The sequence below is a fragment of the Neovison vison genome, chromosome 7 (assembly GCF_020171115.1).
Source record: "Neovison vison isolate M4711 chromosome 7, ASM_NN_V1, whole genome shotgun sequence".
In the NCBI taxonomy this organism is placed as follows: domain Eukaryota; kingdom Metazoa; phylum Chordata; class Mammalia; order Carnivora; family Mustelidae; genus Neogale; species Neogale vison.
This window is the reverse complement of record NC_058097.1, coordinates 24,024,955-24,097,043: the sequence shown is the minus strand read 5'-3', so window position 1 is coordinate 24,097,043 and position 72,089 is coordinate 24,024,955. Positions and strand designations below refer to the sequence as shown.

The window sequence follows — 72,089 nt, the reverse complement described above, 5'->3', positions numbered from 1 at the left end:
AGGGAGTAGAATAAATGGAATCTATCACAAAAGGTTGAAAATTGTTTGTTTTATGCCTGGAGATTAGAGTAGTATCATGCTAAGTTGATCTGTTATATTCTAGAGGGGCTCAAGCAGATAAAATTAAAATATTTAGGTTTTCAAACACCAAAGCAACTGTAAAAAAGAATTAGGAGTAAACCACTACAAAAATATAATACTAAACAAATATCAAGCTATTTGTAAACTATATAACTTATGAAACATAGAAAAGATGATAGAAACCTCTGTATAATACATTATGAGCTCAGGGGCAAAGGAGATATGAGGTGATTATTTTCTAGGCAAATTTGTGAAGTGTATGAAGAAGTCTGAAGCTGTTGATCTTAGGAAGAAGAGAAAAAAAGACCTCTACCTCTTCTTTGGCTTCATTTGTTTTTTCTTTCTCTTCTCATCCTTCTCTTTTAGATTTTCTTTGTCTCATCTTTCTCTTCAGTTATTTTTATCTCTTCCCCTTTCCTTCAGTTGTACCTGATTTTTCCAAATTCTCTAGTCAGCATGGAATATCTCCCGTGGTGTCCCTTCCAATAATGACTGGCTATGGCGAGTATTGCAGGGATGTGGTGGGAGGGCAGCCCCAGGGATGGGATGTAACTGTGATATATTTAGTATGAAGAAATATTAGATGCGATGATGTGGTCATGCTGCCATTTCTGTCCCACTTTGTTAAATAAATAACTACTGTATTCACTCAGTAGAATTGCCTCTCTAACAGGAGATCTTAAATAGTTTATGCTTTGGACCCCATAAGCAGTGTGGTGAAGTCTCAGGACCTCTTCTCAGAATACGTTATAAATACACAAAATAAAATACTTAGGATTATGAAGGAAACAAATTATGTCAGATACATTGATCAAGATATTAAAAAATATGAATTTGTAATATAATAATACATTAAAATATTAATGTATTTCATTAAAATATTAAATAACCTGCCCAGCTGTGCTATAATAGCAATCATAATTTCAAAGTAGTGATGACATTAATGATATTTATTAGATATCTACAAAAATATAATTTAATAGGAAAAAATACAGATATGAAACATCTGTGGGTTTTTATTGGTGACAAAGTCACAAGTAACTGTTTGATTATGCTGTGGCTTGATAGTATTTTCAATCCAAATTCCTATTTGAAAGTAATGCGAACTCTCAGTTAAAAGCTAATGAAACTAAAGATGTGCTTGTGTTTTATTTGCCATCTAAATTCAGAATAAATAACCTCAATTCCATCCAGAGGTCCCATATTAATAACATCTACTATAGATACAAATCCATATTGTTTCATCGCTCAGCCGATATCGTCAATTTCTCTAAACCAGAAATTTACAAATTAATGGACCAACAATTCAACTGGGAGCTTTATTTTAAATTTTCTTTTAAAAAATCAGCTTCTGGGTCCTACACTTGAATAGAGCTCTGGACAGCAGTGTTCTAGATAACTACAGTGCTAAGCTATAGTGCAGCACCTTTTAAAGAGAAGTGTTCTCCCAGAATCTTCTGTGAACCTAGGTCAAGAAAATTTTCTCAATCTATTTCATAATACTTCCCAAAACAATAGATATGGCAACAACAACAGAAACACTTAAACGACCAGATACATGGTTGCAATATCTCTCATGCAAATAACTTGCAGCAAATTGCCAGATAATTAGTATGTGTGTTTGTGTGATATTCCTTAAATATCAGCTGTATAGAAGAATAGCATCTAAACAATATAATCCACGGGATTGGATTTATTTCTCTAATACTAACTCTCTATATTATAGACACATAGTTTAATTATTCAGAAGTTCCATTTGGAGATGAAAAAAGAGATGGCACACACACAGAACCTGTTTTAGTGCCTTGCAGAATAAGCACTCACATAACAGCTGTGCTTATTATTATTGCTGTCATTGTTATTTAATATCTGCTGCAGGATTGTATTTTCTTTTTTTTTTTTTGGTGCTCATCCCAATTCCAGTAGTGGAGTATGTCTTTGTTACTATAATAAGCACTGGTCTTTTTCTATGTATTTTGTCTATTTCATAATTCTCTTTGAGGAAGTTATCAATATTCCCAATAATAAGAGGTGTTTATATTGTAGGTGTCCACTTTGATGAGGATGAAAATCCTGAATTTCCTCCTTCTACCAACATTGAGGACTTGTTCAGTCAGATCTAGGGGGGATTAGAAGAGACTCATGTAATATGAAGACTGTGATTTCTATATAGAAAGTTGAAGGGGGGGTTATTGAAGATATTCAAGAGATAAAATAGAACTCCAAATACCCTTCAGAGACCAATTCGCTATGACATAAATATAGACACAATAATGTCTCTGACTTATCCCCAGATGGGTGTGAGTATGTGTGTGTGGAGGCACATCTCCTGTTGTTATTGTTGTTTTCCAGTATTAGTTCCCTCTGGCAAGATACGGTTAAAGTCAGATCAGAAATTCATGACTAAAGCAGTTCAGAGATGCTGTAAATTCTAATCAAGTGAAACAACGAGGCACTCCTGAGTGGGAAAAGTGAACACTGTTTCAAAAAGAGACAATACAGTTAAGGTGGAGGAAGGATGTTCACACTCCCTCTTCCCCTAACAGCAACTAAAAGAAAATATAAAGATACTTATTGGAGGATTCTGGAAATTAAGTAGAAACAGATGGACAAGATAGGAGAATCAAAACTGAAATAATGATTTCCTAAGGCAATGAGTTAGCTATTTTTTTCCTCCCATATTTCCTGACTTAGACTCTCAGTCAACCTAAACCACCAAATGGGTGCAGAGAGATAATATTCCTCTCGGACAGAAAATAACCAGAGGACTAGGAAGGGGGTCCCCTCTACAGTGGAGCTTTATTGATTCTCCTGGCCCTACCCAAGTTGTACTTCAGTTATAAGACTGGATCTCTATGTTGGCAGGGGGACGTGGTGGTAAAGACAGTGGTCATGTATGCTTTTTATCTTGCCACTTTGCCTAGTGCAGACCCAGTCATGGGGAGTGTAGAACAGTGCAGGGAGGCTAAAGCCCCCATTTTCTAGCAAGAGCGGTGAGGAAAATTAGAAGCCTGGGGAGCCCTAATGGTCCGAGTAAGAACTAGCGTGAGTGTGAGAAACTCCTGGTGGCTGCAGTATTAGGATGCCCCCCTCACTTTTTAGGTTTTGCTCTTAGGAATTTCACCAAATGTCATGATAATAATGACAAGGGAAACTCCTTGTGTCTCTCGCAGGAGGAGGTGAGGAAGGATGCTTGTGAAATATCCCCAGAGCATTATCTAAAGTAACAGCCCACACTCTGGGGTAAGTGAATTTGCCAGAGGCTTACCCCACTTTAGAGTACAGTGTTTCTTCACTTCCATCTCCCTTAACCTTCTTGTCTAACCGAAGTTGAGGGACTGCTAAGAAACATTTGTGAAAGTCACTGCCTAGAAACCTGGGATCACTAAAACCTGAGATTTAATCATAAGATTATAGATTGAGCCTCCTCCTCTTTTCCTAATCACCATACCAGTGAACTCCAATTTAATAATTGCAAATTATAGTTAAAAGATCTGCAGGGTATCTACCATAACCGAGGAGGAGTTTTTAGGGGATTCCATAGACAGCAAGAAAGACATTGTCTTGGGATAGAGCCCCACTTGGGCCCTGTGCTCAGCATAGAGTCTGCTTCACATTCTCTCTCCCTCTTTCTTGGTCTCTGTTTTTTCAAATAAATAAATAAAATCTAAAAAAAAAAAAAAAAGAAAAGAAAGAAAAAAGAAAAGAAATGAAACAAGTTTTTATCTTCTGATTCAGGAGGCCCGCACTCAAAGTATTTTCCATCTTGCGTAAGGAAAAAGAATTATAAAATATTTTGTCTGGGTGATACCCAAGAAACATTTAACCTAATGCTCTCATTATAGATGTAGCTACTTTGAGTTAGAGATTCTTGTGCTTTCTTTCTTTTTTTTTTTTTTTAAAGATTTTATTTATTTATTTAACAGACAGAGATCACAAGTAGGCAGAGAGAGAGAAGGAAGCAGGCTCCCCGCCAAGCAGAGAACCCGATGCGGGGCTCGATCCCAGGACCCTGAGATCATGACCCGAGCCGAAGGCAGAGGCTTTAACCCACTGAGCCACCCAGTCTTTTGATATTATCAAAACTGACTGGGATTTTCATATAAAGAGGATGTTCAGGGTTCTCTGCAATACTAAAGGAAGCTAAAGCTGGGCCATAGCACTACTGAAAAATCTTTCATTTACAATGATCCTTGGGATCTTAAAGCATACCAAATTTCTAATACTCTACCTATAACCTAGGAGTCTAAAATGATATTCATATCTAGAAAATAGAAGGCAAATAGAATCTGGTAAATTTCCATCAGCCCGATAGTTTTATTCTCTTCTCATCATCACCGTTCTTTGACAGTGTCATCAAAGTTAAAAAGCAAGTTGAAACTCCGTTAAAATGGGTCCTCAAAAAAGTCTACAGGTTTGAAAGTTCAGGAGTCATCATTGCCAGTTTTCAGTTGAGAAAGCTGAAATTCTGAGAGCTGAAAGTAACTTACTTAATGGCCTTACTTAAGTTGGGTCATGTGACTCCAACTGTAATTGTTTGCAAAGGCATTCAAGTGAAGCTTCATGAATTAATGAGTTAATACAGGCACACTTTGTTTTATTGCACTTTATTGTGTTTCACAAACATTGTGTTTTTCACCAGTTGAAGGTTTTCGGCAACCCTGACTTGAACAAGTCTGTCGGTGCCATCTTTTCCAACAGCATTTGCTCACTTTTGTGTTTCTGTGTCAAGTTTTGGTAATTCTCCCAATACTTCAGGTTTTTTTTCATTATTACTGTATTTGAATTGCTGAAATCTCATGATCAAGTTTTAACAGAAGAGGTGTTGCTTCTTACAGATGAGCGAATAAAGTAGCTTATTGAGTGGTATGTAATGCTGGTGATGGTGCTGTGAAGTTTGTTAAAATGACAACAAAGGATTTAGAGTATTTCATAAACTTAGTTGATAAAGCAGCAGCAGCGTTTGAAGAGGATTGACTCCCAGCTTTGAAGGAAGTTCTGTTGTGGGTAAAATGTACTCAAACAGCATCACATGCTACAGAGGAATTATTGATAAAAGAAAGAATCAATATGACAAACTTCACTGTTGTCTTGTAAGAAACTGGCATGGCCACTCCAACCTTCAGCAATCCCCACCCTGGTGAGTCAGCAGCCTTTAGCATCAAGATAAGATGCTCCATCAGCAAAAAGATTAAAACTCAGATGATGGCTAGCATTTTTTAGCAATAATGTATTTTTAAATTAAGGTATGTACATTTTTTCTAGATGTGATGCTATTGCATACTTAATAGACTACTATAGAGTAGAAACGTAATTTTAAATGCACTGGGAGGCCAAGAAATTCACTTGACTCCCCCTTGCAGTATTTGCTTTATTGAGGTAGACTGGAAGGAACCTGCAGTCAGTCCAAGGTATGCCCGTAAATAAATCAGTGCACACATGTGTTGATCTAAAATGCTTTAAAATGTAAAGTCAAATATTTAAAACATACCTTAAATAACTTGTATATTTGAACATGATATTATGCTCTTCCTATAATAGATCGTTTCCCTTAAACTATCATAATAATTTCTGATGAAAGAGGAAAGAATAAAGTCCTTTGAAAGTCAAACAAGTCATAAGCTAAAAAAAATACAAAAACTGTTTTTCAGCTTTAACCATCTAAAAGGTATTGTACAAGAAGTATATTTTACATTGAGGCAATATCCTTAGGAAATGCTACAATAAACCCAATTTTCTTGTAGTAGAATTTTCACTGTTTTAAATCTCATTTTCTTTTATTTTTCCAGATTTTTTTGTAATACAGCTCAGGAGATTGGTGACAAAAACAACATAATGAATTTTCAGGCTGCATAATTTATGACTTCATACTCATAGCAACAGTTTTAACCTCCACTCATATTTACATTTGCCCTCTATTTCCCAGATTCAAATGGTCTTTCTAAGGAGATTGGTTTCATGCAGAGACAGGATAGTAATCAGAAATTTCTACCTTACTCACTATAAATCAGAGTGATTTCTGTCCACATTTGTGGCCACCATTGAAACAAAATGCACCTCTGACTAGGGGATGCCTGTGGGCTATTAACTGCTAAGAGTTTTGATTTCCAATAAAGATACTTCTTCAATTTGTTTTATGCTTCCAAAAAGAGGGGTGTGGTTTCCTGGCATATTAGAACAATTTAGCTAACAGCCGAAGTCCTTGCCAGTTCATAAAAACGTGTGTAAGTACCATAATTATAACAATGTTTGTGATGCAGAAAACGAAAATAGGAAAGATGAAAACAGAGAAGCATGTATTTTATTGATATCTTAAAAAGTGAATCGCAGACAGAAGCACCTTTTAAATTCAGACTCTTCTGCAGAAATAAATGAGAAGAGGACACTTTCTTCCATCACCTTAAGTAGATTGGAGCATGTGAGAGGATTACAGCAGAAATGCTATCAACAATGGCAAAAGATGAATAAATTACTTGAACGTTTGAGTCAGAAGAAACTGACATTCAAAAGACCCAGGCAGGCCAGACAGTCCATTATCCATTTAACCACGTAACTGACTCAGACGCAATTGCTGGCCCAGATGCTTTTGCTAGAAAACTGTCTGCAACAGCTAGGCATCTGGATGTAGCAATTGCTAGAATGAGGATAAGATAATTTTCAAGAACTCTAAAAAAACAAACAAACAAAAAAACCACCCAGGAATTTTTGTTTTTCCAAAGAAAACATTTGGGCAAGTTACCAAAAGCAGCTCAGGCTACATCACCTGGAGTGCAATGAGAAACAAACCATGCATTGTTCTGCCTTAAGTAAAAAAAAAAATCAGACTTGCTCAACAGAATTGGACACACTTGAAGTTACTCAATATTACTTAGTAAAGTGCTGAATATGCTGATGAGGCTGTCCCTTTGCTATTTTTGTTATTAGAAATTGTCCCGACCCTTTTTAATTTCCTCTGATTTTGATTCTTGTTTTGATTCAGAATGCTCTGGCTTTTTGGATATGTAGTGTTGTAGACAAAGAGGTAAAAAGAAACATTAGATCATGTAATGAAGAGAAAGAAGAAAAATTTGAGGATATGTTACTATTAGCCCACATCATGATGGAATAGCTAATTAATTCTGGGATAATATCATTCAGAGCAGCCAGCTGGAGTTTTATTAATGATCAGTCAAAACAAAGGGCACATTTTCCAACAGGTTATTCTGGTATTATATAGGCATAGCTGTTCCAGCAGGTAGAATTAAGTGACAGCTATGTCACCACTTGCCCTGTGACTTCTCAGTATGATATGCACAGCCTTAACCTCCTTACCTCTTTTTGCTTTAATATCGAAGACCACTTTGTTGATTCCAGGAAAATTCAATAGGGAATTTATCAGAAGACAGAGTGGACAGTGCTCCATGTTGACGCAAGAAGTAATCTGAGTCAAAGAGGGAGTGCCGCCATGGCTGAATTAAAAAGTAGGAATGAAAGGCACAAAGAAGGTGCTGAATTGTCATTTATGTATTTGTTCTGCAGATGTGTATTTTCTATGATCGGTCAGATGTAATATAGAACGAGACAGAATCTGTTTTGTCAAGATGATCATTTGACTCATGATTGACATGGGATGATTACTCAGCCCACATACTCCTTGGCTCTAATTCTGCCTTATTGAATCAACTTCTGTGAAGCTTGGTCTTTCTGAATTCTCATATAATTAAACTCTCCAGGTTGCCTTAGTTAATCTGATGTTTGAGAACCAGTGGTCTTTTGGGATTATGATAACTAAACTGACAGTCCCAATATAATATCGCAACATAGCCCCCTCCTCTTTTCTTTGTTACCAACTCTGTGTAAATTTTGAAAATTACATTAATGAATTCCATTTTATTTTTCTTAATCTAAAGTTGATTTTCTTCTAAAATAGTTTATGTATGTAAATCTTCTTAAAGGTTATGTTATTTAAAACCCACTTAAAGTAAACATTCTAGGAAATAGAATAACATATGACATTGAAATGATATTACATCACTTACATTTTAGAACATTTCCATTACTCTAGAAAGTTTGCTCTTCTACCTTCCAGGAAATTCCCACTCTCTTTCCAGTTTTGGGGCTTTAACAACAGGGCACAGATGTTGGGTACAAAGGATTTATTTAACATTATCATGAGGAAGGCAAATGAAGTTTCTTAGAGTTAAGAGTTGTGAATCTTGGGGCACCTGGGTGGTTCAGTGGGTTAAAGCCTCTGTCTTTGGCTCAGGTTGTGATCCCAAGGTCCTGGGACCAAGCCCCACAATTGGGCTCTCTGCTCTGCGGGGAGCCTGCTTCCCCCTCTCTCTCTCTGCCTGCCTCTCTGCCTACTTGTGATCTCTGTCTGCCAAATAAATAAATAAAATCTTAAAAAAAAAAGAGTTGTGAATCTAAAATCACAATACACTGACTTCCTAATCTTACGACATTGTAGTTACATGATATATGTTTAATTTTATGAAGTAGCTACTCTCCTGATTTTTATCACAGTAAGTTGTTTTTACCTGTTTTTGTACTTCATATATTTATTATCTTCTGTCTGGCTTCTTTTACTTATGATGGCTTTTCTATATTAATCCATGATGTTGTAGCAATAATTCACTGAGATTGTTATGTTTCTTAATTTACTGAGATTATTGCTTTTTTCTGAGATTACTATATTTTATAGGTATTACATCTTTTCCTGATCTGTTTTCCCATTGATGGACACTTGGTTCTTTTCCAATTTTATGCTGTTAGGAATAAAGTTGTTATGACCATTTTTGCAAACACATGTTTTCTTTTTTTTTTTTTCCAGTGATTACCTAAAAAGGGAATTGTGGGGGTCATTGTGTAGATGCATGTTTAATTTTATGAGACCTTATCTTTAGTTATCAAAAATGGTTGTATAATTTTATATTCACACTAAAATTGTTGAGAATTCCATTGCTCCATAAGCAAGCCAATCCTAGATATTACTAGTCTTTTCATTGTTGATTTTGTAGCCTTTTTTGTGGGTGTGAAATAGTGTATAACTGGGATTTTAATATGTACTTTTCAGATGAATAATAACTTAAATGCCTTTTATGTGCTTATTAGTTATTTGTATTTCTTCTTTTCTAACATGTCTTTTCATATTGTTTCTTATGTTTTCTTTGTGAGTTATTCTTCTACTGATTTATCATTCTTCCTACAACTAAAAATAAGTACTTTGGCAGATACATGTATTCAAATGTTTTATCCCAAACTCTGGCCTGTCTTTTAATTTAATCAACAGCGTTTGGGGCAAGCAAAATTTGTGTGTGTGTGAGTGTGTTTGTTTATAAATGCAAACTAATTCCTCTCCTTTTTAAAATGATAGTGCTTGTTAGGCCTAGTGTAGGTCTAGTTTAAGTTTGTCAATCTGAACATCATAAATATTTTCGCCTGTGTTTCTTACACTAACTTTATTACTTTGACTGAAGTATTTATAACAGTGATCCCTCTTGAATTAATGTTTATATATGGTGTGATACAGAAAAAAAAAAGTTAATTTTTATTCTTTATGTGCCAAGCATTTATGGAGCATTTTGCAAAATGTGCTAAGCGTTCTTCTAAATGCTTTCCAGATATTACTTTAATTCCTACAGGAAACTTGTGAGGATTTTTTAAAATAAGCTTCATTTTTTAAAAGCTGTTCTAGGTTCACAGCAAAATTGAGCAGAAGATGTAGAAATTTCCCATATATCTCCTTTCCTGTCCCAATCACCTCTACCACTATCAGCATCCACACCACAGAAATATATTTCTTTTCCTCAGTGAGTCTACACTACTACATCATTATCACCCAATGTCCCTAGTTTACATTAGGGTTCACTCTTGGTGTTGCATGAGTTGTATGAGTTTAGACAAACATATAATGCCATATATCCACCATTATAGTGTTATACAAAATAGTTTTACTGCCCTAAAAATCTCCGTTCTGCTGATACACCCGTCCCTCCTCCCTGTCCCCTCGAAACCACTATCTTTTTTACTGTCCCTATAGGTTTTCATTTTCCAGAATGTCATGTATTTGGAATCATACAGTATGTAGCCTTTTCAGATTAACTTCTTTCACTTACTAATATGAATTCAAGGCTCTACCATGTCTTTTCATGGCTTGAAGCTTGTTTATTTTTAGCACTGAATAATAATCCATTGTCTAGATGTACCACAGTCTGCTGAAAGACATCTTGGTTGATTTCAAGTGTTGCCAGTTGTGAATACAGCTTCTATAAATATCTGTGCTCTGCTTTTGATGTGATTGTAAGTTTTCTCTTCATTTCGGTAAATATCAAGGAGTGTGATTGCTGAGTCATTTGGTAAGAGTGTGTTTATTTCTATAAGAAACTGGCAAACTATCTTGCAAAGTAGTTGTACCATTTTACATTCCCACCCCATTGAGTATGGGTTCCTGTTGCTCTGTATCTTCAGCAGCATTTGGTTTTGTCAGTTTTTTGGTCTTTCTTACAGTCATATAGTAGTATCTTGTTGTTTTAATTTGCTGTTCCTTTATGATATATGATGTTGAGCATCTTTTCAGATGCATATTGACTATCCATATACCTTTGTTTTTTGTTTTTTTTTTTTTGTGAGGTGTCTGTTCAAGTCTTTTGTCCATTTTTTAATTGGGTTATTGAATTTTTATTTCTGTTGAGTTTTAAAATTTATTCATGTATTTTTGATAAAACTCTTTAATCTAAGTTACTTTTTCCATACTTGTTCCATTTTTTCCAGATCCAATTTTTGAAAAGATATTCAGAGATAGAATGTAAATCTATATCCTACCTAGATGAGATTGTTCTAAGATTTTTATGCAAAGGGCATAGACCCCAGAATAACGAAAGCTTGACCAAGAAGATTAAAGTGGCAGGAATCACTCTATAAAATACTATGGCCTACTGTATCACCACAGTAATCTAGACAGTGTAGTATTGGCAGATGGATAAGTACACAGATAAATAGGATAGATTAGAGAACCCAGAAATGGAATGATACATATGTCCAACTGATTTTTGACAAAAAATAATAAAAGAGAAAGTCTTTCTGATCTAGGGATGGTCAAAGAGTTATTAGGCTTGACATCAACAGCATGGTCCATAAAAGAAAAAATGGTAAATAGGACCCATTGAAATTAAAAACCCTAGCTCTGCATAAGTCTGTGTGAGGACAAACTGGTACACATCCTTACCCTAAAATACTCATCAGCAGTAGAAAAAATGGACTGCTGGTGCATGCAACACCTTAGATGAATTGGACACTTAACTGTACTAGTTGATTTTCATAATTTTAGAGGAGGCTGGGTATTATACATAATCACAGAATGTCTGTGTCTTGTTTTTCCTAACTTAGTCCAAGGATACAATCTTCATTTCTAAGCCATGACTACTGTAGAGTTTGAGTTGAAAGTTTGTCATCATCATACCCTTTTAAATAGCTGTGATTCAAACCTCAAAATGATTTTCTATGCTGTCAATAACCAACATGGCTATTGGTCAGATTTTCAGTCTTCTGTTGTTTTTTGTGAGTCTTCTTGGAGCCTGCATGTACACAACCAGTTCAGGGTCAGCCAAAGTTTTATGAGAGATTTATATGCCTATTTAGTGCATATATGCACTTTCTGTGGTTATGTCCTTAATTTCCAGACATTCTGGTGTCCTCAACTCCATTCTCTGACACCTCAATCCAATAAGATTATTGCCGTTTCTGCTTGAACGTAGCTGCCCCACACAATGCAAACCAGAAGCTTTGTGGGAAAGACTCTTTAAATATAAGTCTTACCCATGACATACTTTTTATCAAAAGATTCCCTTTAGTTTTTCTCTGCTTTTGTCTCCAAGGCAAGTAAATGCATTGCTACGAAGAGGAAGATTATTCCCATCTGAGCTACCCCACCACTTCACTAGAACTGGGATTCCACCTGGGTTCTTTAGAAGTTAATGATTTTCCTTAAAGAAATTCACCATACTAGTCCTGTCCCCCACCCCCACCCATTTTCTGTTGTTTTGACTTCATAAGGACTGCCCCTCCCAAGATAAGTCAATTCCCAGAGATAACTCAGGAGGGAAAGCATACCTTTCAAATGCAAAACAAAAAACAAAGAGCCTTACTGCCAACCATTTCCTCTATTGAGCTCTTAGTCTCTGGGCCATTATTACCCTGCCCTAATCTCCCTAGGCCAGGGAGCAGATAACTAAAAATAGCTCTGATACTTAATTACACAGGAAAACAATTCCAACTATCCAGTCCTAAATCTGATTAACTTGCTTTTCCCATTCCTTTCCATGAAGAGTCTTTTCATGGAAAGACTCTTGTTCACATTTCCCCTCACTTGCCTTCCTCATGGCTGACCTCTGTGCTTCCAGGTGGGTCTATGTGGCATGCCCTACCTTCTGTCAATTGAGAAGCAGCCCAAAGTGTTTATTTGGGATCTTAAGGATTGCAATATGGGAGACCCAGAGTCAATAGAAATCGGAAAGTGTGCTCAAAATTGAGAGCAGAAGGTGCAGGTTTATAAAGGTAAAAACCACAAGATTTATACATAAATTGTTTTTGAAAGAATTGTGATTGGTAACTGACAGAGTTCAAATGACTGATACATGATTGACTCTTTGGCTATCGGGCATTCTGTTATCTCTGTTTCATCAAAAAGGACATGTACTAGGAGATGGTTGGGTTGCAACTATAAAAGTCAAAAGTCTGTGGTGCTCTAAGAATTGAAACAGGAAATACGCATAGGTACTATTTCCTCAAGGTCCTTTTGACTCTATCGTGAGTGACTCTCTTAGTGATGCTTACTCCCTTCTAAATCATTTTCCATCCTTCTGTTTCTAGGGATCTGTGAATATAAAACGTTTCATGACAGTCATTTCAGTGTCTGCTTGTCTTACCATATCTGATTAAAACACATCCCTGAAATGCCAAAAACACTCATTTTATAGATCAGGAATTTCCTGAGATATTTCTTATCTTACACAAATTTAGGGAACTTGTGGTGAACACATGCCATTAGGAGGAAGTGATGTCTAATCTAAATCTTGAAGATCGAGTAGGAGTTATTCTGGCAAATTTCCAGAGAGAGACAGTAACAAGTGAAGTGAGAGAACATGAAGACCCACAACATGGCTGTAGTAAATTTGTCAAGGCTGAATAGAGAAGATGGCCCTGGAGTAAATACCAGGATGGCCAAAGAAGCATTGCTAAGGAGTTGGGCTTTAACTTGGTTGTCCATGGGGGAAATCATTGAAGGACTTAAATTGAGAAGTGGCATAATTAGAATGCATCGAGATCTTCTGAGTACATGTTCTTTTCCCTTTTTAAAACATCATATTGGCTCTCCTTTAGAATTACTGGTCAATATTGTTCCCTTGCTGTCCTAAACTTGAAAGAAAGTGGAGATACTGCACATGGCTGTGATCACAGCTTAATCAGTTTTCAAGTTTTCAGATGACACAGCACAAAATATTTTATTGGATTTTTTTTAAAGGCTAGGCATGAAGGAAATTAAAAATGAGTTAAATAAAATTGATTGAGCTTAGGAAATCCACTATGTAGAAATATGTGCTTTTAAATAATAGGTAGGGGACAAATAATCTATAACCAGTCAAGTGGAATCTGAATGCCAATAAATAAGAGCCAGGGAGATCATGGTAAAGACTTATGTTTGATGGTCAAATTGGAAAGGACAAATACCTAAGACATTGACTTTAAAGCAGAGAAAACAGAACAGTATTTGGAAGATGAGAAGTAAAAATGGACATTTTATATTTTTAGTGAGCAGCACATTGACCAAGGCTGAAAGTGTTTTGTTTTTCACGGGTAGAGGTGAATGTCATGGAGGTAAATGGAGAGTTTAACTACAACAGGTTCATCAGTGCAAAGTAACATAACTTTATGGAAGACTTCTGAATTAAATTGGCACATCCAGCACAATTATGTAATATGGAAATAAAATCTAAGTGGATAGTCTCAGAAAAGAGCAAGGAATTCTGATGCTCATAAGTCCAAGATTCTGTTTTATTCTTCTTCCTCACTGTCCTTAATTCTGTTTATTATGTAGCAGCCAATTCTTTAACTCTTGCCTTTGAGTCAGTTTAGTTTCTTAGAAATTGCTTTAGGTAATATTAGTGTGTTAATGAAATCAAAATATTCTATAGGACAGTGATCTTTTCTGTTTTAGTTACCAGTATAAGCTCGGTGCTTGGCATAGATAATGTTTTCAGTATATTCCTGGTTGTACAGATGAATGGGTGAGATAAGGGAGGAATTTTTACTAAACATGCAAGTAAGGAAGTAGGGAACTATTATTTAGCATTTGATGTGTTTGGGACATCTTGGTTATTGATTAGTGATTACACGAACTATGTGATATTCACAAACATCCTAAGTCCTGTGTTTTTGTCCATCCATTTTTCCCTTGACCAAAATTATCCATGTCACCCAGATTCAGGGGCAAAAGAACAACAGTACAGGCTGTGGATAGAAAAGATGTAATTTAATTATGTGATCTGGAGTGAGTTATTTCATCTCTCCTAAACTCAGTATGCTCAAGTATCAAAGGGAAATAGTTATGGCAACTCTTTTGCAAGTTAACAAAACCATTTGAGTAATGCCTGTAAAGATCTTGACAACATGGTACTGATAATGAAATAATGACAAAGACAATACTAATAATCAAGTTAATATGTGTAGTGACTTAGGAATTCATAATTTATACTCTTGTTACTGATTTTCAATCAGAAAAGTTGGGATTAGTATTAGTCTTTATCTCCAGAAAGCTACAGTCCTCTGTAGTCACCTAACTGATAAAATTCAGAGCTATAGCTGATTAGCATTATTGGATATGTAGGGAGTAATAGCTAATAGGGAAATACTGCACCAGAAAACCCCAAATGCAATTTTTAGTGAAGCTTGAAGAATTTCTACTTTATTCCTCTAACTGCTAAGCACTTTAATTGGGTCACCCTTCTGTTGATCTATGTCTTTGCATACATGTATTCATTTCTCCAGGCCAACATGGACCATCTGAGAAGACTTAGCTACTTTATTCATCTTGAGTTTAGAATAGTTTTGGTGCCTTCTTTATTTGAGAATCCCGTGCTTAGATCACTGGTCTTTAAATAATCCTCAACTGTTGTATTTAACAGTTGTTAAACAGTTGTTTATAAGAGGATTTCCCAACCATATCCTTAAAGTAAATGTTACATATCAGGTTTCCAATTTCTTAGACTTCCAAAATGGCAATAAAACAATAGCATCTCAGAAAAGCCCGAGTTTTAGAAACCTGATTACTGAAAAGCAAATTGAGGGGCAGAAGTCATTCCTGTGACACTTGAGATGCATACAGGAGTTAAATACTTTTTTTTACGTTTTTTTTTTTTTAATTTATTTATTTCACAGACAGAGATCACAAGTAGGCAGAGAAGCAGGACCCCGGGATCATGACCAGAGTCGAATGCAGAGGCTTAACCCACTAAGCCACCCAGGTGCCCCAAGAGTTAAATACTTAATAAATGTTAACCAACAGATTTTTGGAATCAATGCTTAGTTAAGAAAAAAATACCTATTGTCCCAAATGTAATTTCTCTTTTACCTATTTTAAATTGTGTGTTTTAAATAAGGACATGCTACAGACTGTTAGGATTGCTGTTTTGCTATGTGGGGTGATGGTGAAAATTGATGACAAACATGGAGATTAAGTCTCTGGATGGAGTTTTCTCTTCATTATTAGAATGATTTATTAATATACATTTTTAGGGATGTTATTTTATTTCACTTTTTATGTAAGTATAATTAACATACAGTGTTATATTAGTTTCAGATGTATATTATCATCAACAATTCTGTGTATTTCTCCACGTTTATCAAGATAAGCATGCTCTTAATCTCCTTTATTGCTTTCACTCATCCTCTCAACCCACTGGCATCCCTGGTTTGTTCTCCATTATTTAAAAGTCTGGGTTTTTTGTTATTTGTTTTTGGTGTCTTTTTCTTTCTTTCTTTGACCATTTGTTTTGTTCCTTAAATTCCGCATATGAGTGAAATCATGCAGTATTTATCTTTCTTTGGCTGTCTTCTTTTGCTTAGCATAATACTCTGGCTCCATCCACATCATTGCAAATGGCAAGATTACATTCTTTTTGATAGCTGAGTAATATTCCATTGTGTATACCGCATCTTCTTTATCCACTCATCTATCAGTGGACTCTTGGGTTACATCTGTATCTTGGCTATTGAAAATAATGCCGCAGTAAACATGAGGGCATATATTTTTTTGAATTAGTGTGTAAATACCCACTAGTGGAACTACTGGATTCTATGGCAATTCTACTTTTTAAATTTTTTAAGCAATCTCTGTACTGTTTGACATGGTTGACTGTACCAGTTTTCATTTTCACCAATGGTGCACAAGGGTTCCTTTTTCTCCACATCTGATTTATTAATTATAAAATGGTTTATTGATCGCTTTCTACAGGAAAGATTCTGTCTTGGTCAGTGAAAGATGGAATGAGGAGAAAAAGAGTAAAGAATTGGTGTCATTTTCTTAAAGGTCTCACAAGGATGGATAAAGAAACAACAATAACAGAAAGGGAATAGGGCATTTCAATTCAGTGGGATGAAATTTTTCTAGCAAACTGAAGCTGTATACAGCATCAGCTCTCAAATGAGAGAACAGGGCTACCCCACATCTTCTTTGCTATGCAGTTTTGGGTCAGTTATTAAACTCCTCTATGCCTTTGTCTCTTCAGTTGCAAAATTTGGATAATAAAAGGACCTACTTTATAAAATTGCTAAGAAAAATGAGAAAAAATCTAGGAGTGCCTGGGTGGCTCAGTTAGTTGAATGTCTGCCTTTGGCTAAGGTCATGATCTCGGGGTCTTGGGATTGAGCCCCTTATCTGCTTGCACTGTTTAGTGGGGAGTCTGCTTCTCCCTCTCCCTCACCCACTTGTGCTCTCTCTCCCTCAAATAAATAAAATCTTTTTAAGAAATGAGAAAACCTACATACACCTACTTACTATGGTATCTGGTACCTGGAATACTTTATAATTATTAGCTTTGATTATTGTTTAAATAACAGATGGGCTCCAATCTCACCAGAGTAATAGTGAGTGTGGTGGAATGAGACAAGCATGAAAAGGAAGCCTCAAAGGGTTGATAATGCCCAGTGTGCCTCTGGTAATTTTTAACCAGCAACTTATGACATAGATGTTCAGATACGGTTTTCTTCAGATTTTTTTTTTTTTTTACTCTTGTAGCTACATTTTCTGAGCACTTTAGTCTCTAACATGAATGCGTTTGATCCAAATGCTCCTATTAACTTTCTACAGTGATGAAAAGAATTTGCCTGTATTCCGTGTTGAAAAATAAAAGTTGCATCCAAAGAGCTGAAAGCTTCATCTGACATTGATTCTCAGGTTGGCTCTGTTCCTGTGTTTGGGCAGGCATTAATTTAATCAGAGCTAGAATCTGCCTGCAGCAAGGACTCAGCAGCTTTGGAAATTGAGCTTTCTGCTACCCTCACTTTTGAATACATCGCTTAGAATTTGTGGTATTAGAATGACTTTATTGCAAAGACATGAATTATTTATTGTGTGTAGGTTTATGTTTATCCACATTTGCACCTATTTCCATTTGAGTGGCAGAATGGTACTCTGATTATTAAATGAGAGAATTCTAAATATATTACATGAGAGTATTTTATATTACATGAGATAACCTAGTAGTTTATTATGTATAAACTGGATTATTCTAAGGAATGTTATTTACTTTATCTGAGCCTCGATTTCTTTAATCTCTAAAATAGAGATAACAATTATAGATCACTGAGGGCTGAATTATGTTTTATACATGTGCCATGTCCCACATCTGTACCGTGGTTCTTTTTTGATAAGTGATGGATATAGTCTAATTCATGGATTTTTACGTACGGGGGGACCACATTTCAGAGATAGAAAGTGAATTGAGTGGGGAATTGCAGTTATCCCGTGGCAGAGTGGGGATTAAAACTCTAGTGTCCCATTGCCCTCATCAGTATTCTCTTTATGTGAGCATGAGGATCGCTGAAATTGGGGATAGTAAGTGAAGCCATGGGAAAAGTACTGAAACAGGACGTGTAGGAAGGAAAAATTAAAAAAAAAAAAAGACAGCTGTATTTCTGTCTCCCAAAGAATATTACTTGGAAGGGTTCATAGCTTCTGATTCCCTTTATTTATTTCTATTTTATGTTGACATTTGCATAATTCTTATTCTATAGAGAAGCAAAGGCATAACAAGGAACCATATTCTCTACTTCTGAGTTATAACCTAGTTCCTGCACAGCAAAGTTAGAAAGTTCTCAATGAAACAACTGAAAGGCTGTGAAGATAATTTGTGATTTATTTGTTGTTATTATCATTTTGGAAGAAAAAGCTGTAGTAGTAGTAGTAGGCAGAAGGCTGTTTCCGAACCTAAATGTCCATACTCTAATCTCTAAGACCTGTGAACATGTTAGGTTATATGGCCAAGGGTAATGAGGTTGCAAATGGAATTAAGGCTGCTAATCAGGTGGCCTTAAAATAAGATTATCCTAAAATTGGTCGGGTGAGCCCCATGTAATTGCAAGCACCCTTTAAAATGTAAGAGGGACAAATAAAGTTTGTGAAGACGATCCCTCTTTCTGCCTCTACAGAAATCTAAACTAATTGAGGTTGTGACAGATTTTTGGTTGTGTTTGTTTGTTTGTTTGTTTGTTTAGTGGGGAGATGCAAAGTAAGAGTTTTAAGCAGGAACAAGTAAGATGAGCAGAGGGTAGGTGTTGCCAGTTCTCTGACAGCTGCTGGTAGGAGTGGAGATGTATCTGCTCCCAGGAGAGCAACAAGGCTTTTGTGCAGATGGCTCACAGGGAAACAGGCTGTAAGCACTGAGCCTCAGAAGATTCTTGTGTTTTAAATGTGTCCCTCAATTACCCCAGTTTCTAACTTCAAGTCTAGAATAGCAAGTACTTTGATGGTAATTACTCAAGAAGAAGCACTTAAGTCTTGTCCCATGCTTGCCAGCTGGATAAAACCAAGGCAGCATACTTGTTAATGGGGTTTATGTGTATGTGTATATAGGTTTGTGTGTGCACATGCACATAAGCTATTTAATAGTTTACTTATATGCTTGTTTATTGCTTGCCTTTGTACACAAAAATGAAAATATGATGACAGCAATTTTTGTGGGTTTTCTGTGTATATATAATGCTGCATACTCCTCTACACATTACCTAACCAATAGTAAGCACTATATACTTGACAAATGAGTAAATGAATGGTCTCTGATTTATACTTTAATCATCAGTAAAATGTAGATGTTAAATGAGTTGCACAAATTAATCATGAAATTAGAATTACGGTAAATATCAAGTGATAGATATAGTGTCTCATGGTATTCAGTATTGATCAATAGCATTTTATTTGTGGTGGTGGTATTATTTTAAAATGAAAGAAATAGCTAGAAGCAGACTTCTAGTATAGATAAGAGAAAGGATGGAATACTTCTTTGGGGAAAGGGAATGGAGCATACAGAAGGGGATTTGATTTTGGAGGAAGGGATGCTGATAGATTGGGAATGTAGCTTATATACACAATAATGCTGTTGTGTCCACCAGAACTTCCTGTGAGGGTAGAGATGTTCTGTGTCTGTGGTGTCTCACATGGTAGCTGCTATCCATGTGTGTCTATGGAACACTTGAAAAGACAGTAGTAAAACTAAGAAACTGAATTTTAGAATCTTTTATTTAGTTAATTTCTATTTAAACTGAATCATCTGTGGACGGTGGCTACACTGTGACAGTGTAGGTCTTGAGCAGTGGTTCCCAAAAGTGCATAGGCTTAGAGAAGACTCACTTGAGGCTCTTATTAAAATGCACATTTTCATGCTTTACCTCTGAAGATGATTTGCATTAGACCTAAGGGTGAGGCCCAGGACTCAGCATTTTAAGGAAGCAATTTTATGTTATATAGATTATCTGCGGGTTACCCTTTGATCCCACCTCTGTGCACATCCCTGATCTCTCTTCCTCTCATTTCTGCCTTTACCTGACCTTAAATTCTACGTCATATTCAATGCTACCAGTGGCTTTGTCCCAAACATCCAGAAACAAAATCCCATCTAGGAAGTAGAATTGCTGCTTTCATTCCCTTTGATGTCATTATTAAATGTGTTCTGATTTAAATTTCTGTTATATTCATTTCTGAATTAAATCCTTCTTAGACTTTAAAAGATTCAAATCTTTACTGCAAATGGGCTGAAGAATTCTGATAGTTATAGCATTATATCTAAATTTAGTAAATTTGAACTTTGACACAGAGGTTCCAAAACACTTCTGAAGAAGATAACATTTTAGAAACAAAATTTTTTCTTTTTCTTTTTTCTTTTTCTGCATCAGTTGAGAGGACCATGTGGTTCTTGTCTCTTCTATTATTTATGTGTTCTATCATACTGATTGATTGGCAAATGTTGAACCATTCTTGTATCTGAGGGACAAATCCCACCTGGTCATAGTGGATAATCTCTTTTTTTTTTTTTTAAGATTTTATTTATTTATTTGACAGACAGAGATGACAAATAGCAGAGAAGCAGGCATAGAAAGAGGAGGAAGCAGGCTCCCTGCTGAGCAGAGAGCCCGATGCGGGACTCGATCCCAGAACCCTGAGATCATGACCTGAGCCGAAGACAGAGGCTTTAACCCACTGAGCCACCCAGATACCTCAGATAATCTTTTTAATATACTGTTGGATCCTGTTATCTAGGATCTTGTTGAGAATTTGGGCATCCATATTCATCAGGGATATGGTTCGGAAATTCTCCTTTTTGTTGGTGTCTTTGCCTGGTTTGGGGATCAAGGTAATGCTGGCCTCATAGAATGAGTCTGGAAGTTTTCCTTCTCTTTCTCTTTTTAAAACAGCTGTAGGAGAACAGGTATTATTTCTTCTTTGAATGTTTGGTAGAATTCCCCAGGGAATCCATCAGGTCCTGGACTCTTTGTTTTTTAGGAGGTTTTTAATCACTGCTTCAATCTCATGACTGGTTATTGGTCTATTCAAGGTTGTCACTTTCTTCCTGTTTCCCTTTTGGTAGTTCATAGGTTTCCATGAATGCATCCATTTCGTCTAGGTTGCTCAACTTATTGGCATGTAGCTGTTGATGATCTGATGATTGTTTCTGTTTTCTTGGTGTTAGTTGTGATCTCTCCCCTTTCGTTTATAATTTTATTAATTTGGGTCCTCTATCTTTTCTTTTGGACAAGTCTTGCCAGTGGTTTACCAATCTTATTTATTCTTTCAAAGAATCGGCTTCTAGTTTCGTTGATGTGTTCTACTGTATTTCTGGTTTTTCTAATTCATTGATCTCTGCTCTAATCTTAATTATGTCCCTTCTTGTGTGTGGGTAAGGCTGAATTTGTTGTTGATTTTCCAGTTCTTTAAGGTGTCAAGATAGTTTGTGTCTTGTGTATTTTTCAGTTATTTTGAGTGAGGCTTGGATGGGTATGTATTTTCCCCTTAGGACTGCCTTTGCCGTATCCTATTAGTTTATGGACTGATGTGTTTTTGTTCTCATTGTTTTCCATGAATTTTTTAAGTTCTTTGATTTCCTGGTTGACCCAAACATTCTTGAGCAGGATGGTCTTTAGCTTCCAAGTGTTTGAATTTCTTCCAAACTCTTTCTGTCATTGAGTTCCAGTTTCAAAGCCCTGTGGTCTGAGAATATGCAGAGAATAAGCTCAGTCTTTTGGTATCAGTTGAGACCTGATTTGTGACCCAGTATGTGGTCTGTTCAGGAGAGACTTCTGTGTGATCTTGAGAAGAATGAGTATTCTGTTGTTTTAGGGTGGAATATTCTGTATATATCTATGAGGTCCATATGGTCCAGTATGTCATTCAAAGCTTTGTTTCTTTGTTGATTTTCTGCTTAGATGATCTGTCTCTTGCTGAGAGTAGAGTGTTGAGGTCTCCTACTATTAATGTATTATTATCGATGTGTGTCTTTATTTTGGTTAATAGTTGGCTTATGTCATTGGCTGCTCCCATGTTGGGGCGTAGATATTTACAATTGCTAGATCTTCTTGTTGAATAGACCCTTTAAGAATGATATAGTGTTCGGGGCGCCTGGGTGGCTCAGTGGGTTAAGCCGCTGTCTTCGGCTCGGGTCATGATCTCGGGGTCGCGGGATCGAGTCCCACATCGGGCTCTCTGCTCAGCAGGGAGCCTGCTTCCTCCTCTCTCTCTCTCTGCCTGCCTCTCTGCCTACTTGTGATCTCTGTCTGTCAAATAAATAAATAAAATCTTAAAAAAAAAAAAAAGAATGATATAGTGTTCTTCTGTTTCTTCAACTAAAATTGTTAACTTAAAATCTAATTTGTCTGATGTGAGCATTGTGTCCTCAGCTTTCTTTTGAGGTCTGTTCACATGAAAATGGTTCTCTATTCCTTCACTTTCAGGCTGTATATATCTTTAGGTTTAGAATGAGTCTCTTGTAGACAGCATATGGATGGGTCCTGTCTTTTTATCCAGTCTGCAACCCTTTGCCGTTTTATAGGACCATTTAGGCTATTCATGTTGAGAATGATTATTGGATGATGATTTTATTGTCATCATGTTGCTTGTGAATTCCTTGTTTCTATAGATTTTCTATAGATTTTCTTTGCTTCTAAATTTCTGTTCTGTATCACTCTTGGCATCTTTCTCCTTTTATAGAAACCTCCCCCACTTAATATTTCTTGCAGGGCTGATTTAGTGGGCACATATTCTTTCAGTTTTTGCCAATCTTAGAGGCTCTTTATCTCTCCATCCATTCTAAATGAAAGCCTTGCTGGATGAAGTGTTGTTGGCTGCATGTTCTTCTCATTTAGTACCCTAAATATGTCTTGCCAGTCCTTTCTGGCTTGCCAGGTCTCTATAGGCACGTCTGATGTTATTCTGATGTTTCTCCCTCTGTATATAAGGAGTCTCTTGCCCCAACTGCCCTTAAGATGGTTTCCTTAGTTCTAAGATTTGCAAGTTTTACTACTATATGCCAGGTGTTGGTCTATTCTCCTTGACCTTGGGAGGGGTCCTTTCTGCCTCTAGAGTATGAATGCTTGTTTCATTTCCCAGGTTAGAAAAGTTCTCAGCTATGATTTGTTCAAGTATTATCTTCTAGTCCTCTCTCTCTCTCTCTCTCTCTAGCTCTCCCTCTCCACCCCCTCAGGGAGCTCAGTAATTCTGACATTGGAACTTTTCATGGCAATTTATTTCTCTAATTTTGTTTTCATGGATTTTAAGCTGTTTGTTTGAGGCCTCCTCCTGTTCCTTCTTTTTTTATCAGTTTGTCTTCTAGATCACTAATTTGTTCTTCTGCCTCATTTACCCTGGTTGTTAGAGTATCTAGATTAGATTGGATCTCATTGATAGCATTTTTAAGTTCTGCCAGATCAGCTCTCATTTCTGCCCTTAGAGAATCTATGTTGCCATTAATAGTTTTCTCCATTCTAGTATTGTCTGCATAACTGTTAACCCTGAAATCTGACATCTTGTTTATATACACTACCAATGTACACATATCCAATTGTTCTGTGGCAGAGGTCACAGTCTCTGAATTTTTCCTGTTTTTGGGTGTTCCTCCTCTTATTCATTCTGTTGAGGGGTGGTTGAGGGAATGTACAGTGTCCAAATTACTCACCATAACCCAAGTAAGGTACTCCTGTTTTATAGGGACCTTAGAATTGTCAGCCTCTTGTTCTTCCAGGCTGTCTTCTGGGGGAAGGGCCTACCATGCTGTTACTTATGTAACCCTTTTTGGGCAGAGGTGCCCTGCTCTGTGTGGCAGGGGGGATGGGCTCAGTGAAAACTGGCTTTGGTGGGCTTTTGTTCTCTGCCGTCTTTCTCTGTTGGCTTTCCACATCCCCCCACCCAACGAGTCAGAGGAGAAATGACTGTGTCCAAACTTGTGTCTCTGAACAGAGAGATTGCAGTCTGATCTCCAGAGAGCCTTCCAGGACACACTAACTCCGTTTTTGTCTGTGCTGCTAAAAACCACAGTGTGCTGGCTTGTGCATCCACAGCAGTACTCACAGCGCTTGCTTCCACATCCAGGCATGTCTCTGCCCTTCATGCTTCTAAAACTGCCAGATGCCCCCAGTTCACACATGCACCCCTGCAGCTCCAGGTTTCAGTCTGGGGGGGCTGCCCTAAAGTCCTTTCCCTGCTGCTGCCTGTCTGCAAGTCTGTGCCCGGTCACCAGCATGGGACGCTTTCGTGTCCCTGTGTTATTTCACTTTCTTGGTGCCAGTGCTTATGATGGGTCCTTCCCCCTTCATTTATATTCTGATATCTGCCTGCAGAATCGTGGCTCCCTGCTTTATACCTTGAAACCGGCACCAGAGATATTCTGTTGGTATAGATCCTGATATATCTTCTTACATCTCAGGCTGATTTCATGGGTTTTTAGAGTGGTCTGGTAGATATCCAGCTCAATTCCGGGGACTGGGTGAAATAGGTTGTCCTACACCTCTGCCATCTTTCCCTGCCTCCCACTTTTATTTTACAAATAATAAACTTGATAACCGAAAGAGTCAAAGCCAAACTGCTAATCATTACTGTTTTCTTTTTTCCAACACATTTAATCTTTGGAGGCCAGAGGCAAAATGGTCATGATCAGATTAATAATGAACACTCATTTTTCCTGACAAGGGTTCTATGTCTGCAACTTCATGAGTATGGGGATTGTTTCTGTGTCTTCCTGACATAGTTCCAACACCTACGATATGTAGATACAGCAGTTACTGCACTTTGACTGGAAGGAAAAATGATGTCTGTAAACCTAAAAGTGGCTTACATAGTAAAGATAGCTAATTATTCACAAATTAAGGAGTCTGGAGAGAAGCAGTTGCAGCATTAGGTCAACAGCTCGATAATGCCATCAAGATTCCAAAATTTTCTGTTTGTCCCTGTGATGCTCTGCATTTTGATTGTTCTTATTCAATCTTGTAAGCTCCTGGTGACAAGATAGTTGTCACATACCCATACCCATGTCCTCCAAAGACAGAAAGAAAGAAGTGGAATACTTGGAGGTATGTCTTTATCAGGGAAGAAAAATCTTTCACACAAGCTCTCAGCAGACATTTGTATGTTTCATTGCCCAGAATTTTAATGCCTAATGGTTCTTAACTGCAGAAAAGGATTGTAAAGAAGGGACCAAAATTTCAGTCTCTAAGGTGCAAATCGATTTCTGCCAGAAAGGAGGGAAGATGAAGGAAAATGGCTCTCATCGGGGCAAACCATATCTACCAAAAGAGAATGTATACTTCTTATATATAGATTAAAATTTTATAGGAATCTAGGGGATGGTCATTAAGACTTTTCCATCTTGGAAATTAGTATAAAAGACTTTCTACCCAGTGGTCGTCATCTTGGAAATTCTGCTTGTCAGAGTGTGGGAGAAATAAAACAATCATCAGATAAGAGAAATGAGCAGTAAGGCAGAGGAGGAGTCCTATAGTTAAATAAAACAAGGGTCTAACAGTTTTACCAGAAAAGAATTTGGGGAGGCAGTATAGAATAAATTCTTTATAGCTCTCAGTCTTATATTGAGCTGCCATTGAATAAGATAAACAGTCTACTACGGTGTGATGCAGAGAAACACAGTGTGAATCAAAGCCGGAAATGTTATTGCTTTCTAAGGCAGTGGTTTGACTAGACTGAGTGTACTATATCTGGTATTTGTCACTATTTCTTAGATGGGGTATAATTTCTCTTGAAGGACTATTGCACCGAGTCACTTAATGATACCAGGCTTCCAAGATTTAAGATGTAAAGGAAGAATGTTAAAAGTTGTGCATTTGTTCACTGGGAGGTAAAAGGGAGTCTAAATTCCTATTTATCCCTTGCAATTTCCATCACTGGCAAAGACTACTGCACTCTCTCATTTTTTCTCTTTATTCACTGCCAGTCCATATTCTGCTGCTGCTTGCCCTGCTCACCATTTAACTGCAGCACTTTATGTGAGGACCCAAGTAAAGCAAGGGATCAGTGCAGTTCTGAGAATCGTTTATCAGAGGGAGATTTAAATGCATGTTTCTTACTTGCCTAGAGGAAAAATGCAATAAATGCATTCTGAGGCAAGGAGAGAAAGTTTCATGTTCTTAATAACTGCATATTTATTATGACTTAAGCAGGAAATTGCATATTTTCAGGTTGAAAACCACAGTTGGATAGAATGATCAGCTTTGTCCACAGGCAAAATTACAACCAGGTCTATATGTGTACAGTTTCCCTATAAAATTAGTAGAATAAAGCAGACACAGGTTAATTCCTTGGTAACTGTGACAACTTGGAAAAAGTATGTAAGTACTCTGAGCTCCCAGTTTCCTCATTTATAAAATCAGGATAATCATTTTACGCATCAATTTACCTTATAATAATATTGAATGAGGTAAGTATTGTAAAATTTTGAGTGAAGATCTAATATACAGGAAGTTGTTCATATGAATTAGCTCTGATGCTGACAATGATAATGCCAACAAAATCCAAGCCAGTAGTCAGGAGATACTCAAACAGCAGTTTTCATATAAGAAAAATGAGAAATTCATGAATATACAAATAAAAGAGTGAAATACATTAAAAATGAATTCTGAGATGCATAGGTATTGATAACTTGGCTTTGGAAGATGAAAAAATCGACAGAATTGGTCTGCATTTTAGCTGGATCTACTTCCCCACATGGAGAATGCCATGCTAGTCATACCTTAACCATATGACATTAGCAGTTAAGAGGATGAGCTATTTATTGACTCACAAATCCTGTGGCTCATGCCAGTATCAGTGTTTAGTAGCCCTTTGACCTACAGACAATTGTTTAAATTCTTGGTGATTAAGACTTTGTATGTAAATTACGGACAATTATATTAGTTCTTCAATAGGGTTACTTTGAGGATTTCATGAATTTATTGTATAAAGCACTCAGAATAGTGTATGAGACATAGTAAATATTCAGAAAACAAAAAAAATAACCATTGTTAGTGGTGGGAAGAAAGAAAATTCTTGTCAGTTATAAAAGGAGAAATGACTTAGATCCCTTATCACATACATAGTTTGAAACCAACATTCAACTCAGATCAGTAGTGAATAGAACATGATCTTATTCTGCATACATTAGGAATTAGTGACAAGAAGAATAATGGCTAAAATAAAATGAAGGCTTTTTATTTTCCCTCTGATGGGGTCTAGTCCAGAACATTTCAGGAAAGTGAGAGCTCAAAGGGAAGAGAAAAGAACTTGGTCCTTCTCAAGCTTGGGGTAGAGCATCAACTGTCATTTGGCACTACATTTTAAGTGTAAGAATTGTTTGGAAAGCTTGACTTCCTCATTGATTATTTTACATATTTCAGAAATATATGTTTTCTTCCTGAAGTGTTGGATACCTATTTATGGTTCTTTTTCCCAGAAATTCAAGTTGTGCTTTCACTTCTAAGTCTATTTGTTGTTTTATCTTCTGAGATTCTTCAAGAGCAGGAATGATCACACTGTAGTAACTGAAGTGTGCTGTATCTGAAAAATAAATAACCAGTGTCATTATTTTACTACATTTATTGTGTTATTTCTTAACTATAGCATCCAGTGAAAGATAGTATCTTTATGAATTTAATGAGCACACTGATTCTTGATAATTGAGACAAGAACTTAGACATTTTTCAAAATTGCTCACCAACCCCTCTTTCTTATTGGGCCTGGTGTTTAAGTAATGGAGATCCTAAAAGGAAAGAGCAACCATCAATGCTTATAATTCTAGAGAGAAGGTTTGTAACAATACCTTATCCTCTGGAATTCTGTCCTACATGCTGTTAAAGAAAATATCTGCTCCTATTCTTATAGAAAATATGAATTCTAAGCCTCTTATCATTTGTAGGAATGCCGATGACTGACAAAGTCATACAACTAGAAAGCATTGAAATATACTAGTTTGCTTAGGTGTGGGGATATCATAGTCCTTTATTAGACTCCCACTGCCTCATATAGTATCCTCTAGCCACATAGGACTATTAAATATTTTTTTAAAGATTTTATTTATTTATTTGACAGAGATCACAAGTTGGCACAAAGGCAGGCAGAGAGAGAGGAGGAAGAAGGCTCCCTGCTTGAGCAGAGAGCCCAAAGCGGGGCTCAATCCTTGGACCCTGATACCATGACCTGAGCCAAAGGCAGAGGCTTTAACCCACTGAGCCATCCAGGGGCACCTATTAAATATTTTTTAAAGATTTTATTTATTTAAAAGAGAGTGAGTGCACAATATCAGGGGGAGGGGCAGAGGGAGAGAGACAAGCAGGCTTCCCCCTGAGCAGGGAGCCCAATGCAGGGCTCAATCCTAGGACCCTGGGATCATGACCTGAGCCAAAGGTAACCACTTAACCAACTAAGTCACCCAAGTGCCCCAGGTTTATTAATTTTCTAATTAAATTAAGTTAAAATTTAGTTATTCTTATGCTTAAGTCGCATTATAGTCACATGTGGCTCATGGCTGTCACACTGGAGAGTCCAGGTATAGAACATTTATATAATTGCAGGAAGTTTTATTGATCACTGCTACTGTAGACTACTTAGGATCCTCCTACCCCCATACACGTGCCGCTTCCCAAGTCTACCATATCTTTACACTGTCTCAATTAGTCTTTAAAATGTTTTTGTTCATATTTAATGTGAGAAAAATTTACACAGTGAAGTGAACTTAATAGCCCTTTCATCTCCTAATTTCATATTTGGAACTCTTTAGAAACGACGGCTTTTGACATTCTTTATTCTTTTTTTTTTTTTTTTTCCCAATTTATTTATTTTCAGAAAAACAACATTCATTATTTTTTCACCACACCCAGTGCTCCATGCAAGCTGTGCCCTCTATAATACCCACCACCTGGTACCCCAACCTCCCACCCCCCCGCCACTTCAAACCCCTCAGATTGTTTTTCAGAGTCCATAGTCTCTCATGGTTCATCTCCCCTTCCAATTTACCCAAAAGCACATACCCTCCCCAATGTCCATAACCCTACCCCCCTTCCCCCAACCCCCCTCCCCCCAGCAACCCACAGTTTGTTTCGTGAGATTAAGAGTCACTTATGGTTTGTCTCCCTCCCTATCCCATCTTGTTTCATGGATTCTTCTCCTACCCACTTAAGCCCCCATGTTGCATCACCACTCCCTCATATCAGGGAGATAATATGATATTTGTCTTTCTCCGCTTGACTTATTTCGCTAAGCATGATACGCTCTAGTTCCATCCATGTTATCGCAAATGGCAAGATTTCATTTCTTTTGATGGCTGCATAGTATTCCATTGTGTATATATACCACATCTTCTTGATCCATTCATCTGTTGATGGGACATTCTTTATTCTTAAAGGATTTGTTGGTCTCCTTGCACTTATACTCTATAGGGTCTTAAGTTCTGGGCCCGTCTTCCATGAAATGATAGGAGCCACATATCTAGTGGAAGTCAGTTTTCTGTTGTTACTTGGCCCCCACTGTAATTATGTTCTTTATGCTCTCTACACATTGTATGATTAGCATGCACCTCTATAGGCAGAAATACCTTTTACCTACAAATCATGGTCACTTCAAAGCTTCACACCTCACTCTTAGATGGCTCCCTATTTTTCTTAGAGTAAGACTGGTGATACTTAACATATAGTGAGTGCTTTGCTTTGTGGCAGATGCTGTTCTATTTGATTCTATAGATGACCTCTTTGAATTCTTAAAACAATCTTGTAAGGTTTTGTCACCTCCCCTGACCCTGACACATGATACCGCTAAGGAAACTGGGACAGGAAGAGATGAGAGAACTTTTTCAAGATCACACAGTCAGTACAGTGACAGAGCTGGTATTGGAAACTGAGTAGACTGCTTCCAAAGAGTAAGCAGTGAGACTTGCGGGTTCAGATTGCCTCACTTAGTGATTAGCATATGTAAGTCCTTGCACTTCAGTCCATGAGGTATCAGCCTCAGAAGAGATGGAAATTAGGTTTGCAGCTACCTTGTTGGGGGCCGGTGCGTGGAGGGGAGGGGAGGTTGTGGTGACTAAACTAATACAAATTTCAAATCTTGGTGTCTTCTTCCCTGTATCAACCTTTGTTGTTTAGCCTATTTGGGTTTTAAGTTATATAGGAATATAACATGCCATATACATACTGTTATATTGTTAAATGTCTTGCTCTCTTCAAGACACTAACAAGTTTCAAAACTTACAAATTACAGGTGCACCCCACATAATGGAATGCCAAGTAATGGAATCCCAGTTGACCATACTCTCAAATGACTGGGATTTTCTTAAACACTGCTGCATTTTGCATAAATAGAAATTGCCTTGTATGACAAACTCTATTGCACAAAGCCCATTTCCTTTTAAATGTTATTCTCTTAAGAATGCAGCAGCCTGGGCGCCTGGGTGGCTCAGTGGGTTAAGCCGCTGCCTTCGGCTCAGGTCATGATCTCAGGGTCCTGGGATCGAGTCCCGCATCGGGCTCTCTGCTCAGCAGGGAGCCCGCTTCCCTCTCTCTCTCTCTGCCTGCCTCTCCATCTACTTGTGATTTCTCTCTGTCAAATAAATAAATAAAATCTTTAAAAAAAAAAAAAAAAAAGAATGCAGCAGCCTGGCATCAGACAAGCAAGAATAAAGGTTCCATTAAATACTGTGCCCAAAGTTTCATAGCTGTGGCATAACAAGCTTTGGAATTTATAGAACAATTATAGAATTATAGAACAATCAAAGCTTTATATAACTGCCACAAATGCTAGCTTCAGCACCACAGGTGGGATTTTAGGAAATGCTAGAACTACCATTGCACACACTTTTAAAAATGTTTTGTTGTTGAAGAAAAATGGAAAGACGGTGGGGTAGTAGGAGGACCCAAGCCTTGTCTTGTCCCTTGAACACAGCTAGATAAATATCAAATCATTCTAAAAACCCAAGAAATTGATCTGAAGACTGACGGAACAAACTGCACAACTAGAGGGAGAGAATAAGCCACATTGTGGAAGGTAGGAGGTGCAGAAATATGATTTGGGAGAGAAAAGAATTATGGGTCCTGAGGAGGAGAGGGAGCCCTGAGGATAAGAGAGAGGCAAGAGAGAGAGAGAGAGAGAGGAATGCACAGGGGATAGCACAAGGAAAACACTTCCCCAAAGCCGTTGATTGGGGAAATGAGGGGTGATTACTGTGCATTTTTATAACCAGCAGAGCTCAAAGTTTTAGAGGCCCCCACCATGGCTGGTGTTAAGCCCAGTGGGTGCTGCAGTGCTCCTGTGGAGAAGGAGGGCAGAAGTCCAGGAACAGACAGCATGATCTGAGGATCATGATCTAAGGATTCCCTGGGATACACTGAGAGAGACAGTTTCCCCTTCTTAGAGGATATCTGGGAGAGGTGGCATTGCTTCTCTGAGGATAGAAGAGCCAGCCGGCGCCGTTACACTTTGCCTCCTTCTGTATAGGTACAGAGATAGCTGCTTAGGGTAGCTAATCTGGACACCTGTTCTTTGCTGTGCTTTACTCTGAACTCCAAGTTCCTGCATGTTGGTGTAACTGCCCTTTATGAAACAGGTTTGCACCAGCACCATCTAAGTGAGACCCTCCCATAGAGGACCAGAATGGGTTTGTGCCACACTGGGTCCCTAAATTTTGGAGTTTTACAACTCAGCCAGGCTGCCTGGAATAGAACACAGTTGCACTGGGCTGTGGGATGGGCAGATGGCTTGGACATAGATAGAGTGAATGCAGGGATCAGAGAGACACCTAGGATACACAAGGAGAAGTTATTTGTTCTTCTGAGAGTGTTTCCCAAATAGTGGCAGATACAAACTCCCCTTCTCTGGATATGAGAGAGAGGGCTGCTGTCAATTCCCTCCCATACCCCTCAACATAACTTCAGTAACCAACACAGTACCAACAACGGAGGCCTAAACCCCTTACACCAAGCCCTGCCCACCCCTCCCCCCCGCATACTGCAGATGCTTCTTTATAAAGCAGGTTGCCTGAGAATAAGAGCAGTAGGCCCCTCCCCCAGTAGATGAGGATAAACCCCCCTTAAAACACCAATTCTACTGACCGTAGACTGCTGCAGCTTCAGCTCTAGTGCAGATAGCATCAAGTTTCTTTTAACAAGCTGACCAGAGCACACCTAGTTAAAACTCACCACACTCTGGCCAAGGTCCAGATACTCCTCACTGCAGGCAAGGAGGAAACTCTGCAGAGGACTGACCTGAGGGAAAGAGCAGCCAAAACACAGCAGCAGAGTGCACACAGCATACACCAGAGACACTTCCTGAAGCACCAGGCCCTAGACAGTAAATAGCATCTTCTTAACAAGTTATTACTCTTGGGAGGAGGAAACATAACCAGTTTTTCTAACGCAGAAAAGAAGACAGAGACCCAGACAAAAATGCCAAGATGGAGGAATTCATGCCCCACCAACAAAAACAAACAAACAAACAACAACAACAAAAAAAAAAAACAAGGAAAGGTCACAGCCAGGGATCTAATTGAAACAGATATAAGTAATATAACTGATCCAGAATTTAAAACAGCAATCATAAGGATACTAGCTGGGCTTGAGGAAAGCATAGAAGACACCAGGGAGTTCCTTATGACAGAGATAAAAGACATAAAAACTAGTCAGGCTGAAATAAAAAAAATAACCAAGATGTGAAACTGACTGGATGTAATGACCACAAAGATGGAAGCTGCATAAGAATGAGTAGGTGATTAGAAGATAAAATCATGGAAAGAATGAAGCTGAAAAGAAGAGGGAAAGAAAGATATTAGATCACAAATGTAGACTTAGGTTACTCAGTGATTCCATAAAGCATAACAACATTATCATCATAGGAGTCCCAGAAGAAGGAGGGAGAAAGAGGCAGGTGTTTTTGAGGAGACTATAGCTGAAAACTTCCCTAATCTGGGGAAGGAAACGACGTCCAAATCCAGGAGACACACGTCAAAATCAACAAAAATAGGCCAACACCAAGAGGTATTTGTGGCAAAATTTGCAAAATACAGAGATAAGGAAAAAATTTTAAAAACAGCAAGAGAAAGAAGTCCGTAATTTATGAGAACACAGGATTAGCAAAAGACCTCTCCACAGCAACTTGACAGGTGAGAAGACCTGATATATTCTATATGCTGATTGGGAAAAATCTGCAGCCAAAAATACACTATCCAGCAAGGCTGTCAATCAGAACAGAAGGAGGCATAAAGTATGTCCCAGGCAAAGGAATTTGTGACCACTAAACCACCCACAAGAAAACTCTTTGAGTGGAAAAGGAAAAAACAAAATGACAAAGACTAGAAAGAAACAGAGAAAATCTCCAGAAACAATGATGTAACAAGTAATACCATTGCACTAAATTCATATCTATCAATAATCATGTTCAATGTAAACAGATTTAAATCAAAAGACATAAAGTGTCAGAATGGAATGGATAAAACAAAACAAAAACAACAACAACAAAAACAAGACCCATCTATACATTGCCTACAAGAGACTCTAAAGACACCTGCAGTTGAAAGTGAGGGGATGAAGAACCATTTATCATGTTAATGGACATCAAAAGAAAGCTGAAGTAGCTATACTTATATCCGAAAACCTGGATTTTAAGCCAAAGACTGTAAGAAGAGATGAAGAAGGGCACTATATTGTAATAATGGGATCTATCCAATAATACCTTACAATTGTAAATATTTATGGCCCCAACTTGGGAACTTCCAAATATATAAAACAACTAATAACAAACATAAACTCATTGATAGTAATACGATAATAGTAGGGGACTTTATCACCACACTCACAGCAATGGACAGATCATCTAAGCAGAAGATCAACAAGAAACAATGGCTTTGAATGACACTCAGAACATTTCATCCTAAAGCAGAAGACTAGACATTGTTTTTGAGTCCACATAGGACATTCTTTAGAATAGATCAGATACTTGGTCACAAATCAGGTCTTAACTAGTAAAAAAAGACTGAGATCACTCCACACTTATTTTCTGACCACAATGATATGAAACTTGAAGTCAACCACAAGAAAAAAAATTGGAAAGACCACAAATAGAGGTTAAAGAACATCCTTCTAAAGAATGAAAGGGTTAACCAGGAAACTGAAGAAATTAAACAAACAAACAGACAAAAAAAAAACAAAGATATGGTCCAGAACCTTTGGGGTGCAGCAAAGGCAATCCTAAGAGGGAATTATATGGCAATAAGGCCTACCTCAAAAAGCAAGAAGAGGGGCACCTACATGGCTCAGTGGGTTAAAGCCTCTGCCTTCGGCTCAGGTCATGATCTCAGGGTCCTGGGATTGAGCCCCACATCAGGTTCTTTGCTCAGCGGGGAGCCTGCTTCCTCCTCTCTCTCTGTCTGCCTCTCTGCCTACTTGTGATCTCTATCAAATAAATAAATAAAATCTTAAAAAAATAAAAAAAGACAAGAAGAGTCTCACATACACAATCCAACCTTATACCTATAGAAGCTAGAAGAAGAATAACAAATGAAGCCTAAAGCTAGCAGAAAAGGGGAAATAATAAAGTTTAGAACAGAAATAAATTATATAGAAACAAAGAACAGTAGAACAGATCAATGAAACCAGGAAAGAATTACTTTGAAAGATTTAATAATACTGATTTTTTTAAAAACCCTAACCAGACTTATCGAAATGAGAAAGGACCTAAATAAATAAAATCATGAATGAGAGAGACCACAACCAACACACACACACACACACACACACACACACACACACACACATATGAATGAGAATATTATGAAAAACTTGCCAGCAAATTGGGAGAAATGGATAAATTCCTAGAAACATATAAACTACCAGAAATGAAACAGAAAAAATAGAAAATTTGAAAAACCAATAACCACAAAGAAATTGAATCAGTAATCAAAAATCTCCCACTAAACAAAAGTCCAGGTCCAAATGGCTTCTCAGAGGAATTCTGTCAAACATTTAAAGAAGAGTTAATACCTATTCTTCTCAAACTCAAAAAAATAAAAAATTAAAAAAAAGAGATGGGAGGAAAATTTCCAGACTCATTCTATGAGGCCAGAATTACCTTAATTCCAAAACCAGACAAAGACCCAACTAAAAGAATTATAGACCAATATTCCTGATAAAGATCAATACAAAAATTCTCAACAAAATACTAGTAAATCAAATTCAACAGTACACTAAAAGAACCGTTCGCTACAATCAAGTGGGATTTATTCCTGGGCTGCAGGGTGGTTCAGTATTCACAAATCAATCAATGTGGTATACCACATTAATAAAGGAAAGGATGAGAATCATATGATCCTTTCACAAGTTGCAGAAAAAACATTTGACAAAATATAGCATTCATTCTTGATAAAAACCCTCAACAAAGTAGGGATAGAGGAAATATACCTGAACATCATATAGGCCATATTCAGAAGATGCACAGCTATTATAATTCTGAATGGAGAATAACAGAGCTTTTCTTCTATGGTTGCTAATAATACAGGGAAGTCAACTCTAACCACTGTTATTTAACATCATGCTAAAAGTCCTAGCCTCAGCCATCAGACAACAAAAAAATTAAGACATTGAAATCACCAAGGAAGAAGTCAAACTTTAACTATTTGCAGATGACATGATACCCTGTGTAGAAAATAAGACTCCCCCAAAATAATTGCTAGAAGTAATAGACAAATTCAGGGAAGTTACAGGATACAAAACCAATGTCAGAATTCTGTTTCATTGAGGAAAGCATAGAAGACACCAACAACCCCTTAAAACACCAATTCTACTGACCGTAGTCTGCTGCAGCTAGTGGCCTGCCTCCCCCACCCGTGGTCTGCATATTTTACATGTTTTAGATGTTTCATTCTATACACAGTAATGAAGCAGCGGAAAGAAAAATCAAAGAATTGATCTCATTTATAATTGTACCAAAAACCATAAGATAGCTGGGAATAAACCTAACCAAAGAGGTAAAAGATCTGTACTCTGAAACTATAGAACACTTATGAAAGAAATTGAAGATAACACAAAGAAATGGGAAGACATTCCATGCTTATGGATTGGAAAAACAAGTATTATTAAAAATGTCTATACTACCCAAAGCAATCTATGCATTTAATACAATCCCTATGGAAAATACCACCAACATTTTTTACAGAGCTAGATAAAAAATCCAAAAATTTTTATGGAATCATTAAAGACCCCTAATAGCCAAGGCAATTTTGAAAAAGAAAAACAAAACCATTATATTATGAACTGAAGTCATCAAGACAGTATGGTACTGGCACAAAAGCAGACACATAGATCATTGGAACTGAATAGAGAACCCAGAAACAGACCCTTGATTGTATCATCAACAAATCTTCAATGGAGTAGGAAAGAATACCAATTGAAAAAAGACAGTCTCTTCAACAAACAGTGTTGGGAAAACTGGACCACACCATACACAAAAATAAATTCCAAATGGATGAAAGCCCTAAATGTAAGAGAGGAAACCATCAAAATCCAAGAGGAGAACACAGGCAACTTCTTTGACCTTGGCTACAGCAACTTTAAGGCAAGGGAAACAAAAGCAAAAATGAACTATTGGGACTTCATCAAGGTAGAAAACTTCTGCACAGCAAAGGAAACAATCAGGAAAACTAAAAGGCATCCTATGGAATGGGTGAAGCAGCAGGTATATAGTTGAGCAAGATACTGAATTCTCCTTTATTGACCTGTTGTAAATGACATACCTGATAAAGGATTGGTGTCCAAAAATTATAAAGAACATAGCAAATTCAACACCCCCAAAATAAATAATCCCATTAAGAAGCGGGCAGAAGACATGGATATTTTTCCAAAGAAGTCATCCAGTGGCTAGCAGACACATGCAAAGATGTTCAATATCACTCACCATCAGGGAAATAGAAATCAAAACCATAATGAGATATTACTTCACATCTGTCAGAATGACTAAAATTAACAACGCGGGAAAGAACGCATGTTGATGAAGAAGTGGAAAAAGGGAAACCATCTTATAGTGTTGGTGGGGATGCAAACTGGTGCAACCAGTTTGGAAAACAGTACAGAGGTTCCTCAAAAAGTTAAAAATAAATATTAGTATTTATCCAAAGGATACGAAAATACTGATTTAAAGGGATACATGCACCCTGATGTTTATAGCAGGAATATCAAAAACAGTCAAGTTGTGGAAGATAGTCCAAATGTCAACTGATGAATGGATAAAGAAATTGTGGCATGAGCGCAAATACACACACATATACATGTACACAGACACAAAACACACACACACACACACACAGGAATATTACCATCAAAAAGAATGAAATTTTGCCATTTGCAACAATGTGGATGGAGGTAGAATATATTATGCTAAGCAAAATAAGTCAGAGAAAGACAAATACCATATTATTTCATTCTTATGAAATGAGGCGAATATGGGGGCGGGGAGAGAAAGGCAAGCCATAAAACAGAGTCTTAACTACGGATAACAAACTGAGGGTTGCTTTGGGGAGGTCAGCCAGGGGATGGGCTATTTGGGTGATGGGTATAAGGAAAGCACTTGTGATGAGCACTGGGTGAGTAACATACGGTGTATGTTAACTATGTAGAAATTAAATGAAAACTTTTGAAAAGTTTGTTTCTGTTACTTTTTTTGTTTCCTTTTTTTGTTTGTTTGGTTTGTTTTTATTTTGGTTTGGTTGTTTGGTTAGTTGATTTTTCTATTTTCGAGCAATGTTCTTTCTCTTTATATTCTATTCCTGTGTAACATTTAAAACTATCTAAGCGTCTGCACATCTAAAGAGTGCTTAAAACTTGCCAGTTGCTTTAACTGTTCACGCCATTCACTCCTTATAGTAATCCTCATTTGAGAGATGGGAAAAGAGAGGCACAGTGTGGCTGTTCCTCACGGTGAAGCAGCAGGTAGATAGTTGAGCAAGATACTGAATTCTCCTTTATTGACCTGCAGACACGTGCTTTCAATACAATTCTCTTCTGGTGTCTCCCAGTGGGTCTCCTTTGCCCATTCCTCTTCTTTTCTGGAGTTGGTATGATGTAGTAAAAAGAATACCATGAATCTTGGCATTAGGGTGGTTTAGTTGAGTGTTAGGATTCTGGAAAAGTAATTCTTATCTTCTAGGCTCCATCACCCATTTTAATTTAAGTTAATCACCCAATTTTTTAAGAAAATTGTTAGAAAGTAAAATAAGACACTCAGTGGATAGGCAAAATGTCCAGTTCTTAGGTTCCTACCCTCCTTCTCTACAAGGGTGGTCCCCTCATGAAATTTCTTTTCTCCTTTGATTAATAGCATTCTGTTTCTGCTTCATTCTTCCTTTTTCTCTTCTCTCCAGTTACTACAAATGCTTCTCCTGTCTCTTTTTCTACCTCTTACTAATGGAATTTAGGAAAAAATAATTCCTAAAATGTCTACTTCAGATCAGGTGCTAGCCCTGTCATTTAATTGAATCAAGTAGAATTATGCAGCATTTTAACCTTGAGTCTGCTTCTTCATCTATAAAATTCAGTAGGTATTCTCAAAGATCCTTCCCAGCATTTCCATTTTATAATATTGATGATATTTCTTTCAGACACTCTAGGCATTTATAAAAATTTATTCTACAGATTCTATCCTAATGTTACCACATTTCCTGACTTGGGTACCTTACGTTAATTTTCTAATCTTTTATCTACGAGTGGCAAATCATTAAACATTTGAAATGGAATTAAACATCTTGCTCCATCACATTTCAGTTCTCCATCTGGCTTTTGCAATTGGAATTTACTGGCAAGCACAATTTTAAGCTTTGGGGGGCTGTGTGTGAGCAAGAAATACTGATGCCATCAGCCCACATGTCTGAACAACCCTGAACTTTGTGGTCTCTATCATTTTCTGAAGAACAGATGGTAAAGAAAATAATCCTGAAATGCTCCCATCATCATGGAGGAAGGGGAGGAAAAGAAAGAGAGAGATTGATTGATTTAGAACCGTGCAATGCATTTGTGCCTTTATAGCCTTGGGGGGGAAAAAGATTTCATAACAAGATAGATAATCTTTGCTTTTTGAGAGAAGCACAGTGACTGCTTATAAAAGAGTGCTTGAAGACTCAGAAATGGTTAGGAAATAATTTACTTAAAGTTCAGGAGTATGAAGGAGGGAACTGGAGGTACACAGTGGGAGACATTAAAGCAAGCCCATTTATTGGGTATTTCGGTTACCCACAAATTTATGCTCCAGAGACATTGACTCTCTTTCATAACTGCAGTCAACTGTAGGAAAGACCTTCTAGACTGGATAGCATATACAACAAGATAGGCCACAAGTGAGTCCCTGAGCTCCACAAATTCAAAGTATAAAATAGAAAAGGACATGGTCAAATTTCCTAGTTACTTGATGGGAAACAGTCCAACAGTTGTGATTAGTTGCAGAAAGTTGGACTTTTGGGACCACTCTGCCTGTGTAATTGACTAACCCCAAATAGGTGGTTTAAAACAACAATTTCGTATTCTTGCTTGTGAGTTTATAAGTTGCCTGGTGGTTCATAGGCAACTAGTCTGGACGTGGTTGGGAGGGGCTGTGCTTCAAACCACGGGGACAGCTGGGCCTGCCTCCCCCACCCGTGGTCTGCATATTTTACATCCTCCATGGAATATCAGGTTAGCCAAAGCATCTTCCTATTCTAGCAATGGCAGAAGGCCAAGACAAAAAGAGAGAGAGAGAGAGAGAGAGAGAGAGAGAGCTATAAAAAGAATATGTAATTAGTAAGACCCCTTGTGGTCTTGGCTTATAAATGGCACATAGTCGCGCCTACCCATATGTTATCAACCAGAGTAGCCACATAGTTTTCTAATGATCCACTGCTGTAAAACAAGGTAAACCAAAACACTCTGGTTTAAAGCAACTAGTTTATTTTTCTGTAGGATTCTGTTGGCTAAATATTTGGAAAAGGCACAGTAGGAATGGTTCTGCTCTGTCCTGTGATATCTGGTCCTCACCCGAGATGTTGAAAGAGATAATGCTGTAAGTAGTTGGACTGGAGAATCCCCTTTCAAAATGACTTCTTCACTCATACGTATGGTCTGGGTTTGGATAGCTGGAGAACAGACTCAGCTGGGACTGTTGAACAGAGTGCCTAAATTTGGCTTTCTTAGGTGGTGACTTGGGATTCTTAAACAAGTGTTTTAAAAAATGAGGCAGGAGTTGTATGACTTCTACTGACATAGCCTCAGAAGCTACCTAGTGTACCTTATGTTATTTCTATTAGCTACAAAATAGTCACTAAGGCTCCTTCAGATTTCAGGGGAAAGAAATCAGCCCTACCCCTTGATGAGGGGAACATCAAACATTTATTTTATTTTTTTAAATTTTAGTATGATTGACACACAGTGTTACATTAGTGTACAGTGTACAACACAGAGTGATTCAGTTGCTCTGTATGTTGGACTATGTTCACTACAAGTGTAGCTACCATCTGTCACCACACATTGCTATTCCAGTATCATGGACTACATTCCCCATGCTGTGCCTCTGATTCTAGTGAAGCCTGCATCTCCCACTCCCTTTACCCATTTTTCCCTCCTCCAGTCCTTTTCCCACTGGCAACTGTCTGCTTGTTCTCCATATTTGTAAGTCTGATTTTGCTTTTTGTTTTATTCTGTTTTTTAGATTCTGTCTATGAGTGACATTATATGGTCTTTGTCTTTCTCAGTCTTAGTTATTTCACTTAGCATTATACCCTCTGGATACATCCATGTTGTCACAAATGGCAAGACCTCATCTTTTTAATGGCTGTATAATATTCCGGTGTTATGGGGTGTGTGTGTGTGTCCACTACATCTTCCCTATCTATTCGTCCATCAATGGATGCCTAGTGGGTCAAAGATTTGTGTCTCTTTTAAACCATGATGAATAGCTAAGTCCAAACTTAAGTTGCAGAAAACTATACTTTTCCTCTGGTAAGAGGAATTATAGAATCATGTGGTATGAACCAAGGACACAGGGAGATGAGAAGAACCAGGGCTAATAGGTAGAATAGGATAGCTAATAATTAGCTAATAAGCTAATAGGAATAGATGGAAACTGATGGACAGACATGGGATGTTATCCAGTTTTTCATATAGAGTGGGAATGAAAAAGAAAATATGGTCCTCAAGGAAGGGGATACTTCAAGGTCAGTTCATGGTTTTAAGATTAAAGCAATAAAAACTGGTATCCCAGTTCATGCAAGTGTAGTGCTAGAGAGAACACCTGAGAAGGAAGAAGCCTACTTGTGAGGATTAAGCTCAGATGGTATAATTGGTGCCATCAAGTACCAAATCCAAAAGAGTGAGATTGAAACAAGGTTCAATTTCCCCAATAGAGTGAAATTTATACTTTCTCTCTGACCTACTATAGCTGAACTCAGGAGCTGGAGTTTCTAGGTCAATCCATGGAACTTGTTAATGCTAACAAGGAAGATATGAAAGAACAGAAGCCAATACTCTAATAAATAAACATGTCCAGAAATATTTGAATAGTTGAGATACCAAAAGGAGATTTCTTCATTGAATTTCAGTATTACTCATTAGAATACCTGGCACTAGAATGGTTTACCAGATATTTTTCACAGTATTTCAGAGACTGGAATCTGCTAGGACCTGTTTTATTGTCAAAAGTTATTTACTCCATCTTCCTTATCCATAAAAAAGTAAAAGATGAAAATATTCAATGATATTTTTATCACTTTTTTGAAAAAATATCAATTATTGACTTAAATATGTGTATATTTTCCCCTCAGATTAATAAATTTTCTTGACAAATGGAATACTCCAAATCAGATTTAGTAGTCGTAATAAGAAGATTGGACTATTGAGGGAGGGTAGGGACTCTAAACCTACAGAAATAGAAGCCCAAAATGCCAAGATTTTATGAATACACACTAAAGTAAAAGTTTTTTTTAAGGCTCCCTTGCCAAAGCTCAAGGATATAAAAGTGGGTTATAACTATTTCACTCAGGAGTCTTCTTTTATTTCCTGACACAGGTAGGTCAGACATTGACAGAGATTAGCTGTGCAATCAATGTTTTTGGTTGGAATTTCCAAAACAAACAGAATGAATAGTTAATGTGTATAAAGGTACATCTGTTTAATAATAATAACCTTTGTTCTAAATTAATTATTTAAATATCTTGGGTATCCTTGAAGGTTTTTGGAGATACATGTGTATATCCATAAGTATATCTGCATTTTTTTGTAAGATGATCGGGAGGGTTCCTCCTATCCATTAGGAGTCTTAAATTGATCACCTTGAGGAAGAATTTGCCCTAACGCCAACGTCTTGGTTCTCTGAAGCACAGAGAACTGAAACAGATCATTGTTTTTTTTTTCCTCCCTGGGATTTTAATTTTTCCCTGGTATTCTGTTGATTTAAATGCTGCTAAATACTGAAGGTGCAGTTCAAATACCCATTGCTCCTAGAAGTGATTTTTTGATCTCCAAAGATTGAAATGATGTAGTGCCTTTATTTTGAACAACTACAGAATTTTCATTGTGCTTGTTCATGACCCTTGGCACTTTTCAGCTTCAACTGAGTTTATTCACCAGCTTTCCCTATGACATATAATTAAACTTTCTGTTCCCCATAGAACTCATTCCATGAGCTTATACATGGGAAATGATTAATTAATTATTGAAAAATAATTTTAATAAATTCATATACCCATCACTTCGTCTGATGAACAAACCATAATATGCATTCACCTGCTGATATCTTCAATTCGTACATATAAATATGAATATACACTTAAGATCTGAACAATTAATATATGTGAAGTAGTCTCAATTAAAGCAAATAAATAGTAGGTAAGATATTAAGCCAGGGTCTGTCTCTTAACAACATATTGCCATAGTATTTTAAAATTTCCTTGGAGACCCATGAGTCCGATGCCCTCGTTCTGTGCTGTTTCTTGATATACAAAAAAAAAAAAAAAAAAAAATGTGACTGAGGAGAAAAGACATTAACATACAGCAGTAACTTGCTATCTTTGAGCTGCAGTGTTTTGTTCCTCAGTATCAATTGTGTAATTGATAAAAATACAAAATAAAAGCATCAAAATAATAAAATCCAAAATAAAAGCATCATCAAATTACCATTTCCTCATGACATTCAGTTAACATTTGTGTTCCTTAGTATGACAGATATGACCGCCAAGCCTTCAGTCACAATTTCGGCTCAGCAGTTGCCTCATATTCTTCCACACTTCCCTTTTCTGATTTTATGTTTTATTCGCCTCACCTTTTACAACTCAGATCTAGTAACATCTTTTTTGAAGGCTTGTATGGACACTTCTACACCTTAGTCTTTTACAAAGGCCTTCGATCTCAAGGTCCCAGAGTACCAATGACATCGTAGTGTTACGGAAAGTGTTAAAGTAATAGTTTAATCAATATAGCATTGATATCTGATAGATACAAAATATTGATAACAATTTCTTTTTAATCATTACCAAGTACATACTCTGTTACTAACTTACGAAAGTATCTTTGGGGCATCTGGGTGGCTTATTTGATTAAGCATCTGCCTTTGGCTCAGCTTATGATCTTAGGGTCCCGGGGTCGAGCCCTAAATCAGGCTGTCTGCTCAGCAAGGAGTCTGCTTCTCTCTCTCTCTTTAAAATAAATAAATGCAATCTTTTTAAAAAGAATCCTCTAATTGTTCATCTGTTACCACTCTAGACCTTAATTTTTATCAAAGATAAAGCTGTCTTTAGCAAGTTTGCAAAATATGTTAAAAGTGATGATTAGTCACAAGGTAATACTTACAATGTTGTTTTATTTGTTTTGAAAATTCTCATATGTTTTTGGATGAGATTTTATATTTGAAGAAGCTTCTATACACAAACTGTATCTTGTTTCAGGTATAACACTTTGTATAATTTAAGGAACTTTTGATTATAAATCTTTTACCTTGATAAATAATGTATATTGGTTACAATTGCAGGCATAGTCTTTTCTCCGGGGAGAGCAACAACTAATTTATTTAAGACAAAATATAAGTAGAAGGATATTGTTATTGCTTCTAGCATCTTTTTAAGAATTTTTTTTTTTTTGCAATATGGTAAATGCTTCTTACATTTCTGAACCAGGTGTTGAGAATTTTATTCCCGTGGAATCTGGGAGTCTGTTTATAGTGTATGTACACCAGTGTTCAAAATACTGCAATTCAGGTGCTTTGGAGAGGATGGAGCATGATGATTAGGATAAGGGCCTGGAGTAAGACAGCCTGGCTTTTAATCACAGCTCTCTGCTGAATGTTTGACCTTGGTGAGGTTACTTAATTTATGCTACAGTATGCCTGTGTATAAAATAATAATAATGCTAGTATCTGTCTTATAGCATCTTTATGGGTATTGAAGAAGCTTTTGTGGCTCTGTACCACACACCACAGTGCTTCTCACACAGTAGGCACTCAGTAGGCCATGATCATTATTTTTATTATATAATCATAATAATGGACTACCTATCATGCTTCTGAGACAGAGCCATATATCATCTGATCATTAGGAACCTGATAACTCCCAGACCACTGCCCCTTTCTATTTGACCCTTTTTAAAATTTCTTCTACCCCATTCCATTTACTTGGAATCCTTGCTTCTCTCAAGTCAGTGACATATGGGGCTATTTAAAATTTACAAGTATCTAGGGATGCCTGGGTGGCTCAGTTGGTTAAGCTTTCAACTCTTGAACTCAGCTCACATCTTAAATCTCAGGGTCATGAGTTCTAGCCCCATACTGGGCTCCAAACAGGGCTTGGAGCCTACTTAAAAAATACACACACTTACGTGTGCATATCTAAAAAGACTTTGGACTTCATATTCTTTTCAGGTCCCTTTATCCCTGAGATTTTATAATGGAGAACAGGGAATGTAGATGCCCATAAACAAAGGCAAGATTCTTATGGGATTTTTTTTTTTAAATTGTATTTTCTTATTTATAGCAAGAAAGACTTCCATGTAGAGACATTGAGACTTAAATAGTTATAAGCATGTGCATACCATTTTAGAAGAAGCCCAGATTTCTTCATGCATTTGCCTACAAGCTGTTTGTTTTCTTCTCTCTCTTCCAGCTGGAAGTCACTCATCATCCGTTTCATCAGGAATTGTCAGCACAAACAATGCAGATTACAAAATAAGAAAATCCAAAACAAGAGCACATGCACAAACCTCCCAGGTAAATATGTTTCAAAACTAAATCTTGTCCGTTGTAGCTTTCTGTACCCAGAGAGTGATTTTTACTTGTGGTTCTGAAGCATTCTGAATCTGTGTCATGTGAAAGACCATTTGTGGCAGAGAGGAACTCGCTGGCATCATTTCTGGTCCCTTGAGACTACCTCATGTATTTATCATTCAAAGCATTCACGGAGGGGAATATTATACCTGAACTAAGTTCCTTGACCACTAGAGCATATGAGCTGACATACAAAATGAGGAAATAAAAAAACGAAAATGAAAGACTGAGTGAAAGAGTCTGTCATAAAGTCTTAAGTTTCTGGAGGATGCATGGAGCTCTAAAAATAAGATTATGGCTCTAGTCTCAAGAAGACTGTGCTAAATATGAGAATGAAACCAAGCAACAAGAATACCCAGAGAAGTATTGGATGAGGTTAGCTAGGCCTATAGGATGCACAGTAGAAGCTAATGTGATCCAGCTAGTATGCTAAAATCCAGTCAGTGATGACAGCTGATATGTATAGAACAGTTACTTGTGCCAGGAGCCTTTTCATTTTATCCCAATAACACCCCAACAAGGAAGTTACAACTTGTATCTCTTCCTTGTAGATAGGGAAACTCGTGCCCAACTCATGCTTAAGTAAGTGCCCAAGTTCACACAATTCTACAGAATGGAGCCAAGCCATCTGTCCAGCTGTGTTATCTCTAGAAGCTGCATTGTTAATAGCTATACATTCTTTTTCACTGGGAGGAAGAAGAGAAAGTGGAGAGGAGAAAAGTGAGCCTGAGTTTATGTTCTCCATTTATGTAGCAGTTACATGTGAGGAGATATATATATCTCAAAAAGTATGATATATATATATATGTATATATATATATAAAATATCACAAAAAACAACATAACTCTCACCAACCAAATAGAGAACTTAAATTATGGAATAAAATTTTGTCAACACGTAATTATATAAAAGCTGAGAATAGTTATGGAAGCATGAGAAGAAGCTGGGCCACTGTCGTGCTGAGCGGTAGGCCATGGAAGGATGGTGCAAAAGGGATGATCTATTCTTTGCTTCTCACTTTTCTGGACCAGGTATTGGGAAAGAGGCCTTCAAAATTATGATCAGTATATATGACCAAGTGTATATTTCTCACTTTAAGAACAACTGTTTCTTCAGACAGAATTCCATAGCTAGGGCAATTTCCCATACCATATACATTCATTCATAGCATCTTTACTCATTTTACTTACTGTAGGTATCATTCCTTTGTGTAACTCTCTCATTAATTGCCTCCCAGATTAGACTTCTATTCTGTAAGGGTGGGGACTACTTCAGTTGCTTTTAGCTCAACATTAAGTCTCCTGTATATTGATGCATAGTAACTGTGCAGTAAGTATCCCTTCCATAGGTGAAAAGGAGAGGTTTGATTTTCTGATTTCCAAGTGAAGAGCTTATTACAAAGAATAATAGTACACTCTGTCTTATTTTCAATGATGAGGAAAGATGGCTGATGGGTAGGAGAAAGACAGGCAAAACAGAAGAAAACTGACAGAAGAATGAAAAGAACAAAAAACAGAAACCCAACAGGAATGTTGGACTGAAGCCTTGAGCCATCGACTTAAAGGAATGAATGGCAATATGGGATTCAGTCTGCCCTTTTATCAATTTCACATCTACCTGCTTGTCTCTCACAAATAGTGGTAAGACTGATGTCCAGTCCTGCTATTTTGACAGTGATAACAGCTATTCAGCACATTGTCCATAAAGTGTTTAAATTTGACTGTTAATTGATACCTACCTGGGTATATGTAAGCTTACAGATACTATATATAGACTATCATACATATGAATGATTCTGAAACATAGCTCTTAGGAACTAGAGTTCTTATAACCCCAGTTCCATGGTGTGAAGACAGTGTAGTCCTTGTGCCCATGCCTTCTGGGCCTCTGTCAAGTGGGTATAACAAGTTAGTAGGGTAGAGGTGAGAATTTAATTATCTTGTGTGTCTGTAGCACTAAAAATGAGCATGTGATGAGAGCTCAATAAGTGGTATAAGCTTCTCAAGTTACAGTGCTGATTGCTCTTCTGCTTTACGATTGTTTTTGATATTATCGCTTTGGTTGTTAGTGTTTAGTAGACCCACAACATCAGCTTTGAAATCAAGAAAATCAAAATTTAAATCTTTTAATCTCTTTCTGAGCTTGAATCTTAACATCTGTGAAATAAGAATGTTGACCTTACAAGATTGTTGTGAGAAATAAATGAGCTTTTGTATACGAACTAATTAGCCTGGTGCCTGTCACAATGGAAACACACACACATTTTTATGTTTATATTTGTTTTTATATTCATAAAAATATTGCATTAATGACAGTATATAGGTAGTATGTAAAATGAAGTATATTATTTTAAGTAATATATTTTTTCTAGATTCTTGGGCTTTTCTTTCCTCTGCAGTATTTTGGTTGTTCATTCTGCTTGTTTTCACGGGTGCCTAATGGGCATAATAACTATACAGGAAAACAAACAGACCTCAGAAACTACCCTTGATGTATATTTTATATTTGAGAATAGACATAAAAAGGGAAACCATTTTATTGTCTTCTGTCTGTCTGCTTCTGTCTCTATAGAGTCAAATACTATTCTTCTACAAAACAAAACATATCATTGAATGATTGTCCAAAACAAATGGTTTTTCTTGAACATTAATTGGGAACATTGCTGGCAAGAAAATTCCAACATCAAAATGGCCTACAGTCAGAGACATTTCTTTATTTGTTCCCCTGTTCAGCTGTTCAAAATATGGCCTGTCTGATGCATTTGTATGGAGTTTGTTATGAAAAATTTTTTTACAATGAGCTACTGGCTCTTTAGGCAGAGGGATGTGGCCAATAAACAATATTCTATTGGCAGAGTATAAGTCAGTTCATATGACATGAACACCTACTATGAATTAAGCACATTGTTAACCCTTTAAACACCAAGTTTTTGTGATTTGTGCATATAAGGGATTTTCAATACAGTGGAAGGGACTGGTACAGATAGAGACAATAAAGGCAGGGAGCTCAAGAATAAATAAATCAGTATCATACAATAAAAAAGACATAATATTTCTTGGGGATAGGCAGTCTATTTCCAGAGAAGTTGACTTCTCAGCTGGACTTTGGATATATTGTTACTGTGTTGTAGGTGTACAAAGTGGAAGAAGGACATGGAATGGATGAGACATATCATGTACAAAAATTCAAGACCTACATGAAATGACATGCTAGATTTAAACAACTCTAAATATTATCAGCTGCTCAATTTAGAGTTTTAGGGTAAGAAGAGAAATAGAAGGAATTAAGACTAAGAAAAATTAGAAACTTGAAACATCTTTGTTTAAGATATGGTGACTTCAAGTCAAGGATAATATTTAAGCAAAAAAACCCCAACATTTGCATATGGATTTATTGTAGTTGTTGTTTCTTACAAAAAGTTATATATGCATTTTTTTTAAAACAATTTTATTGAGTTTTCACATAAATAGAAAAAGCAACTCGAAAATTCATTTGGAGACCCAGAGGAATCTTGCTAGCCAAAGCAACCTTAATCAAGAAGAACAAAGATAGATATACCACACTTTCTGACTTCAGATTATATTATAAAGCTACATTAATCAAAACATCATGGTGCTGGCATAAAAACAGATAAATAGACCCAATGGAACAGAATACAAAATCTAGAATAAACCAATGCATTTATAGTCAACTGATCCTCAACAAGTAAAACACACAATGCAGAACGGATAGTCTTTTCAACAAATGGTGTTAGGAAGACTAGACATCTATATGCAAAAAAAAATGAGGTTGGACCTGTCTCAACATCACATACTACTTAAAGTGGATTAAAGGATTAAGCATAAGACCTGAAACTATAAAACTCCTAAGTGGAGAGAGGTGGGAAACACAGGGAGAATCTTAACATAGGTTTTGGCAATGGTTTCTTGGATATGACACTGAAAGTACAAGCACCAAAAGCAAAAAGAGACAAGTACAATTACAGTAAAGTAAAAAGCTACTGCAGAGAAAGAAAAGAACCCAATGAAAAGTCAGCTATGGAATAGGAACAAATATTTGTAAACCACGTATCCAATAAGGAGTTAATATCCAAACAGTATAAGGAATTCATCCAACTCAATACCAAAAATACAAATAATCTGATTAAAAATGGGCAAAGTACTTAAACAGACACTTTCAAAACAAGAAAAGAAGTTTAAAAATGGCTAGTGGTACAGGAAAAAGTGATGAATATTTCTAATCATCAGGGAAATGAAAATAAAAACCAGTGAGATAGCACTTCACATCTGTTCGGGTGACTATTATCAAAAAGACAAAAAATACTAGTGGTGAGGAGGATGTAGAGAAGAGGATCTCTTGTACACTGCTCATGGGAATGTAGATGAGTAGATCCACTAAAGAAAACCATATGGAGATCCCTCAAAAAATGAAAAATAGAACTACATAGTATATGATCGAGTAATCGCACTTCTCAGTGCATATCCAAATGGAACTGAAATCAAGATATAAAGAGGTGTTTGTACTCCCACATTCATCGAAACATTCTTCATAGCAGCCAAGATGTGGAAATAACCTAAATGTCCTTTACCAGATGAGGGATAAAGAAAATGTGGTATTCTATATACAATGGAATGTTACTCAGTCTTAAAAAGGAGGGCAGTACTGTATTTGTGATAGCATGGATGGAGGTAGAGGGCATTAAGACGAAGTGAAATAAGTCAGAGAAAGACAAATATTGTAGGATTCCTCTCATATGTAAAGTGTTTAAAAAAACAAGCTCATAGAAACAGAGAACAGATTGATGTTGCCTAGGGCTTCGAGAGGGGAGATGGGGTAATATTGGCCCAAGGGTACAATCTTTTATTTGGGCAAGATTAAGTTCTAGAGATCTCATGTATAGCATATACAGCATGTAACAATAGTTAAGAATACTGTGTTGAAATCTGCCAAGAGGATAGATCTTAAATATCACACACACCCCCACACACAATCACACAAACACAGAAAACTATGGATATGTTAATTGATTTGATTATAGAGTTCCTTACATAATTGATATGTAAGTCATGTAGTTTTATTGGTGTTCAGATTTTTAGTTTTTGTTTTGTTCTTTTACTTGTTTTCATTGAGCTGGGAATTAAAACTGCAGTTTTTTGACAGATTTCTTCCTGGTTTCATGCATAGATCTTTATCAAAAAAACCATCCTTAGTTTCTTTCTAAACTTTGTCTAATAGGGAAAATACAGATCTCCCAAGTAAAAGCAGATACATAGCACTGGTTAAAAACAAAGGCTTTGGAGTTGGGCTAATGTGGATTTTGTCACACACAGGTTAATTCACCTACTCAACCTTCTAAAAGGGGAAGGGGTATCTTAGTCCATTTAAGCTGCTAAGGAAAATTACCATAGACTGAATGTTACTGAATGTTATGAACAACAGACCTTTTTTTTTTCTTTCTCCCACAGTTCTGAAAGTTGGGAAATCCAAGGTTAAGGTGCCAGCAGATTTGGCCTCTGGTGAGAGCCTCCTTCCTGGTTTGTAGAAAGCCATCTTTTTACTGTGCTCCTTCTGCATGGTGGAAGAAGTAAGGGAGCTCTCTGAGGTATCTTGCATGAGCACTTGTCCCATTTTTGAGTGCTCTGACCTCTTCACTTAATAACTTCCCAAAACCCGCACCTCTAAACTACATCGTTTGGGGGTTAGGTTTCAAAATCTGAGTTTGGGGGGTGGGAGCACAAGCGTTCAGTCTATTATAATGGTAATAATTATCTCCTCTTTCTCCATGTCTAGATCTTTCTCGTCACTCAGGTCTCATCTTCTCAGAGAAAACTACCTAAGCTCTGTACATAATTACTCTCTGCCTCTCACCCTGAGTGGGCTTCATGGGCATGAGACCACACCTCACATTTAGAAGGGATTCAGTGTTGTGTTCTTGGGATTCAGTGTTCTGCATTTGCAACTTGAAATTCCTATAAATGAAACCCAGTGGGACAACAGGGCATATAACCAGGCTTGGAACTTCAGCTCACATATAGTATTGCCTCACAGCAATGCGTTGGGATGAATTCCTGGCTGCCTGCCTCCCTGCCATGTGTTCCCAGGGCCCACCCAACCTCCTCTTCTCTCCTGCCCATGATTGCATTCATTCTTTGCTCTGGCTAGGACGTGAGCATGGACACAGCATGTCAGGGTTGGGCACGCTGCCCTATGACTTCTTGGGTTAGGACATGATAGTAATCATTCTCACTCTAGGCTCCAGCTCAAGGGTGTGTCTGGCAGGTGGTTGACCAAAAACTGCATCTCATCAGGGAGACGTCTTTTGCCTGTCCCCAGTCCAGTTACCACATGTGTCTTGGCATGGAGGTTTCAAGATCTATAATAGGTAGTCATCTGTTGTTGGTTGCAGTGGAAGCCTGCAGGAAAGGGATAAACCTGACCCCACTTCTCAGTATCCTGTACCTGGCCAGGGCACAGTATGTCAGTTCACCAGCTGGTGGATGGACACTCAGGCATCTGTGGCAATCCTTCATCCATCAGTACCTCTAAGAGTCTGCCCTCACCCTCAAGTAGCCCTGTGTCCAGGAGCACTCTCTCAGCCCGTTCTATTCCTGCATGATTCTCTCTTCCTTCTTCCCATTTTCCTGAATCTGATGTGTGTTTATCCTCTCTGGTGAGTTTGAGATACCCTCCAGAGATGAGCCATGAGATAAGAATTGAGTAATTTTAGCACATGGAGTCAAATGAAGTATAAAAAAATAGCAAGTAACAGGTATCAATCCAGTACTGCAAATTAAGATTCCATTGAAGAAGACTCTACATCTGCTTTGTCAAATACCTAATACTGCTTAATCATCAGAATGGTTGGTATAGATTAGGCATTTAAGAAATATGTATTGAATGGAAGAATGAATGAATGAATGACCAAACAAATGAACATAGGTTTGTGTAAGGATTAAATGACAAAATGTATGTTAAAAAATTAGCATAGTGCCTGGCACGTGGGGCTCCAACTGGTGGTTGTGGACATAATAGTGATGATGATAATGGAAGTGATGATGATGATGGTGCTCCTCCACCTGATACAGCCTCTTTTCTATAAAATTACTTCTCTTAAAGTACAAATTAATCATTATTTTAAAGTATGACATTCTTTCCTTCTCTCATGCTCTGTGGCTTTTCCCCTGTATTCTTCTACTGATGGAAATGATATTCATCATTCCCTCTCATCCTATAACTTATTCTTAACATTTGTTTCCTCACCTTATAGTTCAAAAATTAGCTAAAGTATTACATACTTTAGGAGATCTGTCTGGACATTTCTGACTAGCTCACACCCACCTGTCTGTCCCTTATCCTGTACCACTCCTTAGTACATATCAGTGTTGTGATTTATGTCTTTGTGATTTTTGTGTAGTTCTAATTATCTCTCACATTCTCTGTATTTTCTGCATGGATAGGACGTACTTTTTTTTTTTTTTTAAACAATAAGCATTAATTTCTCATAGCTCTGGAGACTGGGAAGTCCAAGACCAAGGTACAGGCAGATTTGGGTTCTGATGTGGACCAGCTTCCTTGTTCAGAGATGGCTGTTTGGGGTCTCTTTTATAAGGGGACTAACCTCTTCATCAGGGCTTATGATGTGATCAAAAAAGGTTTCCTCCCCTAAAACCATTACACTGGGGGTGAGGATTTCAATTTCTGAATTTTGGGATATAGGGCCTACATTTTTCTTAATGTGCTATCCCAACACAGTTCAGATCCTGGCACGTAGTTGCCACTAACACACATTTATTGCCTGAATTTTTTACTGAAGATGTTAATAAAAATAAAATGGTTGCAGCAAATGAAGATGGTGGGAGAGTAATGGAAAGAAGCATTATTCCAAGTAGTAGAAACATTTCTTGTCTCTTCATTCCCAATAGATTCTCTTTATTGCTTCTTATTCAACCCCTTTTTGAATTCTTGTTATGCCTATTCAAGTCTGTGTGTGCATTTACTTGTTTGTTCTTCATGTAGTTCCTTTCTGCCAAAGAGCCCCCCTCATAGCTCTGACAAATCAAGAGAGGATATTTATTCTTTGAGCTTGCAGAGCTCTGCAGTATAGCCTCAGGTAAAGTAGTTCAAAGAGCCCAGAAGGAAAGTAAAAAGAGCCGACCAAACACCTAACATGATGCCATCTTTCCCCTTCGTGTTTCCCTTTTCTGCTTTTCTGGTTCCTGCTAAGTTGCCTGAGTGAGAATTCACCCTCAAAAACTTGAAAAGACTTAGCCAAATTTCTGTATATTTGGATGATATTCTAGAACAGGTGCCTTCAGGTTTATAGGTCTTAAAGTTTTTACAATATGAATGGAACCTTCTTTTTTTTTTTATGGTACTGACGCATTTTTTTTTAATAAGCTTTTTTATTTTTTATAAACATATATTTTTATCCCCATGGGTACAGGTCTGTGAATCGCCAGGTTTACACACTTCACAGCACTCACCAAAGCACATACCCTCCCCAATGTCCATAACCCCACCCCCCTTCTCCCAACCCCCCTCCCCCCAGCAACCCTCAGTTTGTTTTGTGAGATTAAGAGTCACTTATGGTTTGTCTCCCTCCCAATCCCATCTTGTTTCATTTATTCTTCTTGAATGGAGCCTTCTTAAAGATAAAAAATGCAAAATCATGACTTCACATGTCTATGAAATACAGTATTTATTTAGAATGAGTAAAGAAATCACATCAGAATATAACCAAGAAGGATTACAAATATGACACAATGCAAAAGAATAGCATATTTTAGGGGCACCTGGGTGGCTCAGGGGGTTAAAGTCTCTGCTCAGGTCATGCTCAGGTCATGATCCCAGGATCCTGGGATCGAACCTGCATTGGGCTCTCTGCTCTGCAGGGAGCCTGCTTCCTCCTCTCTCTCTGCCTGCCTCTCTGCCTACTTGTAATCTCTGCCTGTCAAAGAAATAAATAAAATCTTAAAAAAAAAAAAAAGAATAGCATATTTTAAAAATTAATTCCTTGAAACACTTCCATAATACTTTTGTTTCCTAAATTATTTGGTAGCATAATCTTATGAAAGTTTTTGATTATTTTCTCTTATAGAGTAAATAGAAAGTTAATTTCAATCTTCCTTAAAGGAAGTTTGATGGATTTTTATTTTTCTTACATTGCCAAATACATTCTTGATGGAATAAAAAGTGTAGTGTGATTAGGCTACAAGGAGAAAAAAATCTTTTTTTTTTTTTTAAGTTACATGTTCTGTTGACAAGCTTTAAATTTCAGATATTTTATTTCTCTCTTGTATCACATAGTTCTGGTGCTGGGGACCAAAGCACATATTTCTATCATGATACCACACCCATCAGTGCAGTGCTATGGTCAGTGGGAAGGTAGGTAAACCTTTGGAAAGTCCCTCCATTGAGACAACTAGCAAGAGCTATCATACACAAAGCAACTGAACCACATAAATATATTCTGTTAAATCCACATAGTACCTACCAGCAGAGTCTACAGGTATCTGGTTCCCAAAAATGTCCACAGGGCACCTCAATTCTAACCCAGGGGAGAAGTGAGACAAAGGACGCTTTGAGTAGGAAAGAAATGATGGTCTTGACTAAGGTTAAAGTGTCTTACTTCGCAAACTTTGTAAAAACATGACCATGAGACTACAGCGCTGGGCTCACTATGGAGATTGGGCACCTGCAGATGAGAAGCTCAGAAATCGATCTTCATTCCCTTTTTGGTAAACGTATCTCTGCTTTCTACACAGACTTCTCTTGGCAAACATCATTTAGTTGTGCTGATCTTCTCTCCAAGGCACTGAGATAATACTTTATCAGGGACATAGGAGGGGTTCAGTATGGTTGTCATGTTGCCCTTCAAAGGAGAGTTATTGAATCAAGGTACTGACTTAGATCCTGAATGTACTAGATTCTCAACCATTCTGGAGGGAAAATACAAAGAATAATGGTTTTCATGCCACTCACTGAAAACTCTTGTTGACACTATACTGTGCACCAGACGCTGCATCAAGTGCTTACATGCAGCACTTCACTAGCTGTTTATAATGTCCCTGTGAGGGTATCCATATGTAGTTTCACTGTATACGCAAGAATGCTGAAATAGACAAATTAAGTAAACTGTCCCAAGAACAAGCTGGTGGAACTGGCAGTGGAACTATGGAGATCTGATTTTAGTACTGACATTCTTTTTTTTTTTTTTTTTTTGAGTTTTTAAAAATTTTTTATTTACATATAGTGTATTATTAGCCCCAGGGGTACAGGTCTGTGAATCGCCAGGTTTATACACTTCACAGCACTCACCATAGCACATTCCCTCCCCAATGTCCATAACCCCACCACCCACTCCTTACCCACCTCCCCCTGGCAACCCTCAGTTTGTTTTGTGAGATTAAGAGTCTCTTATGGTTTGTCTCCCTCCCCATAGTACTGACATTCTTAGCCATTCTATTCTACTGCTTCATGGTTTTCCACCCATTCCTCAATACATGGAAAAGGAATCTACTTACCTCCCTATGATGTGGAGAATATAACCTAAGGTTTGGAATGAAACCAAGTCTAATTTGAGTCTCCTTAAAATAGTATTAGTTGAATGAGGCAGTTGCTTTTTTGTTGATTTTTTTTGCTTCTCATCTGTAGAATGACTATTTTCAAGTACCTACTTTATGACACTGTTTTGAAGAATGATTGGGATAGTACGTGAGACCACTTTCAGCTCATTGGTCAAGTTATGTGTTTGAACTTTAGATTCTTTACATGATAGCTATTTGGCCTTAAGCAACTCTATTTCTTTTACCTGCACAATGGGATTGCATCATTTATTTCCACTAGTGAGAAGATAAAATGAATAACAGAGGTCAAAGTGATACATCAGTTCTGACTTGCATAATGCAAAATGTGTGCTAGAAAGATTTTCCAGTGTCTTCTGTAGAAACCATAATTTTTTTCCTATTTTCAATTGATAGCAGTTATGGCTATTCAGTTCATGAGCATAAGATGTTTGAATCAAATAAGATTTGAGCCTGTGTCCATCTATGAGGAGGGTGAGAGATAGGAGGTTTGGGTTTGTCTAATCAATCAAAACTGAATTCCTGATGGCACAAGTTGTTTTTGATTTTGACATCCTGTTGCAATAGCAGGTGACCTTGGGACCTAGATGAACCAGGAGGTCACTTCCGTTAGAGTTTTTGTCACAAAGAATCTGCCTAGAGTTCAGAAGAAAAATTTTAGAGAGGAGACAACAGAAGACATAAAGCACAGTTGTTTATGTACTAAATGTAACTGCATTTCAGACATCTTCTCCAGATTATGTTTCTTTTTTATAATGAGGATGACATTTTCTTTGGTGTTCTGTAAAAATGTGGGCCGTAAACACTGAGAAAAGAGGCAATTCAGCAGTACACTCAAGTGCATTTTATTCATCAATTTTACATGTCTTTCCTGGACCTTATTCATTCAGTTCACCTGTCTTCCCTGGACCACAATTTACTATGAAAGCAGTGTCTCTCCCTCCACTTTAATTTGGACCAAGCCCAAGTAAAACCATGAAAAAGGAAGATATAAAGAGGTGGACATGGTTTATTACGCAGAGACTTGAAGCAAAATGACCTCTCAGATGTTTCCAGCTGAGGACATGACATTTTCAGAAGAGTCAAAAAAAATTACCAAGTCACCTTTTCCATTTTTCCACCCATTTACTGTTGGTATATTCATGAGTGGTTATAAGAAAAAGGCAGGATAAAGTCACACTAGGGAATAGTAATTCACTTTGGGTGATTATCAGAGAGGACTAATGGGGAAGTTTCCAAAATGCCAGTGTACACAAGATATTGTTGTGGTAAGATTAATGAGCCAGGGGGAGACATACCCTTCAAGTAGCTGACAGTTGCCAAGTGACTCTGACATTTTACCATGTGGCCACAGTCTCTTAAACTCCTTCATATGCTGTACTCCACTGTAAGATCAGAAAGGCAAATGAGGACAAGAGCAGAAGTTCATTCTTCTTATGAATTCACGTTTTTCCTACTCTAGCTTGTGGATCTCTAATTGCTGCTGCCAGTATCACTTGGCCTTCTTGCTGATCTGTAGTCAGCCAACTCCCTAGTAAAGATTTTCAGCTCTGTGAAAGTTTTCAAAACCACAGAGGCTCTGTATGTTTAACCACCTTTCTTGGGTTTAATATGGCTTCTGGGTTTCTCCCTCCTGTCCTCAAGTTTTTAACCTGATTTAGCTTTTGTTTCTGTTTTCTGAAATTTACCTGTCTGTCCTTTGATTATTCACTCATATATCATCTTTCCCTGCCATCCAAACCTAGCATTAAACCACAGTTCTGTCAGTTAGCTCTTCCTTCCTGTGGTCACCTAGTCAGACATACACTTGTGCCTTTTTTTTTTTTTTAGACATGTGATTAATAAGAGAGAGTAGAAGGACACCCACAAAATTGTAATGCAAGGAAGTCAGTATTTCAGAATGCTATGAAGTTTTCACAGTCATTATCCTCAGACTAACCTCTATACTGATAAATGGAGATTTCTTTTGACTCACATTCTTATATATATATTTTTACCTGTGCTTTGTTCTGACCACACGGTTTTCTCACCAACTACGGTATTCTAATAACCCTTAAAATGACTCTGTCTCCAGTAGTAAGCATGCAGCATAGCACAGGACAAGGTGCTTTCATATCCAGACGGCCAGTTTGCATGACTGTTGCAGACCAGGTTCCAGTTCACTTAGCACTCATCCCACCTGAGAGGCTCTCACTTCCCTCCCTTTAGATCATTTTTCCCTAGATCTTGGGTCCTAACTTTTAGGATCTTGAAGCTGGTGATTAGGTAATCAGCAACTGGATTATTGCTATGACCTGAGGTCCATGTCCATTTCTCCTCCAGTTCCAGTGATGGGATCCCTGTCACTTCTCTCCCTTCCTAATGCTAGTATCACCCTCTGCTCTTACGGTCATTTCCAGCCCTCTGAGGTTTACACTCTCCTGAGCATTTCACCCATAGTATAGGAAGTTCCCTGTCATATCCCTGGAGCCATCCCTGTCCATGAAATGTCATTGCATGATTCGGTATCATGACCCTTTCCTATATGTCTCATTCCACTGCTTGTATAACGTGCAGACTTGTCTGTAAACGTAGCTCTAGTTCAGATGTGGTCATGTTTGTCATTAGAGAAAAAAGTCCTTTTTGATGCACATGAGCATGTCTGGAATGGGGAAGTAAATACCTCTAAGGATCAGTTCTTGGGATCCTCCAACTGTTCCTTGTTGGTCCCCTGTGCCCCAGACCTTCATAGATTACCACGAAGTATGTCTTCACCTGTAGGTTCTGTTTTGCTCTATGGCTCCATGAATGCCAGGACTGGAACAAGAGTAATAATAATTGACATTATTTTAATGTTACCCACGTCGGGCCTGATGCTAATGCTTTACAAACATTGTATCTTTTAATTCGTCATAGATGAGAAAACTGAGGCTCAGAGGTTGATTTACCCAAGGTGTCAAGGCGATTAAGTGACAGAGCCAGCTTTCAAAACCAAATCTTTGTAATTCTTAAGGTCCTTGCTCTTAACCTTAATGTCAAAGCTGTATTAGAAAGGCTTGCCCTGCTGCAATGAGGTCTTTAAGTAGAGACCCACTTATTTGAACCAAAGCGTAAAGGGCATAGAGGGGGAAAATCACTGTTGAATACCCATCACCTAAAGCAGTGCCTGGAACATTGCAAATGTTCCATACATATTTACTGAAAAATGAAATCTGTGGTAGTTTATGATTAGAATAGAACTGGAATCAAATCTGAGAAACTTCAAATCTGCCAGTTTTCTTTTAATCCCTTAACAATCAAGTGTGGTCTCTGGACCAGTTGGCATGGCTTCTCTGGGGGAAAGAAAAAAAAAAAAAAGAAAGTGTGTTAAAATTGCAGACCCTTAGGCCTCACCCCAGAGGCAGAGAACCAACATCTGTGTTTTTTACAAGTTCCCTGTAATGATTTGTAGGCAAATTAGGTTGGAACAGGACTGGCCCAATTTTAGTGTGAGTTCATTGATGCAGAATGGCTCTGAACATTCCCTCACTTACAGATGAGATTTCTGTTATTTTCACTCTGGTGCTGGAGCAACCTCTCTAAGATAAAGACATTGCTTTCCACGACCAGTGCCCACTTACAGTCCTTTATAAATAAAAGTGTGAAGTTAGAAAGGATGGAGAGTTGTCTTCCTCTGATGGAAAATTAGAGTTCTGTACTTTGTGAGGTTTAGCTTAAGAACTAACCTGTAGTCTTCTGCTCCTGGCAGTATTGGAGAGATATATCATGACGAATGCTAAATGTGCACCAGCAGGTGATTTGGCTGCCGAAGGTGTACTCCCTCTCCTCTGCCCCACCAGTAACACAGTGGCATCATCATATATAAGTGAGTGATTATGGTGTGTTGGGAAAAGAAAGAATTGGTGTAAAGAAACCTAGGAAGGTTTTTTTTTTCATGATTTGGAAACTTATAAAATCTTTATGAAATCTTTCTCTGAGGCTGAGGTACTTAAAAAAATAATGAAAAATAGAAAGCCATATAACAAATATTGTAATCTAATATTCTACTGTCCACACAGCCCCTTTCCTTGGAATCCTTACTTATATTACCTGAGAGTTTTAGAGAATAGTGGTAAGGATGTGTGGTTATGGAAAGGGGTAATCTTTTCATTTACTTCCTTTTTTTTTTTTTTAAGATTTTATTTATTTATTTACTTATTTATTAAGAGAGAAAGAGAATACGAGCAGGGGAAGCAGCAGGCAGAGGGAGAGGGAGAAGCAGACACCCCACTGAGCAAGGTTACTTGCTTGAAACGTTTACTTAAGTAAGCTGTGTTCTGTCTCCACCCTTTTAAGAAAAAATAAATTCATTCAGAGTCATCAGTAGAACACACAAAGCTAGCCAGTGTGATCATGGTCTGAAACAAAAGTAGATACATTTTCTTATTTTAGTGCTCCATTGGTCATATCTGTTTTCTGATCCTTAAAATAGTATTGATAGACCTAAAATAGTATATTCAGTTCTGGTCATGATCCTTAAAAATATGGACAACTTGGAATTTTTGCAGTGATGAGAAGTCAAGATGGTGAAGGGAAAATTAGGGAATGACAGAAAGAACTCAGTGTATTTCACATGGATGAGATATTCCAAGGAGAAAATGACTGCCTGGCATAAATATGGAATGAGTGTCCTGTGAATGGCTCATGAATAGAAAGACAGTCTGTGGTTGGAAGAAATTTGGCTGTAGTGGTTAGAACTACCCATGAAAGCCTGTTGCAATAGAAAATTTCTGTGAAGGACAAAACAAATTGGGAGCAAGCATACTGTGATGCTGCGGAAAGGGTTGGTCAGGAATTGAATCTCATTTATCTTTGCATCGGGAGTTGCTCTTCGCCGGATGACCAGGAATTCAAACCAATTATTTTTTGCCTCGACTGACCCTTTTGTCTGACCCCAGTGTCAGTTCATCCCACAAATTTCAGAGATAACCAAAGAGAAGCTCATCCCTAAATTTTGCTAATGGACTCAGGTTCTTTAGTATTTCACCTTCCTTTTCTCTAGATTGCAATGTTTCCCAAGTTCCATGATTATAGTACATTATTATGATTTTCATCATATTGTACAAAGTCTACTTAATTTCCTTTAAACTGACTTTTAGTGTAAATAAACGTATCTTTATAGGACACTTTACATTATTCCACAGGAGAAATTAACAAGTGTTAATAGAGTGCTAAAGGCATGTTAACATGGAACACAGACTTCTTTATTAATGTAATTAGAAGGAATGGGGAAAGAAATAACTTCCTCAGCAATTCAGTGATATTTGGTTCCAATATCTGCCTACCATTTAAAATAATTTTGAGTATTACCGAGCCTTTCGGTGATATGGTCAATGTCTAGGGTCTTATGCTTTTGATATCCATTGAGCTGAGATCTTTGGATTTAGGATCTAGTGCAGAAAAATTTTTGCTCTTATGTATATTCTGTAGTTTTTCTCTTTTATCTCAAACTTCTCTGGTATTATCCTCTACCTGTATTGGGCATCCATTTGCTTCATGCTCTTTATTGCAACATAGACATACCTCAGAGATAATACAGATTTGGTTCCAGACCACAGCAGTTAAGCAAATACGATGATAAAGTGAGTGAGATGAATTTTTTAGTCTCCCAGTGCATATAAAATTTATATTCACATTATACTGTGCAATAACATTTAAGTGTGCAATAGCATTCTGTCCAGAAAAACAATGTACATGACCTTACTTAAAAAAATACTCCTTTCCAAAGAGCTGACAAGATGGCAGAAGTAGAGCAGAAGAAGAATCACACCTTCTACGAGTTCATCTACCATGGCGTGGACCTTGAGCAACTTCTGGACGTGTCCTATGAGCAGTTGATGCAGTGGTTCTGTGCCCGGCAGCAGCAGAGGCTGAACTGGGGTTTGCAGAGGAAGCAGCACTCACTGCTGAAGCACCTGGAGGAAGCCAAGAAGGAAGCTTCCCTGATGGAGAAGCCTGAGGTGTGAAGACACACCTGCAGGACACGATCATCCAGCCTGGTGGATAGGGGCAGCATGGTGGGTGTCTGCAATGGCAAGACCTTCATCCAGGTGGAAATCAAGCCCGAGATGATTGGCCACTACCTGGGCGAGTTCTTTATCACTTCTACATCTGAGAAGCATGACAGGCCCAGCATTGGGGCCACCCACTCCTCCCACTTCATTCCCCTCAAGTAGCCTAGTCAGCCAATAAAGACACAGCTTTCTCTTAAAAGAAAAATTCTTTATTGATGAAAAGTGCTAACCATCTTTGGAGCGTTCAGCATCTCCTAATCTTTTAGTTGATGGAGGCTCTTGCTCCTTGTTGATGGCTGCTGTCTCATCAGGGTGGTGGTTGATGAAGTTTGGGGTGGCTGTAGCAATTGCTTTAAAAAGAATTTGTCGCACTGACTGACTCTTCCTTTCATGAGTGATTTCTCTGTAACATGTGATGCTGTTTGATAGCATTTTACCCACAGAAGAACTTGTTTCAAATTTGGAGTTAGTCCTCTCAAACCCTGCCACTACTTTATCAACTAAATTATGGAATATTCTAAAACGATTTTTGTCATTTCAACAGTCTTCACAGCATCTTAACCAGGAGTGGATTCCATCTAAAAAAAAAAACAAAAACAAAAAAGAAACAAAAAAAACCACTTTTTTGCTTATCCATGAGAAACAACCTTTCATCCTTTAAAGTTTTATCATAAGATTATAGCAATTCAGTTCTGTCTTCAGGCTCCACTTCTAATTCTGGTTCTCTTACTGTTTCCACCATCTCTGCAGTCAGAACACGTACAACATTTACCAATTAAATTTGCCATTTTATAATGTATAGTTTTTGGTGCCTCCAGATAATTATAATAGTAACATCATAGATCACTGGCCACAGATTACCATAACAAATATATTAATAATGAATAAGTTTGAAATACTCTGAGAATTACCAAAATGAGACACAAAGTGAGTAAATGCTATTTAAAAAATGATGCTGTTATACTTGTTCAATGTAGGGTTGCCACAAACCTTTAATTTGTAAAAAAAAAAAAAAAATGCATTATGTGTGAAACACAGTGAAGCAAAATGCAATGAAAGGAGGTATGCTTATATATGACCTGAAAGAGGACTCTTTTTTTCCCTTGAGTATTTCTATTATGAAATCCTCTGACCTCTTAGTTTATCTGTGTAACTACTTTTATTTCCCAGAGTCCCCAGTGTTTCTTTGCTCATAAGCCGTAATGTTGATGATGAATCCTAAGATTCTACTTTTAATACTTACTTGCTCTCTCTAGATAAACTCTGACTAGTTACCAGTAATAAAAAAGTTTGGTAAGAATGGTATTAAAGGTGAATCTGTTTTAATACATCCAGGAACAGACACCTCATTGAAAATGTAAAATCCGTTCCCACGTGAGCCTTGGTTTTGGAATCGTGTGCTGAGTGTGAGAAAAAGGCAAAATGATTAATGACAGGGTCTTGCATGCAGAGGGGAATCAGTTATTTGCACTGAACATCCTAGTGATAAATGCTAAATCTGACATGTGTCTGTGATTTTACCCCATTACAGTTGGCATTCTGCAACTTCCAGAAGGTGTGTGATATTCCATAAAGAACATAGGCCTTTGAATCTGACAAGTCTGTGTCTGACTCTAAATTCCTCTGCTAATTAACTGTGAGGCTCTGGGCTAGTCATTGAGTCATTCCAGGTTGTATTTGTTTTATCAGAATATTGAAATAAAAATGTCTTCATGCAGGATCATGAGACATCTCAACACAGGTGTCTTTGAAATGAACCTGGTATAATACTTGTGGGGTTTACGTAGTAGGTCTACTTCCCTGCATGTCTCAGAGTGGTACACAAAAAGACTAACATAAAGGATCTTGGAAGGATATTGTCAAATATTAAAGGAGTCGCTCTGTAGGAAGAGGAAAGAAAGGAATCTCAGAAAATTAACTCTACTTGAAAAGTAAGGTTGCTTACTTTCATGAATTTGAAATGTTAAAATACATTAGACTTCTCATCAGGCTGTTTTAGGAATACCATTATCTAAATAACCAGTTTAAACTTTATTTACAGAAATCCTCTAAACAGAACCGTGTTATTTTTCTCCTTTTTTATTACTAAAGTTTTCATTTCTTGATGTTATTTAGCAATATCTAATTCTTAAGAAAACAGTAAGTAAAAAAGGAGATAGAATATGAATTATATTCAAACTTTTAAAATATCTGTGCATGCATGAGCTCACAACACACACACACATACACACACACAACCTGCAAGAATGCTTCTTGATATTCTATGATGGTTAAGAAAAATGAATGTGTTTGGGAATTACTGTTCAGTAGTTTAGAAAATGGGATTTAAGATTGGTTTAAACAAGGTGATAAAGACCTTTCAGCCTTTTTCTCTTTTGTTTTATATAGTTACATTTTTTTTTTAATAATCATTTTCTTTGCCCAGCAGTGTACCCTAGGTAGATATCTACATGTTTGACATAATGAAACAATGTCATTACTCTGTTCTAAAAAATTCCCAGTATAATAATAAGCCAAATAACTTCTCACCTACTACAAATATCTGTGTCAAAAGGAAGGAGAATTGCATAGACTGGAGCTATTTCCTGCTCCTCAGACCTCCATATCTGGATGTCTTTTTTCATAGTGTAAGCTATAAATTGAACAGCATAATTTGATGATGGACATAGAACTGTATATTAGTTTTTATTTTGACAAAATCATTAACATCACATAGGTTGAAAAATGAATCACGAGGCCCTAAACCTGCCTTAGAAGATTGCACTTCATAAACTGAATTGCTCACATGGGCAACATTTTGGTGGAAGTTATAGATTTTCTAGCATATCTCTGATAGATAGGACTAATATAACTTCAATAAAAACTCTGGATATGTCAATATAAAATTTTCCCTACCATTGAAAGATGTAAGATACTCCAACTAATAAATCGGATGACAACCTATTCCTTAAGGTATACTAACATACATATTGGGTTACAACAAGCAACAAAATCATTGAGGTAATAAACCACAGCCACAGAGGGGCCATTGGAGAAGGTTTCTTTCCATTGCAAGAGCCCGAATGGTGTCTGTAGGTATGAAATCACCACCCCCAGCATGTTAATTTCCAGTAATTGACTCAGCTATATGTGCAATGATTTAGAACTACATATAAATGTTACCTGAATGCCATATATGTCACTTATACTTATGACACTCCACATGAATTCTAGGGATCTTCAACTGTGAAACATACCAGTAATGCATCTTGTGTTTAATGTAACAGTTTGCCCTTGATATATGAGCTTGATACCTAAAAATATCTGGTTAGATGGTAGTGGTAGTATTCGGTGGTATTCGAAATTTTGTGGTTGCATGAGGCTCTATATTTTAATATATTTTTAATTTTATATTTTATTTATATATATTTTAATATATATTTAATATATAGAGCCTCATACTCTATATTGCTTTATCTATGTATAAATATAGATATCTCATGCTCTATATCTATATTATAAGAGGTTAAAAATAATATCATCTTATCAGGCTTTGAAAATTGAAAGTTATAATATCTCTTAAGAAGGCTAAGGGGGGCGCCTGGGTGGCTCAGTGGGTTAAGCCGCTGCCTTCGGCTCAGGTCATGATCTCAGGGTCCTGGGATCGAGGCCCGCATCAGGCTCTCTGCTCAGTGGGGAGCCTGCTTCCTCCTTTCTCTCTGCCTGCCTCTCTGCCTGCTTGTGATCTCTGTCTGTCAAATAAATAAAATCTTAAAAAAAAAAAAAAAGAAGAAGGCTAAGGGGGTTAAATTTTGAAGCAAGAAGTGAAATTCATGGTAGCTAAGAGGTGTTAGTTTCCTTGTCTCACCCATGCAAATCACTCTTCCTTATGGTGTATTCTACTTTGGATAGTGTATTCTATTTCATCTTTTTTGGGGTCATAAATCACCCCCTTCTCTCTGTATTAGTCGAGGTTCTCTAGGGAAGCAGAGCCAATTGGGTGTGCATATATATTTAGGGGGATTTATGCTAAGGAACTGGCTCACACAATTATGGAGGCTGGTAAATCCGGAATCTGCAACTCAAGCCCAAAGGTCCTCTGCTGCCTGAATTCCCTCTTGCTTGTGAGAGGTCAAGCTTTGTTTAATTTAGGCTTTCAGCTGATTAGATGAGACCCATCATATTATGGAGAGCAATCTGCTTTACTCAGAGTTCTTCAATTTAAATGTTAATGTCATCACAAAATATCTCACAGAAACATTCAGAATGTTTTACCAGATCTGGTGCTGTGTTCCAGCCAGGTTGACATATATGTAACTATTGGTCTTTCAGAAACATATTATTGTGTCTTGTCCAAACATTGTTCTTCTTTATCCAGAATCCTACTCCTTGCAACTGAGGTTTAACTTGACTAGATTTTGTTAACTGATGACAGCAGGTTATAAAATAGATATTCTGAAAAAAAAAATAAAACTTTTATAAAATACATTAACTAGGAAGGAGGTAAATTTTCTTTTTAATTTTTGTAGGTACTAGTCAGGCACATTGATTTTCAGAGGTCTAAATGTACATCACATCAAATATATTAAAAAGCTTTAAAATGTCAGTTTTTATATTAAATTGAAGAACTTTTTATAGTTGGCTTTTATAAAAATTTGGCCATGAGTAACTTACTTAGTTTAAAATTGAGTATCCTTTTTCAGCAAACATTAGTGCCTACTTAACAGCTATTGCAAAGTCAGAAAACTTAATCTACAACATGTTTTCCATATGATGGGTATTTTTTGATGGCTAATGTAACAGTTTATTTATTTAAAAATTAATGAGTTTTCTTAATGCTCTTTTTAGACACATAAATATTTATTAATTCATATTGGTGATTTTGCATTTTTCATGTTACTTAACCTCTTTTGCTTAGTGTCTCTATTTGAAAATTGAGGATATTAGTGAATGTCTCTTAGGGAGGCCATGGGTGTTATTCTTGGGAACAAATAAGACAGGACTTTGAACTTTAAAATATTGTGTTTTTATTTCTTCCAAACAGGATAGTTTCTCCTTGCAGAAACTCCTTTAATTTTTTTCTTGTTTCCTGTCACTTTCTCTCAGATTCAGAATATCTTTCTAGGTCTTTGAAAGGCTTATGGGTGGCAGTCATGGTGATGATCATGATCAGTGGAAAAACTCAACCGTTTTTCTCTGAATTTGAAGAAATCATCCATCATGTTCTCTGTTACTCTCCCTAACCATAGTCTCTGAATGAATAAAACTCCCCTCCCGTCCAGAAATTGAGACCAGGGATATTGTTATCTTTATGACTAATTCCTACTTTAATTCTGAACATAGGCAGCAGACAAGTTAATTATTGTCAGTGGTTTTGACTATAGTCTGTAGAGAGTTTAAATCTTTCCATATGAGACAGAAGCACAGTAATCACCCTCTGATCCCAACAATGATCTTAGAAAGCAACTAAGATTAAAGATTAGACTCAAATGACTCTAATTTTTTTTCTCAACAGCTGTGATAAGTATTTGCCTCTCAAATTTGATTGTATCCTGTCTTAGAAAAATACACCTGTTTAGAAAATATTCCACCACTCACTTTCCAGACTTAGGTTTGGTGAAAGATCACAGATTGGGCTTATATTATTGCCAAAATTATTCTACCTGGTAACAACAACAACAACAACAACAACAAAACACTTAACAAAGTAACTCTATTATTCATTGCTTCTGTTGCTCTGACTCATAGTTTAACATAGTCATTCACAACACTTTTAAATTCAATCTAACAGACTGAAATCATGTTGGACATTGTAGGAATCAAAAGGTATCTAAGAAGTAGGGATATCCTCAAATATCACAAAATAGAATTGAAGAGATTAAGATTTCAATGTTAATGGTTCCTGGAATTTTAAATGTTAAGGAATGTGAGGAAATGAAACCACAACAAAAAATAATGTGTATAAATCTGTATTACATTTTACATGTAAAAGTGATCTCAACACTTAATGGAAATATAATGAGAGATATGAGATTGGTTATCATCTGTGGTAGATGGAATATTATCCCTCCAAATATCCGTGTCATCATCCCCAGAATCTCTGAATATACTATCTTGCATAGCAGAAGAAACTTTGCTCTTTGAAGATATGATTAAATCAAGGATCTTGAGGTGGAAAGATTATCCATGATTGTTCTAGTTGGCCTAATGTAATTGCAGAGGGCTTTCTAAGAGGGTCAGTCAGAGAGATAGTTGAGGATGCTATGCTGCTGGCTTTGAATAGGAAGGTAAAGGACACAAGCCAAAGGATTCAGACCAACTTTAGAATATACAAAGGCAGGGACATGATTCTTCCTTAGAGCTCTCAGAAGAAAATCAGTCTGACTAACACTTTGATTTTAGCCCATCTAGACTTCTGACCTATAGAATCTTCAGATAATAAATTGATGTTGTTCTAAGTAGGTAAATTTATGTTAACTTATTGTAGCAGCAAGAGGAAACAAATATATCAATTAAGAAAAACTTCAGACAACCTGATGTACCAAAAGAAAAATTTTACTCTACACTTCAAGGTTCTTCTGGCTGGTCTAAGAATTACATTGACAGTAGATAATGTTAACAGGTGAAAAACAAATTTGATTTTGTACATATGGGAAATCAAAATAGACATGAGATTACAAAGACAGATCAGCAAAATGAAGTATATATGTCATCTTGAACTAAGGAGAGGACAGGGGTCTGAGACTTCAGAGAGAGAAATTCACAGGAAGATGAAAAGGATTAAGTTTTGATACAAAAATGTTTGTTGGCTCATACAAAAACATTGGGGCATAGAGAGGGATTTTACACAATACACTCATATCACATAAGTGGGAAATAAAAGGAAAAAGAACAAGGGAAAGAAATAAAAAACTAATATTCATTAAATGTATATTAATGCTATGACTTATACTGTGTTTATTTCTCAACAAAAACGTTTTGACTCTTTTCCTCTCCGGCTGCTTGAAGCTCGGCCGCCATCATGAATAACACAGTAACTATCCGGACCAGGAAGTTCATGACCAACCGACTACTTCAGCGCAAACAAATGGTTATTGATGTCCTTCATCCTGGAAAGGTAACAGTACCTAAGACAGGAATTTGGGAAAAACTAGCCAAAATGTACAAGACCACACCAGATGTCATATTTGTATTTGGATTCAGAACCCATTTTGGTGGTGGCAAGACAACTGGCTTTGGCATGATTTATGATTCCTTGGATTATGCAAAGAAAAATGAACCCAAACATAGACTTGCAAGACATGGTCTGTATGAGAAGAAAAAGACCTCAAGAAGACAGCGAAAAGAACGCAAGAACAGAATGAAGAAAGTCAGGGGGACTGCAAAAGCCAATGTTGGTGCTGGCAAAAAGTGAGCTGGAGATTGGACAACAGAAGGAGTAAAGATGCTGCAGTGGCTTTATCTGTGGTGATTGTGCAGATTTTTCATGAGAGGATTAATAAACTAAGAATGTTAATGTGTCACACACAAAAAAATGTTTTGGATGAAATTTGGTCTTCTACTTCCCTAGTAAACTTTCTATTCATGAAGTCCTGAATAAATGACTGCTCATCAGAGAAATGTTGATGTCTGTTTACAAATAGATGTTTAATTTTATGGCTGAAACTTCATCTGAGTAAGCAAAAAAAAAAAAAAAATCAATTGTAAACAAAAAAAGTTGCAGACTTTTTCTGTGAAAGGAGTTGATTCTGGGTCACTACAACTTTCTTACCCTACCATATGTTGATTTAGAGAAAAAAAGAACTTTCAAAATAAACTGAAATTATTTTCCATTGACAAAACTAAAATGATGCGTTTTCAAGTATGAATTCATAATTCTGCTGCAAACAACAACAAAGATAAACATCCCAAATTACTAGGGTTCTGAACAATTCAACATCATGGTTGAGTTAGCATTCTAAACTTCCCAAAAGAATGACTGACAAATTTTACCCAGGCTAGTGGAAGTGTTTGCTTTTCATTTCATATAGGGATTAAAAAAGAACTGAGAATTAGCTAAAATGACCTAAAATAGAGGGAATTAAGAAGAGACGACTTTGAATCTGCCTAAACATAAAACGTGACATGAGAGCAGGGGAGTTCTAATTCTATTAAACACGGTGTCTTCAGTGGGAAAATTGAACTGGTCAAGATTCGTCAGATAGTATTAAGTGAAAGAAGATGGCTAATGGCATGTCACAGAGATTGATGTGTGGCCCACCTCTGCCCACCTATGGGCATGGCTTCCCATCACAAAGGACAGATGTGTAAATCACAGAAAATTGGAAAGAATAGTCAACTGCCAAGATGAAGCATTGAGAAGCAAGTTCCTTTAAAATGGTGATGCATTGCCATTCTGTGAGATTTTCAGAGTATAGCAAAGACTTTATTAAAAAAAAAATGTCTGATACCCTGTTTGCATAAATTATTGTGTTACAGTGCTCCATGATGAAAACTGATATATATTAGCCCTGTACTTTGTATTCAGTTGCTAAAGTTAATGCAATTTGCACATGGAAATACTAGATATTAACATGTATGTCCTAGTTAGTCATTAATTGTTAAAAAACTACCATTAACAAATGAGAAGTATTAGCTTCCACTATTGCTTTTAATTTTATTGTATCATGACATCCTTTTGATAACTTTTAAGGATGTCAACAGTACTCCTGTGAAGACTGATTTTTAGGGAGCATGTCCACTTGCTGATGTTAATGCTACTCAAATAATAGAGCTGAGATTCCAATCTCAGTTTATCTTATCTTTGAGTTCAGGGTTTTTTTAACAACTATATATAAATACATACACACATACACACAAATAGCCTTTCCTGTATATGTATGTATGTGTGCATGTGTGTATATGTATATCTATCTACCTGTCTCTATACATACTATTGTTTCAGATTGTTCTTATATATCTCTTAGAATTGCCCCTCACTAGAGCCATTTGAGGAAGTGATAGGCACTATTCTTCAGGTGAGAATAGAGTGGCCTTGGACGAGGAGAGCACTCAGGTAACAAGGAGAGGCAGAGAGAATGAAAAATCACTAAGGTTTATTTCTACTATGAGAAGGTAAAAAGAACCAAGGTTGCAATTTAGAGCCCCATGTATCTTTCAAAGCATTCTAAGAGGCACATTAAGCCAAAGTGAGAAATTGATAAGGTATCTTACTGAAGTAGTCAGAATTTCCAGATTGAGGAAAATAAGCTACTAAACCTATCTTCAGTTCTTTGGATATGCCAAAATCTCATCCTTTGCCAGTGACACAAGCCATTTTTTTAAATACGAGGCAGTTTTCCTAAAGGTGGTAGTAATTTTTTTTTTCATGTAAGTGCTATGGAAGTATGCTTAGGTCTATGAATATGTGTCAAGATACCCATCTCTGCAATATAGATGCATAAATTTTCTCTAATGTAGAGAGTTTCTCCTGAATGGAGTAATGAGACAAAAAAGACATTGAAAATCTTCAAGTGATAGCTTAGGGTTCAGATTCTAATTCTTAATGAGCATTACCATTTTCATTATGAAAATGAAAAGAGATGTACCACTCAGGGTTCTTGTAGAAAAATAAAGCATTAAAGTGTACATAAAGTCTGACAATAAAAGGTCTTTTGGGGGCTTCAAAATTCCTTTTTTTCTCTTCATCCCTGGTCTTGTTCAGATCATTCAGGGATTTCAGGTGATATGTGGAATATATATATTTCAGGAGCATGTAGGAGAAGGTAATTATTTATCATCCATAGGTGAATGAAATAGCAATGTACATTGAGTGTGTGCTGTCAGCTGTACATACATTAAATTACCTCTGACTTATATTGTGAGTTGAATTATTATACAACAGCATCTATCTCTGTGCCTGAAATATTCTATAGAGGCCATATTTTGTAATTAAATCTACATCTGAACTTATTGGCCACATGCAGTATCCTGGGTATGTATAATCTATTCATGGACACAAAGACAAAACATGGTTCTTGTTCTTGAGAACTCTGGAATATGGGGACAGAGATAAGTGAGACTCAGTATGACAGTTAAATACATTATGTTAAGTATTAAAATAAAGA

The 72,089-nt window shown here is 37.1% G+C and overlaps 1 protein-coding gene and 1 pseudogene across 1 annotated transcript; both read left to right on the top strand.

Annotated features, from left to right (window-relative positions):
* The first annotated feature begins 45,233 nt into the window (after positions 1–45,233).
* On the top strand, positions 45,234–62,236 carry LOC122911382 (annotated as a pseudogene).
* A 6,753-nt stretch (positions 62,237–68,989) lies between these two features.
* LOC122911383 (40S ribosomal protein S24-like) lies at positions 68,990–69,503 on the top strand. Its single transcript, XM_044256021.1, has one exon. It carries the CDS (start codon positions 69,005–69,007, stop codon positions 69,395–69,397), a length of 393 nt encoding a protein of 130 aa, XP_044111956.1. The 5' UTR covers positions 68,990–69,004; the 3' UTR covers positions 69,398–69,503.
* The last annotated feature ends 2,586 nt before the right edge of the window (positions 69,504–72,089 follow it).

What these genes read in the sequence shown, in the direction of transcription:
- LOC122911383 (XM_044256021.1), top strand. Translation starts at nt 69,005, where the DNA reads ATGAATAACACAGTAACTATCCGGACCAGGAAGTTCATGACCAACCGA.